General features: G+C 42.3%; 9 protein-coding genes and 1 long non-coding RNA gene across 10 annotated transcripts; 7 read left to right on the top strand and 3 right to left on the bottom strand.

The window, feature by feature from the left end:
* Positions 1-1,277: 1,277 nt before the first annotated feature.
* On the top strand, positions 1,278-1,734 carry LOC105919529 (histone H4). Its single transcript, XM_036136779.1, has one exon. It carries the CDS (start codon positions 1,339-1,341, stop codon positions 1,648-1,650), a length of 312 nt encoding a protein of 103 aa, XP_035992672.1. The 5' UTR covers positions 1,278-1,338; the 3' UTR covers positions 1,651-1,734.
* Positions 1,735-2,824: 1,090 nt separating this feature from the next.
* LOC118563096 (histone H2B 1/2-like) lies at positions 2,825-3,251 on the top strand. The gene has a single exon (XM_036136778.1). The coding sequence runs from the start codon at positions 2,861-2,863 to the stop codon at positions 3,233-3,235; it is 375 nt and encodes a 124-aa protein (XP_035992671.1). The 5' UTR covers positions 2,825-2,860; the 3' UTR covers positions 3,236-3,251.
* Positions 3,252-10,652: 7,401 nt separating this feature from the next.
* On the bottom strand, positions 10,653-11,146 carry LOC118563095 (histone H2A). The gene has a single exon (XM_036136777.1). It carries the CDS (start codon positions 11,109-11,111, stop codon positions 10,725-10,727), a length of 387 nt encoding a protein of 128 aa, XP_035992670.1. The 5' UTR covers positions 11,112-11,146; the 3' UTR covers positions 10,653-10,724.
* A 40-nt stretch (positions 11,147-11,186) lies between these two features.
* LOC118563094 (histone H3) lies at positions 11,187-11,953 on the top strand. The gene has a single exon (XM_036136776.1). The coding sequence runs from the start codon at positions 11,462-11,464 to the stop codon at positions 11,870-11,872; it is 411 nt and encodes a 136-aa protein (XP_035992669.1). The 5' UTR covers positions 11,187-11,461; the 3' UTR covers positions 11,873-11,953.
* Positions 11,954-16,326: 4,373 nt separating this feature from the next.
* On the bottom strand, positions 16,327-16,768 carry LOC118563029 (histone H2B 1/2-like). The gene has a single exon (XM_036136608.1). It carries the CDS (start codon positions 16,710-16,712, stop codon positions 16,338-16,340), a length of 375 nt encoding a protein of 124 aa, XP_035992501.1. The 5' UTR covers positions 16,713-16,768; the 3' UTR covers positions 16,327-16,337.
* An 881-nt stretch (positions 16,769-17,649) lies between these two features.
* LOC118563093 (histone H4) lies at positions 17,650-18,144 on the bottom strand. The gene has a single exon (XM_036136769.1). It carries the CDS (start codon positions 18,073-18,075, stop codon positions 17,764-17,766), a length of 312 nt encoding a protein of 103 aa, XP_035992662.1. The 5' UTR covers positions 18,076-18,144; the 3' UTR covers positions 17,650-17,763.
* A 1,152-nt stretch (positions 18,145-19,296) lies between these two features.
* LOC105918402 lies at positions 19,297-22,350 on the top strand. The gene is made up of 5 exons (XR_004930973.1): positions 19,297-19,495; positions 19,693-19,806; positions 19,896-20,024; positions 21,406-21,479; positions 21,911-22,350. It is a non-coding gene; the product is annotated as an uncharacterized LOC105918402 (long non-coding RNA).
* A 4,745-nt stretch (positions 22,351-27,095) lies between these two features.
* On the top strand, positions 27,096-36,282 carry LOC105918403 (probable ATP-dependent RNA helicase DDX5). The gene is made up of 13 exons (XM_012853481.3): positions 27,096-27,270; positions 29,486-29,666; positions 29,817-29,913; positions 30,021-30,154; positions 30,349-30,414; positions 30,568-30,709; positions 30,802-30,962; positions 31,113-31,285; positions 31,761-31,871; positions 32,023-32,084; positions 32,167-32,226; positions 33,698-33,919; positions 35,489-36,282. Exons 1-13 carry the CDS (start codon positions 27,230-27,232, stop codon positions 35,935-35,937), a joined length of 1,899 nt encoding a protein of 632 aa, XP_012708935.2. The 5' UTR covers positions 27,096-27,229; the 3' UTR covers positions 35,938-36,282.
* A 1,379-nt stretch (positions 36,283-37,661) lies between these two features.
* On the top strand, positions 37,662-45,157 carry polg2 (polymerase (DNA directed), gamma 2, accessory subunit). The gene is made up of 8 exons (XM_012858368.3): positions 37,662-38,411; positions 38,526-38,631; positions 42,056-42,161; positions 42,911-43,096; positions 43,847-43,984; positions 44,069-44,149; positions 44,284-44,384; positions 44,488-45,157. The coding sequence occupies exons 1-8, from the start codon at positions 37,955-37,957 to the stop codon at positions 44,651-44,653; spliced, it is 1,341 nt and encodes a 446-aa protein (XP_012713822.2). The 5' UTR covers positions 37,662-37,954; the 3' UTR covers positions 44,654-45,157.
* Positions 45,158-49,897: 4,740 nt separating this feature from the next.
* srp68 (signal recognition particle 68) lies at positions 49,898-65,412 on the top strand. The gene is made up of 16 exons (XM_036136768.1): positions 49,898-50,055; positions 50,600-50,666; positions 51,051-51,164; positions 53,622-53,817; positions 53,985-54,067; positions 54,175-54,284; positions 54,387-54,466; positions 55,029-55,169; positions 58,678-58,776; positions 59,847-59,911; positions 60,150-60,303; positions 60,428-60,522; positions 61,947-62,076; positions 62,148-62,223; positions 62,344-62,396; positions 63,875-65,412. The coding sequence occupies exons 1-16, from the start codon at positions 49,968-49,970 to the stop codon at positions 64,100-64,102; spliced, it is 1,779 nt and encodes a 592-aa protein (XP_035992661.1). The 5' UTR covers positions 49,898-49,967; the 3' UTR covers positions 64,103-65,412.
* Positions 65,413-67,810: the final 2,398 nt, after the last annotated feature.

The raw sequence follows: 67,810 nt of genomic DNA, 5'->3' as shown, positions 1-67,810 counted from the left end.
CACTTAAACCCTGATCATCTAATCAAGTTCCTCTATTAACTTGAAAATGATTGTTCGATTCGTTTTAAGTGTCAGACACACTTATGTTTTTTTCTATTTACTCATTTGCGAAGCAGACGCCTAATTTCCGTTTCCTTTTATGGCTCAGTCGGTGGCGCCCATAGACATCATATACGTAGACGCGTCGTTGGGCGAACGTTCGCACGTCAACGTCACTGCCATATTGTATGTGGCAGAAAGAAAGTTAAGTTTTGTTGTAGTGAACGTGGATCAGAGAAGCCTCATTCCTGTGCTGCATGGAAATGTATTCTGGCTGATTTCACCACTTGTATCTGCCTTCTATAAACTAAGGCTGCACCATGTTGCAAAACTGGACACACTAAAGCTGCAGAGTGGCAACACAAGACCATTCTTTTTCAAGGTTTTTAGCTTGCACACAGTACAGACTATTGTATTTAGACATAGATTTGCATATATAGATTTTCAAATAATAAAAATAAGCCAAATAAATAGTTGTGTGATTTTATATATATATTTATATATATATATGTATATATATATATATATATATATATATATATATATATATATATATATATATATATGTATATATATATATATGTATATATATATATATATATATATATATATATATATATATATATATATATATATATATATATATATATGTTATGAATATAAGGATCAATTTGTTAAATGTGAAACTTTAGGAAAAGACTTTTTGGGGGACTATTAACAAGATAAAATGACTAATATGAGAAAAAAAGACCTAGGACAATAAAGTAAAAAAACAAACAAATAAAAAAAATAAAACACAAAAGTAATAATGTTATGAGAAAAACGTCATATTATGAGAAGTAAGAGGGAACATTTCCAGAATAGTCACAGTTTGCAGAATTATTTCACTCCTGGAGTAATAGGGCCAGGTTAGATTATTTTAATTATTTTAATTCTTTACGAGTATAAAGTCAGGAGAATGAAGCTAAAGGGATACGAAAATAAAGTTGTAATATTACAAAAATAAAAATATTACGAATACAAAGTATATTCTGAGATTAAAGTCCCTCTGATAGCCTACTGTTTAAGTGACTGAGTAACTGCAGATTTGCCACATTCAATATGGCGGACGCTCTGACGCATCGCAGCATAGGCAGAACCCGCCCAACGAGGCGTCTACCTTTATGATGTCTATGGTGGCGCCACCCCAGACTGGGACTGGGAACGCCCCTGTCTTCAAAGCCGTCCTCTGGTCTTAGTTAAATGTAGGTGACTCGTAGCGTCTGTTTCATTGTTCTGTAGAACTAGTTCATCGCAAACATGAGCGGAAGAGGCAAAGGAGGAAAGGGACTGGGCAAAGGAGGCGCCAAGCGTCACCGTAAAGTCCTCCGCGATAACATCCAGGGAATCACCAAGCCCGCCATCCGCCGTCTGGCTCGCCGCGGGGGAGTCAAGCGCATCTCGGGCCTCATCTACGAGGAGACCCGCGGTGTGTTGAAGGTCTTCCTGGAGAACGTCATCCGTGACGCCGTCACCTACACCGAGCACGCTAAGAGGAAGACCGTCACCGCCATGGATGTGGTCTACGCTCTCAAGAGGCAGGGCCGCACTCTCTACGGCTTCGGAGGCTAGACTCACATGTTTAATTACAAAGAAAAACCAAAGGCCCTTTTCAGGGCCGACCATATACTCCCCTCAAAGAGCAAGTTTCAAAAAAGGAAATTCGGATCTGTTATGGCTTTCTCTTGGATTACTGCTGCCCACGACCTTAATTTACCTCTTTGTATAATCACTGTAATTCCTATTAATGACGTTAATAGGAAATTAGTGCAGCTTCAAATATAGGTAATTTTATTTTATTTTTTTTTTTTTTCACCCTGTAAAGGACATTTACATACAGAACGGTTTCAGATGTAAATATTTATAGAGAATGACTTCAACATCCAAAAAGCAACTTTCAATCCACTGAAAAGAATTCAGCTGGCCGTTTTCCTGGTTTTCCCTCTTGGCATGCTTTTCTCACTCTGTAAGGTCTGCAATTTTTATTTTGTCTTTTTTTTCCTCTTTGCAGGTTCCTGGTTTGCAGAAATGTGTATACTTTCACAAACAAAACTAATTTTGTATGTATTCCACACAAATAATGTATACATATGTAACTATATAGAGATCTAAAATATAGTGATAATTACAGACATGTTCCACCTTCTTTGATTCAGACCTAAGAGGCAGATTTTTTTAACCTAATCTAGCTGTGAAGAAATATTAGCTAATATTTAACAGAATAACACCTTTTAATAAAACACACATTACGGAACTTTAAGGTTGACTCATACATGCATACATCAATGACACTGAAAGTTTACCTCCTTTTCCACAGTTTAATCCCTGCAAGGTAAAACTGTCACTTCATTTCTACCAGAATAAATTGTGTGAGAGAAAGTTGAGTGTTTTATGTCCAAGTTATGGAGAACGTGAGCAAAGTACATTGTAGTGACTAGTTGGCACATTCAGCGCTGGGTGACACTGCGGACACCACATGTGTCTCAGACAAATGAGCAACTAAATCACGTGTAAAACCAAACTTTGTTGCTGTGTCGCTGCAGTTTCATCTGCAACAATCTAACGTCTCCGTCGGTCAACAAAGCGCGCGCCGACATTTTCAAAGCCAAAGTCCGCCTTTTCCGCTCAGCGGCTCAGCCAATCAGAGGCAGGGGACGGCTCAGCCAATCACAGGCAGGGGACGGCACAGTGACATTTATTCCACGCGGCGTGTATCACAGCTGTCTCCGCTGGCCAGCAGCTCACTGCTCGCTCTTGTTTCACACACAGAGAGAGAGAGAAGATGCCTGAAGCGGCCAAGTCTGCGCCCAAGAAGGGCTCCAAGAAAGCCGTCACCAAGACGGCCGCCAAAGGAGGCAAGAAGAAGAGGAAGACCAGGAAGGAGAGCTACGCCATCTACGTCTACAAGGTGCTCAAGCAGGTGCACCCCGACACGGGCATCTCCTCCAAGGCCATGAGCATCATGAACTCCTTGGTCAACGACATCTTCCAGCGCATCGCCTCCGAGGCGTCTCGCCTGGCTCACTACAACAAGCGCTCCACCATCACCTCCAGGGAGATCCAGACGGCCGTGCGCCTCCTGCTGCCCGGTGAGCTGGCCAAGCACGCCGTGTCCGAGGGCACCAAGGCCGTCACCAAGTACACCAGCTCCAAGTAAACCACCTGCCCTCAACCCCCCCCCCCCCCCCCCCCAAAGGCTCTTTTAAGAGCCACCCACATTCTCTCAATGGCTTCCTTCCTTTTGCTTATGTTATCTTTGTGTTCAGGTTTCTTTCAAGTTCTCAACAGGAATGACATGACATGGTGACAATGACCGTAACTTTCATTTGAGGGAAAAGTGTTATGAATGTCTAAAGATCTATTGCCTCTGTTAAGCTGACTCACAATTACAAAGCAGGTATCCTGAGTTGTACAACTTTTCCACTGAGGGCTGCAGCTACACTTATAGAATATGGGGATGTGACCTAAAAGCAGTATTTCCTATATCAATATTTCTCTTCCTTCCTTCCCCTCAGCCTGTGTCTTCTCTATAGTGAACTTACAAACATGCCACTTACAAATAAACTTACTTTCAACTATTATTATTGGCCCACCCATTTTTTATTAAGCCTGACCGAAAAGCAATTTCTGGCTATGCCACTGATTGATGTGTTAAAAGCTGTTTTCTGATTCTCTGACAGCAATATTTATTTATTTAATATCCACGGCCTGCCTTTAGCTGATGTGGGCGGGACTTATGTTGTTGCCAGGAAACATGACCTGACCCTCCGTTCTATGACATCATTGCTTCTGTAACTCTGTGACATCATCACCGCCTTTGACTTCATAGACTTCATCATATAATTCCATTCCTTTAGAACCCTCGTAGCGAATGCATCTCTTGAGTCACTCTCCTGCGTGTTGAGAAAAACCCAGTTTTTCAAAGAGCGAAGAGAAATCAGTCCAGTCATCTCTTAAAGAAGCTTTGTGTTGAAAACCAACCAACAAGTGGTTTAACTACAGAGTCTGTCAGCAGACGTTCATCTGTGGAGAATAGCTGCCGTCGGAAAGAAACGCTGAAATTGATCAGATCCTCCTTCAACGACAGCAAATCAGGTGAGTTGAGTTCTGCACACTTTAGAAGATTTTCCTCTTCTGAAGAGTGAGCCGAAAACGAACCTTTATTTACTTTCTAAACCAATCAGGTGGAAGCGCCAACATGTGGACCAGATCTAAAGCAGAGAATAGCAGGAAAGTTACATTTGGTCTGGTAACAGCAAAGACTCCTGGAAATCAGTCTTCTGCTGAGCTTGTCAAAGACCCTGACCAGCAGCAAAGCGCTCCAAGCGTTCCCGTCAGACGCTCTTGGAGTGAAGTTTGTGCTTCAAAGCCTGCGGTGACCCCCCCGCAGCCTGCCTCGGCCCCTGATCAGAGGCCAGCGTCTCCCCCAAAGCCTGGAGACGCAAGAAAACATCCAATTTTAAAGCTTCTTCAAAGGGAGACAGCCGTTGAAGAAAACACCAGAGCTGTTGTCATGATGGCAGAGGTGGAGTTTCATGCCGCCTTAGGCTCCAAAGACCAGAAGATCTCAGCTCTTCAACAAGAAAACGCTGCATTATCAGAAAACCTGAAGAGTCTCGCCTCTGAGCTTCGTAAAATGGAGGAAGTGCACCAACATGCCGCTGAGAAGGCTAGGCAGCTTGAGTCTGAGCTAACTACAGAGAGGAAAAAGGTCCAGGAAGCTGAGATCTCCTTTAGACAATTAGCTCCAGGAGTTAAAGCTGCACCGGTCCACCAACATGAGGACGACCGGGAGAAAAAGGCTTTAAGAGACGAAGTGATGAGGTTGACTCAGATTGTAGAAAAGCAGCAAACTGAGCATGAAGACGACGTTGCTGTTCTGTATGATGAGCGGATTAAGACAAACAAAGACCGTCGAGATGCCATCAGAAGGGCCGATCAGCTGAAAGTATCTCTGATCACAGAAAAGAACAAAACAAGAGAGCTTGAGATCTGTTCGGCCAAGCAGATGGAGGAAATCTCTAAATTACAAGCTGCTCTGGTCAAAGTGGAGATAAATTTGGAGGAGCAAAGACAGCAGTGGGAGCAGGAAAAACTCTGTCTTCTGACCAATAACCAAGAAACATCTGAGGTGGAACAGCTGAAACATCAGCTGCAGGAGCAGACAGTTAAGCATGAAGATCAGGTTGCTGCTCTGTATAACCAGCTGATCAGGAAGAACAAGGAGAGTCCAGATGCCATCAAAAGGGCCGAACAGTTGAAGGAAGACCTGACTGAAGAGAAAAAGAGAGCAAAAGAGGCCGAGGACTGCTTAGCCCAGCAAAAAGAGGAGACATCTAACCTCCAGGCTGCTCTGGTCCTCATGGAGAGAACTTTGGAGGACCAGCGGCGGCAGTGGGAGCAGGAAAAATCCCATCTTCTGACCAAAGAACAAGAAAGAGATGAGCTGGAGCAGCTGGTGAAGCAGTTAGAGTCACAGAAAGCTGAGGCAGAACAGGAGATAGCTGCTCTGCGTTTGGAGCAGCAGAAAAACAACCAAAGTCATCAAGATGCTGCAAGAAAAGTCGTTCAACTGGAAATTGCTCTGGTTGCTGAGAAGATCAGAACAAAGGAGGCTGAGAGCTGCTTGGCTGAGCAAGTGAAGGAAAGCTGTGATATAAAGGCTGCTTTGGTCAAAACGGAGCAAGACGTGGAGAAGCAAAGACGGCTCTGGGCCCAGGAAAAGTCCAGTCTTCTGACAGAGCAGCAGAAAGCTGTCAGAAATGTGGAAGCAGCTAGGAAAGACGTTCTGGAGGTTCTGCATGATGAAAGGCAGGAGTGGCAAACAGAGAAGTCCTGCCTTCTAGAGATGGTTGCAACAACAAAGGAGCTTCTGACAGAGGCGGAGGTGAAGAGAAAAACTTCAACACTGAACCTGATAGAGAAACTGAAAAACCTGCAAAAGGAGATGGACAAACTACAAGAAAGCAAAGCCAAAAAGAAATCTTTCAGGAGAAAAATCACCAAGTTCTTTAAAATGTCTAAAAAGGCTCCATCTCAGTCTGAAAACTGATCACTGCTGAACCTCATGAAAGCTCCTCCTACCAAACCATCAACCTGACTAAAATACTTTCTAGACCCCAACCTTAACTTTTAATCCCTTACCTTAACCCCCTTTTGAAAATGTCAACCATTGCAAAATGTCCAGCATTCCTCGGCCCAAAAGTTTCTTGTAAATGAAAAAGTTGTGGCTCCCTACCAGGGTAACTAGTTTTCCCCTGGTGAGTGGAGTGGGGCTGCACGGTGGAGCAGTTGTTAGCACTGCTGCCTCGCAGCAACAGATCTGGCTGCATGGAGTTTGGACGTTCTCCCCGTGCATGTGTGGGTTCTCTCCGGGTTCTCCGACTTCCTCCCACAGTCCATAAAATGTGCCTTTTAGGTTCATTGGTCTCTGTAAATTGATCACAGGAAGTGACCTTGTGCCTGCATGGTTGTTTATCCCCAGTCTGGTTGACTGGAGACCTGTCCAGGTTATTCCCCACCAACCTCTGACACTTTCTTTGTATTTTTCATTTAGTCCTCCTATATTTATAATAAAAATAAATAAATAAATAAATAAAAACAGATATAATAATCCAGCCACAAGACAAGGCAACAACATAAATCCCGCCCACATCAGCCAAAGGCTGTATAATTAAAGTGTAAACAGATGAATTACATCTTTGTGTAAATGCAGCGTTCCTCTAAAGGCCTCCAGTGTTTGTTAGAGAACAATGAAAAAACTGCAGCAGGCAGGTCTGGAAGGAAGTTGTGGAAACTTTTAAAACGGGTTTAGCTTCTAAAACAACGTCCAAAGCCTTGAAGATATCTCTGGGCGCTGTTCAATTTAACATATGAAAATGGAAAGAGATTTCTCTGGTGTTCTGATGACTTTTTCATCAACTAAAAAAAAATGTGATGAAAAAAAGAATAGATAATTTGTTCAACAAAGTGCCTCCCTGGCCTTGTGTTATAACAGAAATATAATAAGAAGTGTTAAAAGTCATGTAACACTTACAGTATTGCACATAAAGGACATGAAAGCATCTGATGTACTAAAACATGTAATGTAACATTTAATGGCTTCAGCCGGGGCAAAGAAGCTGCGTTTCAGTCTGTTGGTCTCTGCTTTAATGCTTCAGGTTCTCTTCCTGATGGCAGCAGATGGAACAGCTCATGATTTGGGTTTTAATGATCATTGGCAATGTTTGTAGCTTTCCTGAGGGAAAGCAATGCAGTTCTTTTAGAGAGGACATAGATCAGCCATAGATCCCAGGAACTCTTTATGATTCTATGTGCTGCTGCTCAAGCACACACAGAGGCAACACACATGGTGTTCTCAACAGAACAGTGGCAGAAGGACATTTCTGAGGGATTTTACCTTTATTACAATTTCTCAGAAAACAAACGTTGTTTATTGGGGCTTTTTTAGCAGCTCTGTTGCGTCCACACCCTGGGTCTGGTCCTCTGAGATGTGGGTTAGAAGCCAGACGCTCTGTCAACGGTCACTTTAGATGTATAACTTCTTCTCCCTGAAGTCCACCATGAGTTCTTTGGTCTTGATTGTGATCAGGATCAGGTTGTTTGTTCATGAAACAGAACCAGAGTCCTCCATGCCAGACATGAGCATAGTTCAGTGAATTTCCTCCACACCACACTGGCTCACTGATGCCATTATGGATCTTGGTGCATCAATGTAGGAACAGGAAGGCGTCATCCTCAAACCTTTCCCACAAAGTCAGAAGCACAAAATTGCACCACATGTGTTGGTGTGGCGACATATTAGCTGTTCCTTTCCCTGGAACCAAGGGCTCAAGGCAAGGCAAGGCAAGGCAAGGCAAATTTATTTATATAGCACATTTCAGTACAGAGACAATGCAAAGTGCTTTACATGATTAAAATATAGGAAAATAAAACAGAATAAAAGCAAGTAGGAATAAAATGTATAAACAAAATAGAACATGGGAAAATAAAAATTAAAAGCAAACAAGTAAAAACAGTTGGAATACAAAGTAAACTAATTATATTTCAGTCATACATTTCAATTAGAACAGTCGAAGGCAATCCTAAACAGATCCTTCCAGACTTTTCTGGAAGTTTGTTCCAGATAAGTGGAGCATAGGAACTAAATGCTGCTTCTCCTTGTTTAGTTCTGGTTCTGGGAATGCAGAGTAGGCTGGAGCCAGAAAACCTGAGTGGTCTGGATGGTTGATACACTGATAACAAGTCTGTGATGTATTTAGGTGCTAAGCCATTCAGGGATTTATAGACTAACAGAAGGATTTTAAAGTATATTCTCTGAGATACAGGGAGCCAGTGTAAGGACTTTAGAACTGGGGTGATGTGCTCTACTTTCTTAGTCTTAGTGAGGACGCGGGCAGCAAGGTTCTGGATCAGCTGCAGCTGTCTGATCCACTTTTTAGGCAGACTTGTGAAAACACCGTTACAGTAATCAATTCTACTAAAAATAAACGCATGGATTAGTTTTTCCAGATCCTGCTGAGACATCAGTCCTTTAATCCTGGAAATGTTCTTCAGGTGATAGAAAGCCGACCTTTTAATTGTCTTTAGATGCTTTTGGAGGTTCAGGTCTGAGTCCATCACTACTCCCAGGTTTCGGGCCTGATCAGTGGTTCCTAGCTGAAGCGACTGAAGCTGTGTGCTAACTTTTGATCTCTCCTCTATTGGTCCAAAGATTATTACTTCAGTTTTGTTTTTAATCAACTGAAGAAAGTTTTGACACATCCATGCATTGATTTCTTCTAGGCATTTACTCAGTACCTGAACTGGTTCATAGTCACCTGGTGACATGGTGATGTAGAGCTGTGTGTCGTCTGCATAGTTATGGTAACTGATGTTGTTATTTTTTATGATCTGAGATAGAGGGACCATGTAGATATTGAATAGAAGGGGACCCAAGATGGACACTTGGGGAACCCCACATGTGATTTTTGTTGTCTTTGATGTAAAGTTATCTACTGATACAAAAGAGTCCCTGTCCTTTAAGTAGGATTTAAACTAGTTGAGACCAACTCCTTTAAATCAACCCCAGACTTCCATCCCCTCTTCAGCAAACCTGACACCATGCAGTCACCCATCTGGCTTTCTCCTGGCAGCTGCCAAACTCACCCCTAGATGGCGCTGCTCAGCCATGGAAACCCGTTTCATGAAGCTCTCTGCATTGTTCTTGAGCTCATCTGAATACAAATAATACCCCAAAATGCTTAGATTGCAAACTTGTACTTCAGCGCTGGTTACTTCTATACATTATATACAAATATTTGCAAAAAATGTTGTGTCCACTCTGTTATAGAATGATCAATTAATGGGTGGACCACTATATGCTAATGTTTGCATTTAATGAGCAGAGCTGGGCTTCAGTGGGCAAATCACACATATTTTGATATATGAGTACAAAAGATTAGTAAGCAAGTAAAAGTTGCTTTGCCTCTCTGCTATTTCACTCTCTCTCCTAAATCATGCAGAGTAGAAACATGATTCTGGCAGCCAAACAGGAGGCCTGTGCAGAAAGGACTGGATGCCAAGGATTATTTCTACTTGCTCTTAGAAAAATAAAATTTTATTGATTGAGCTAAATAAAAAAGATGATCGTCACAAACACTGATGTGGTGAGTTATCTGACTGAATCTGAAGATCAAATAAACAGACTGCATCATTTTTTACTTTTGTCAATTTAACAACATTTGCTACAGAATGTTTAAACTTTTTTAGTCGGGTTTTGGTAGTTATCAACAGTTAATTTTTTTTCAGTGACGATCTTTCAAACTATTGATCTAAAAGCAAAGAAAAGGTTGTTAAAAGCAACCTGACTGCTCATTCTGTACTTTGTCATAAAAAGTCCAGCCTTCCCCCTGCATTAAAACGAGGAATGTTAAGGATCTTGTCAAGTTATGCTTCGGTATCGGTTTCACAAATAAAGAAATATGGTGCTAAATCTTTTCAGCATATCAGCATCAAATCATCCCATGACCCCTTCTTAAGGAATGTTGCTGAAACTTCAAACCTGATAACGATGCTAAGAAAAATGCTCACTATAACATTTATTATACCATAGCAACATTTTAAGAAGACTGAATTAGTAGCTGGTATTGTTTAGAAAGACAAAATTAACTTCAATGTTTCATATAAACTATTCCACCCTACTTTAAGATTTCTTAAAATAATCTTATAAGACGTGAAAATACTTTTTCCTACAAAAATAAACATGACTTCTCTTCTTTGGGACAGCTCACAGTTGTCAGACCACTTTAGAACGATGCCTTCATGCCCACAGAGTAAAGCTGCACTAGAATGTTTTTTAGTTACAATAAAACTATTAAGCACATCTTCATACAGCAAAGCAACATTAAACTAAAGTTACTTCTGCTTAAATCTGGTGCAGACTAGTGATCCACCCCTGGATAACTTGATGGGTCTGGTAATGGTTAACTATATTATTCTTAGACCAGTCCTGCTGGATAATCCAGAATTATTCATAAATATTTCCTAAAAAAAAGGAAACTAGTCAATTCCAGTAGAGTATTTTCAGACATGGGGATCAGAGCTCAGAGAGAGGTGGGTGGCTCTTAAAAGAGCCGTTGTGGGGTCGCTCTGCAGCGGGAGCAGGTCTACTTGGCCTTGGCGGCCTTCTCGGTCTTCTTGGGCAGCAGCACCGCCTGGATGTTGGGCAGCACGCCGCCCTGAGCGATGGTCACTCCGCCCAGCAGCTTGTTGAGCTCCTCGTCGTTGCGCACGGCCAGCTGCAGGTGACGGGGGATGATGCGGGTCTTCTTGTTGTCGCGGGCAGCGTTTCCTGCCAGCTCCAGGATCTCAGCCGTCAGGTACTCCAGCACGGCGGCCAGGTAGACGGGCGCTCCGGCACCGACGCGCTCCCCGTAGTTACCTTTACGCAGCAGCCTGTGGACACGGCCCACCGGGAACTGGAGGCCGGCTCTGGATGAGCGGGTCTTGGCCTTAGCTCTGGCTTTTCCTCCGGTCTTTCCGCGTCCACTCATCTTCTCTGGTGCTTTCTAGCGTTTAGTCTAGAAAATGAGCCGCCAGGAGCGCAAAGCTGGTTTATATGTCCACGGAGAGCGGCGCGCTGCTGCCGCCGACCAACCAGAGCAGCTTCCAGCAGAGCGGGACAGAGAGGCGCACTTTTTGAACGCGCCTTCCTCCAATGAGCAGCGCACCTTCAGCCGGGAGCCGACTCCTCTGGGCGGCGCTGAGCTCCAGGAGGAGCCGCTGACCAACCAGGACCCGGAGCTCTGCGCCAGCGTCACCGCTTGACGCCCAGAGCCGCAGTTTAAGAGGAGCGGAGCCTCGTGTGGCTGTGACATTTTCTCCTGATCAGAGAAGCAGCGCCATGGCCAGAACCAAGCAGACCGCCCGTAAATCCACCGGAGGCAAAGCCCCCAGGAAGCAGCTGGCCACCAAGGCGGCCAGGAAGAGCGCCCCGGCCACCGGCGGCGTGAAGAAGCCTCACCGCTACAGGCCCGGTACCGTGGCTCTCAGAGAGATCCGCCGCTACCAGAAGTCCACGGAGCTGCTGATCCGCAAGCTGCCCTTCCAGCGGCTGGTCCGGGAGATCGCTCAGGACTTCAAGACCGACCTGCGCTTCCAGAGCTCTGCCGTCATGGCTCTGCAGGAGGCCAGCGAGGCTTACCTGGTGGGTCTGTTCGAGGACACCAACCTGTGCGCCATCCACGCCAAGAGGGTCACCATCATGCCCAAAGACATCCAGCTGGCCCGCCGCATCCGCGGAGAGAGAGCTTAGACTGCTGCTCCTCCAGCCCACACACAACAACAACAACAACAAAGGCTCTTTTAAGAGCCAACAAAGCCTCCACTACAGAGCAAAGGCCTCAGTGTTTTAACATAGGCAGTGGTTGCAATAGCTCCCGGTTTTATTAGTTTCAGCAATTACTGCTTTATCCATGCATAAGGACAAGGTTAGAATAAAGTGAACCAGTAGCCTGAGTCACATTAAGGCACATTACATTCACCAAAGCAAGAAAATTGGAGATCATGATCTTGTAATTATTAGAAAGAAAAGATGTCAAATTGCATGCTTCCTCCACAAGTAGTAATCCCTGCGTTATAGCCGGGTGCTTCATTAATGAAGTGGAGAGCAGGAGCAGAACTTCAATGCATATCAGGTCAGACCTGGGTGCAGAGAACTGTTCAGTGGAACAGATGCAGATATTTTTTAAGAAGTAACCATGAAGATGGGTTTTCTGAGAGATGCTACATTCCTGACTCAAGTAATCATAACCAAAGGACTGAACAATGGTGGGGATAAGGGGATTTCTAAGAAAACATTATGCACAATATTGGAGCAATGTCTTTCAAGATTTAAAGGACCTGGACCATTTCTCAGGAGACTTCCTCGATAAAAAAATGTATCCAGAAAAATGAATCCAGTCCTACAAAGTAAAGTTTTGACTATGGAAAATAAATTGGGTCATATTTTTACTAAAGATCAGATGAAGGCCACTGGCATGGAGAACAATAGAGGCATTAGATGGAGCAGAGACGCAAAAAACACTAAATTTTTCAGCGGTCTCATAATATACAAAGACCTAACAAGCAAGATAAAATTATTTCACAGAAACATATGTGGTAAGATGAACGGTGGAAAATTAATTATTAATTATTTTACTCCTGACCTCATCCCAAATATATGGATATGCATGTGTTTGAGGTTCAAAACAATGATTAAAATGTTAATAGACTAGAACTAAGACAGAAATCCTGTTTAGAATGATTTCACTATCATTCACTATTCACTATTTATAAAGCTTGCATCAGCACAAAACGGGGCCTAAAATGTGCGTATGTCACTTTAACACGCCATGGTTGAATTGTAGCCAAACTGCAGGATGATTTCTCTCAGACATTCACTTTCCCTCCACATCAGACTTTAATCATGGTTCAACTTTATAATTAGCATTTAAAACTGCAGTGTTACTCATGCTTACGCTGATGACACAGAACTATACACATGTATATTGTGGCATGCCGTCTGCTAGATCTGGACATGGTTTATGCTGCATGGGTCCAGAGAATGGCCAGAGATGTTGCCACATATCCCAGCTACCTGGCCAATGCACTGTTTGAGCCACTTCCATCAGAAACACTTCAGAAACAATAAATCAAAAACTTAATTGACTCAGAAACAGCTTCTTTCCAAAAGCTGTAGAGCTATGATATCCATCAGGCAGATGAATGTTTTTCTTGACATAACCCTCTCCATTTATTTGGGCTTGGGACCAACACAAGGAGCACAAAGGACTGAATTCCTGTGGCTGGATTATTATGTTTGTTGTTATTTTTTTATTATTTATTTATTTTTATTATAAATATAGAAGGACTAAATAAAAAAAGACAAAGAAAGTGTCAGAGGTTGGTGGGGAATAACCTGGACAGATCTTCAGTCAACCAGACTGGGGATAAACAACCATGCAGGCACAAGGTCACTTCCTGTGATCAATTTACAGAGACCAATGAACCTAAAAGGCACATTTTATGGACTGTGGGAGGAAGTCGGAGAACCCGGAGAGAACCCACGCATGCACAGGGAGAACGTCCAAACTCCATGCAGCCAGATCTGTTGCTGCGAGGCAGCAGTGCTAACAACTGCTGCACCGTGCAGCCCCACTCCACTCACCAGGGTAAAACTAGTTACCCTGGTAGGGAGCCACAACTTTTTCATTTACAAGAAACTTTTGGGCCGAGGAATGCTGGACATTTTGCAATGGTTGACATTTTCAAAAGGGGGTTAAGGTAAGGGATTAAAAGTTAAGGTTGGGGTCTAGAAAGTATTTTAGTCAGGTTGATGGTTTGGTAGGAGGAGCTTTCATGAGGTTCAGCAGTGATCAGTTTTCAGACTGAGATGGAGCCTTTTTAGACATTTTAAAGAACTTGGTGATTTTTCTCCTGAAAGATTTCTTTTTGTGAACAAGACCCCAAGATACTTGAACTCCTCCACTAGGGGCAGGACATCCTCCCCAACCCGGAGAAGGCACTCTACCCTTTTCCGGTTCAAGACCATGGTCTCTGAAATGAGTTTTCTCCGTAGTGTGTCTGGGCTCTCCCTTAGAGATAGGGTGAGGAGCTCAGTCATCCGGGGAGGACTCAGAGTAGAGCTGCTGCTCCTCCACGTCGAGAGGAGCCAGTTGAGGTGGCTCGGGCATCTGGTCAGGATGCCTCCTGGACGCCTCCCTGGTGAGGTGTTCCGGGCACGTCCCACCGGGAGGAGGCCCAGGGGAAGACCCAGGACACGCTGGAGGGACTATGTCTCCCGGCTGGCCTGGGAACGCCTTGGGATTCCTCCTGAGGAGCTGGCCCAAGTGGCTGGGGAGAGGGACGTCTGGGCCTCCCTACTGAAGCTGCTACCCCCGCGACCCGATCCCGGATAAGCGGAAGACAACGGACGGACGAAGATTTCTTTTTGGCTTTGCTTTCTTGTAATTTGTCCATCTCCTTTTGCAGGTTTTTCAGTTTCTCTATCAGGTTCAGTGTTGAAGTTTTTCTCTTCACCTCCGCCTCTGTCAGAAGCTCCTTTGTTGTTGCAACGTTCTCTAGAAGGCAGGACTTCTCTGTTTGCCACTCCTGCCTTTCATCATGCAGAACCTCCAGAACGTCTTTCCTAGCTGCTTCCACATTTCTGACAGCTTTCTGCTGCTCTGTCAGAAGACTGGACTTTTCCTGGGCCCAGAGCCGTCTTTGCTTCTCCTCGTCTTGCTCCGTTTTGACCATGTTCCATGTTGCTGTTTCCATGTTTAGGAAATTTAATTTTGTTCTGCTCCATTTTATTTTATGATTTTTTTTAATGATGACTTTAAGTGACACTACTAAAAAAAAGTAAAGTGGGTGGGCCTAGGCCCATCCATGGCTACGCCCCTGCTACCAATATTAAAGCTAACATTTCACCCAACGCACATCCTTCACCATGATCATTAAAGTAAATGTTATATTCTGTTTATTTGCACTTTATTAAGAAACAGAGCAGAGATCACATAAAGTAAAGTATGTAAAGTAATTGCACCCCTTGGTCCGGCCACCAACCTGTCCGCCTGTTTCTGCTGCTCTTCCTCCCCTAAATACCCCACAGCTGTACCATGAGATAACAACAGAGACATTCATTAGCGGCATAGTAACACCAGAGCATTTAGCTTTGGCAATCAGCAGAGCTGAGGAGCTGCAGTACGCGCCTTGTGTCTCCGGTCTGAGTTGGCGTCAGGCCATAGTGACTTTAGAATAATATTCCCATAACACACACATCCTTCACCATGATTATTCATGTAAATGTTATATTCTTGTTTATTTGCACTTTGACTTGAAAATAAAACATCTTTCAGCAGCCCTGATGTCTAAAACCAGAAAATATGAACTCTACTCTGGTGGATTCTGTTATGCATCGATAAATGTAAGAGTAGTTTACTGCACTTTCCTTTTAACTTTTACTTAAGTAATAATAAAATGTATCGCTACTCTTACATGAGTAAACTTTCTGGCTCCTTTGTCCATCATGAGTAACTTCAGTGAATATAGAACATGCTTGTTTTAATAAAAAAAGGGACCAAAGACACACCTACAGTTTATTTAAAATGAGACTTGTTTGAACACAAGCTTTGTTGTTTTACTGTTATTTTCTATCTGCTGTGATCATTGAGTCACGTGAACATAGTTGTAGTCCGTAACCTGTAGCAATTGTAGTCCTAACACACAAGGGATGGTGTCTTCCTCCAGGGCCAAAGCTGCTCCACTTGGAGGTAATTCCTTCACAGAGCACCAGTGGAACTGGGTGATGGTGCTGTGGAAGTCATGAATGTTTATTTAAAATTAACTAAATGAGCTAGCATTTAACATGCCTGTTTCATCATTTTATCCATTATACCTGTGTGGATTTCAGTCTCGTTGTGCATGTGAGAGGCTGGTCTACAGGGGAAATCTATAAATCAGGATAACTGCTTTTTACACATTTTATATCAGACTTAAATAAAAAAAATACATCTTAAAACAGGATGGTGAATAGTGTTTAATTTTAAAATGTGACAGCTCAACAGATCTTTCAGTTATGACGCCTTCCTTCAAATGAAAGTTAGACTTACCATCACCATGCCATGTCATTCCTGTTGAGGATTTAGACAAAACCTGAAAAAGTTTAAGACAATATTGACAGAAGGAAGGAAGCTCTTGAGCAAACCGGGGGGGGGGGGGGTTTGAGGGCAGGTGGTTTACTTGGAGCTGGTGTACTTGGTGACGGCCTTGGTGCCCTCGGACACGGCGTGCTTGGCCAGCTCACCGGGCAGCAGGAGGCGCACGGCCGTCTGGATCTCCCTGGAGGTGATGGTGGAGCGCTTGTTGTAGTGAGCCAGGCGAGACGCCTCGGAGGCGATGCGCTGGAAGATGTCGTTGACCAAGGAGTTCATGATGCTCATGGCCTTGGAGGAGATGCCCGTGTCGGGGTGCACCTGCTTGAGCACCTTGTAGACGTAGATGGCGTAGCTCTCCTTCCTGGTCTTCCTCTTCTTCTTGCCTCCTTTGGCGGCCGTCTTGGTGACGGCTTTCTTGGAGCCCTTCTTGGGCGCAGACTTGGCCGCTTCAGGCATCTTCTCTCTCTGTGTGTGAAACAAGAGCGAGCAGCGAGCTGCTGGCCAGCGGAGACAGCTGTGATACACGCCGTGTGGAATAAATGTCACTGTGCCGTCCCCTGCCTCTGATTGGCTGAGCCGTCCCCTGCCTCTGATTGGCTGAGCCGTCCCCTGCCTCTGATTGGCTGAGCGGAAAAGGCGGACTTTGGCTTTGAAAATGTCGGCGCGCGCTTTGTTGACCGACGGAGACGTTAGATTGTTGCAGATGAAACTGCAGCGACAGACACAGCAACAAAGTTTGCTTTCACACGTGATTTAGTTGCTCATTTGTCTGAGACACATGTGGTGTCCGCAGTGTCACCCAGTGCTGAATGTGCCAACTAGTCACTACAATGTACTTTGCTCACGTTCTCCATAACTTGGACATAAAAGACTCAACTTTCTCTCACACAATTTAATCTGTCAGAAATGCATTCATTTGCTATTTTAACCATCTTCTACATGTCCCAGTAGTGATTTTCCACCCTGTTACTATGTGTGTAATAGTCTTCAAAAAGGGACTCAAATTCTATAAAAACCATTTACAAGTGACAATTTTACCTTGTAGGGATTAAACTGGAAAAGGAGGTAAACTTCCAGTGTCATTGTCCATTTTCTTGTATTTTAAACATATCCTGTATGAATCAACCCCACCTTGTGTGTGTGTATATATATATATATATATATATATATATATATATACACAAATATAAATATAAAAAAAAAAAAAAACACACGAGAAACTGGAGCAACAATAAATAAAATTTTCTTTGATGCCAACAAAGGCAGGATTTCCTCATGAAACAGGTTAAAGACTTCCTTTTTAAGTAATGCAGAACAAATACATATTTAGACACATGAACACGTATTGGCACAGATGGGATCCTCTAATCACCTGGGTTAAGTTTCAGATTAAGAATAATTTGAGTTTTAGTGGGATTTGTTAATTTTAGGACTGAGCTCTTTGAGGGGAGTATTTGGTCGGCCCTGAAAAGGGCCTTTGGTTTTTATTGTAATTAAACATGTGAGTCTAGCCTCCGAAGCCGTAGAGAGTGCGGCCCTGCCTCTTGAGAGCGTAGACCACATCCATGGCTGTGACGGTCTTCCTCTTAGCGTGCTCGGTGTAGGTGACGGCGTCACGGATGACGTTCTCCAGGAAGACCTTCAACACACCGCGGGTCTCCTCGTAGATGAGGCCCGAGATGCGCTTGACTCCCCCGCGGCGAGCCAGACGGCGGATGGCGGGCTTGGTGATTCCCTGGATGTTATCGCGGAGGACTTTACGGTGACGCTTGGCGCCTCCTTTGCCCAGTCCCTTTCCTCCTTTGCCTCTTCCGCTCATGTTTACGATGAACTAGTTCTACAGAACAATGAACCAGACGCTACGAGTCACCTGCGTTTAACTAAGACCAGAGGACGGCTTTGAAGACAGGGGCGTTCCCAGTCACAGTCTGGGGTGGCGCCACCAACTGATCCATAAAAGGAAACGGAAATTAGGCGTCTGCTTCGCAAATGAGTAAATAGAAAAAAAAAAAAAACATAAGTGTGTCTGACACTTAAAACGAATCGAACAATCATTTTTAAGTTCATAGAGGAACTTGATTAGATGATCAGGGTTTAAGTGGCTCACATGTGAGTTATAAAAGGCTCCTTGTGGGGAATGGAAACCAGGGCAGGTCAGGTGACTGTCAGTCCATGAATATTGTTCTCATTTCGTCCCAACCCACCTCCATTTCCTTTCTATGACCATAAATGGTAAGAGAATAAACATGCAAAAACCCATCTAGGAAACAATGTTGTTGTTTCTTTGTTTTTTAGAAACGTGTTTTATTTAGAACTTTATATTCTTGTAAATGTGTTGTAACAGAGATGTTGCTGTTCTAATCTATGTTACATCAAATACATTTGATTTGATGACAGCAGAAATCTATGTATACAAGCATAGCTTACTTAAACCATCTTCATCATAGTTCTCAATAGTCCTTTTAATGAGGAAAACTACAGCAATATTTCATGTACATTCACTTATTACATTGCCAGATACAGTCCAGATTATTTTAAACCACTCTTTAATTTAGCTGGAAACCATTTCTGACTCCTGCCTCTGCGTTACTAGCCACCCAAAACATGCAACAGTAATTTCTAACGGTGCTTACAATCTGGACACCACAGAGGGGCACCACTTTAAATTTATTGGACATGAAAAAAAACAACAGAACACTGCTTGGGGTGAAACTAACAGCCTCTTGCTGCCCAGGGCAGAAAGCCACATATGTCCATATTAAAAAGGCACCACTGCTTCTGACTATGGCCTCCAGTTATTTACCACAGTGTGGAAAATATTGCTGATGTTCAGGATTATCAATGAAGAACTAACAGGTCTTCGAACATTTACCACCGACTTCCCATTTTGTCACTCTTCCCCTTTTGTGAACCAAGTTCTCTACCTGTTCTGGAAATCACCCCCCCCCTCCCCCCACACACACCTATAAAACTGACATCAGCAAAAATCAGGGCTGAGAGTAAAATCAGAACACAGCAGGAACTGAGGACAGTGGATGTCGGGAACGTCTATACAGAAACGATGTCAGGTGCACTGAACGTGGAGCCCGGCTCTGTTAAACATGTTCACTTTGAACAGGACAGCAGAGAAAGCATGGTGGACATCTACGTGAGTACGGAGAGCCTGAAAGTGTACGACACCCCCTGGGTGGAGGGCGCGTCACCAAATTCTCCAGGACCATCACAGAATCCTGCCATGAGTAAGGACACTCCACGTTCTTTTCCCCCCCATCTTTTCCTTAACTGTTTGGTTGGTTTGTACGTAGCTAGTTGTGCTGTAGCCGGATGGAAATATTAACATGTATTTACCCACTCCTTTTTGATGATTCTAGCCTGGTCGGTGTGTTATAGATATACATTTTAAGGTATTTACAAGACTTACTCCTTGTTTTCTTAGTGTCTTTTGTCGGTGAAACATCCGTGAAGAGGAGTCCTGTCAGATGGGACTGTGTCTTCCTGGGTGTGTTGTGTCTGCTTCTCTTGATTGGAATCGTCTACCTCGCAGTCCAAAGTAATTCCTTTTCTACTTCCCCCTATCAAAGTATCTAACTTTATATGTCCTGTAAGACTAGTGGTTTTGTTTCCCTTTTGTGTCAACAGTGACCCACCACCAACATACCTGGAGAGACAACCAAACGCCAGAGGAAGAAAATGAAGTTTGCAAGAACCTGACTATACAGTTATCTATGATTAACAAAAACATAGAAACCTTGTGCAGCATGCTCCAAAGTAAGGAATCTATTGCCTAAACAAAACAAAACAAAAAAAAATCAGTGAGCACACTATATTTCTTATTGATAGTCCTACATGGATTTCTATGGTGTTCTAATCCAAAGAAAACAAAAATGACATTTTGTTCAATACAAGCTCTTTACAAAGGCTTTAACTTTATATGTGTGGTTCCGCCTTTTCAGCACAGTGATTTGCAGACCCATATTTTTTCCCCTTCCATTTAGGATGTGCAATGAAATAATTGTAATTTCTATCTTCATTTAGTTTTCAACCATAAAAAACTTTTACTTCAATGCTTGCTGTCATTTAACCTCTTCGCCAGTTTGGAGTCGTAGCAGGTCTTTCCTACCTTCTCACTGACATGCTGTTCAAACCTGCTTCCATTTTTTTTTTACCCATGCTGTGGATCTTTGGGTATGTTTATTTCTCTTCCATGGTACGGAGTATTTTTGGTAACTCATGGAGAGAAATAATTGTTAAAACGTTGGTGAGATGGTAACAGCAAAAAAACAAGGCTCATTCTGGCCTGGAATTGTCATGTCTGTGATCCTTGATTAACCCCAAACGTTGTCCTTAAGATTAGAACAAGACTCCTCTTTGTCAGAGAAGAAATTATCCACACTGTAGAGGTATGGAGGAGTCGCTGAGTCTTCAAAAACAGATGCTGGTCGTTTCAGCCATTAGCCATATAGTACATTTGCAATCTTGACCATTTCTTACCAGAACCTTCCAAGCGTAAAATGGTGCTGTGGTTTAAGTACATTGGTTAGAAGTTGTGTTTACAGTAATGAAATGGAAGCAGGAAGGAGCCAACTGGGATTGTGTAGACACAGGGGTGAACTGACCAGAGCATTGAAACAGGAGCACATGGTTTAGAGTGGTGAAAACATAGTGAGGGAGATTTCTCTGAAACCTCCCGTACACAAATTATACCAGCCTAATTCTTTTGAGGGAAAGAGGAACTATAGGAGAGGTGGCCAATGGAAAAACCATCTCTGGCTCAATATAAACATACTACAGTGACAAAAGAAGAAGTCCCAAAAAATGATACTAATCTTAGAATGGTATATTTATTATTATATATAATTATATATGTTATCTGTCGAGGGGATAAGCCAGACAACAGAAAGCATAGAGAAAAACAGGCCTGAGAGTTTAGTTCAGCACAGAAACTTAAGAAGGGAATATTTACAAATGTGTTTTTTTTCTCTATAGAAGCATTATTTTTTTTTCATTCTGTTATTTTGATCAGGTTCTCTTGCTTTTCTTTTTGAGAAAAGAAATTCCCTTAAGCAGCCATTTCATATTTTTACCCTGGGAGCATCAAACTAAAGGTGGTTTTAATCACGTTTCAACTTTTTCTCTTGCCGACACGCAGAACCCATAAACGAAGTCTGTGACGCTAGAAATCAGGAAAGAACACAGGACTGAGCGTCCAACGCAACTTAAACAGTATGTATAATTTGAAGCTTTGGAGAGAATACTGTTTGTGTAGTTAGTAATGCTCTAAAAGAACGGTGGAAGATAAGCTTTTGAACTTCTGTGTGCATGTTCTTTCTCATGTTAAACATCTTGTGGTATTCTCAACATAGTCACTGTTTTGTTTCCCCAATGAAAAAGAAAATAATAACTTCCAAAGCAAGGGATTTATTGAACAGAAATAAGAAGAAACTAATTTGCTAACCTGACTCTCGCCAGATGGGTGAAGTTCCGCCGAGCTCCACACGCGTTGATGCCGTGTGGAGCTCGGCGGAACTACAGCCATCTGGAGAGAGCCAGGTTACTAATTTCCAGTGTTAAGAAACCCTTAAAAATATATATAGATATTTCAAAAACTTCATTTGTGAATTTTGGGGTTTTAAATGTCTTCATCTCTGTTTCAGGTGCCGGAGCATGACACGTTGAATACCATCTAAACAATGACCAGCCACTTTGACGTCTTTAAGGCAGGGTTCCATGTTCACCATAGTACAGAGACCGCTCTTGTCAATGTGTCCAATGACATCTGCATGAATGCAGACTGTGGAAGAACCACAGTACTGGTATTACTGGACCTCAGCACAGCATTCAACACTGTTGACCATGCTATATTACAGGACTGGGTTGGTCTTTCTGGGACAGTACTTGACGGGTTTGAGTCTAACTTGAAGGACAGGGACGTCTTTGTATCAACTGGTAACTAGGGCTGGGCCTTTATCTTATCGTTTTTTCTTTTTTTTTTTTCTCTCGTTATTGTGAAACATTTCTTATTATGATAAGAAGATTTGAATTTATCTTGACAACTATAAATTCCAACTACTGGTGTCTGAAAACCCCCAAAACTACTTAGGATTGTTATTTTTGCTATTTTCTCCACTGTTGGTTTATGGAGAGCATCAATTGATATCAATAAATGCAAAAATATAATTAAAAGCATTTTGATTTGGAAAAAAAAATCTCGCTTCTTCATGTGACCAGTGTCCTGATGAAACATATTTTGAATTTTGTTTTAATATTACATTTTCAAATGTTTTTTAAGGACAGTATTTATGCTTATTCGGCTATAATTGACATGCAATCAGAGCCACATAGTTACCTGAAAAAAGACTACAAGAAGCTGTAAATAGTCTGTCATCATTATCAAAAAATCACCACAATATATCCTGATAAAATTTAAAAGTCCGTATCGCCCACCACGATTGGCAGCTTTAGAATACAGTTGATAAAACTCTCATGTTTCTCCTGCAAAAGCTGAGAAAGGTTACAAACAGCCTGTTTCCATGGCAGTCGACTGCTTAAGTTTCGGTGTTGGATTAGGGCAGGGATGCGCTTAGCTTTGATTCTGCCGGTATATCAGTCAATCAGCTTTATTTCTATAGCACATTTTAAAAACCGCATGGGTGACCAAAATGCTGTACATTAAAACAAGAAAAGGTAAAAAACAAAACAAAAAAATAACAAGTTAAACATACAAAACAAACACACACAACATCAAAAGCTAAAAACCAGGTTCACGGCAAGAGTGAACCACGTTGTAAATGTGGCAGTTCCTCCGCAGAGAAAGATGACAGGCTCCCCGATGCTGCTAATGCAGCGGGCGAAAGCATTGTGATAAACCTGGCCGACTAGTCTACAGTGACGCCCACCCCTGCTGTGAGAGAGTGTCACATTTCATGTTGTTTCCAATTTACAGTCTGATTTATTCCACATGAATGATTGCGCAACAATATAACCTATATCATTAATATAACGTGAAGTTGGCACAAATTACACACCGACAAGAAAATGTTAAAGAATTGACCTGGCTGCAGTCACCCTAGGTTCTTTCCCTGAATAATGTGGTGTTTCTATTGTAGACTTCTGTAGTAATAAAAAGACTCTTGAAACAGAAACTATATTTTATCATATTTAATCTAAAAGTCAAAGGGATGTTTACAGCTTCAGTACTAGGCTCTCATACACAACAATGCGACGGGTAGATTTCCGTACGCCAGAGAGCCCCGTTCATTCCTCACACAGACATTATAGGACCAATTGTGTACTAACAGACCGTCAGTGTGTGAATGGATGAATGACTGACTGACTGACTGTGTAAAGTGCTTTGGGGTTGTCAGACTTGAAGCGCTATACAAGTACAAGCCATTTACCATTGCAAACAGTCCTTGAAGATTTATCGGTTTTCCCTTTGGAAATACAACATTTGATAGAAGATTTGATAAGTGGCCATCCCACCTCCTCTAGAACCTCTGTCCGCTCTGAAGATAGTATAATTTTCCAGGCTAATGTCTTCATCAGAATTTATGGTAGAAAGCCATGTTTCAGATATAATAATGACACTAGGTTTATTATAAGTGAGCCAGGCCCTATTAGATCAGTTTTAGGTAACAGACTACTGATAGTCACAAGAATTCATGTATTCATTTATGTTTTAACAAACATAAAAAGTATTCAAACACATTAAAATTCAGTTTAGTAACTTTAGTTGCATAAGAAACTCACTGACCATTGAGGCATCAAGTGCAGCAACATTTCCACATTTTCTTTACTGTGTGGCAAGTTGGTCTCAGGGAGGTAAAAGTGTTTAAAGGGCTCTAGAGCCAGTCTACAAATGTTCAATTCAATTCAATTCATTTTTATTTATATAGCGCCAAATCATGAAACATGTCATCTCAAGGCACTTTACAAAGTCAAGTTCAATCATATTATACAGATTGGGTCAGATTATACAGATTGGTCAAAAATGTCCTATATAAGGAAACCAGTTGATTGCATCAAAGTCCCGACAAGCAGCATTCACTCCTGGAGAAGCGTAGAGCCACAGGAAGAGTCATCTGCATTGTACATGGCTTTGCTGCAATCCCTCATACTGAGCAAGCATGAAGCGACAGTGGGAAGAAAAACCACCCATTAACGGGAAGGAAAAACCTCCGGCAGAACCGGGCTCAGTATGAACGGTCATCTGCCTCGACCGACTGGGGTTACAGAAGACAGAACAGAGACACAACAAGAGAGACAAAAAAGCACAGAAGCACACATTAATCTAGTAATCTGTTCTACATTAGATGGTAGTAGCGGGTGAGCCGTCTTCTCTGGATGATGTCACAGTTAACAGAACGCCAGACCAGGTGTACCTACTATGAAGAAAAAGAGAGAGAGCAAAAAGTTAAAAGCTGAAATGACGACAGCCATTTCAATGTAATGCAATGCAAAACTGGAGAACAGTAGAAATCAGTAGAGTGAGAAAATTAGACCCTGATGTCCTCCAGCAGCCTAGGCCTATCACAGCACAACTATAGAGATAGCTCAGGGTATGAGCCACTCTAACTATAAGCTTTGTCAAAAAGGAAAGTTTTAACATTAGTCTTAAAAATAGATAGGGTGTCTGCCTCACGGACCAAAACTGGGAGTTGGTTCCACAGGAGAGGAGCCTGATAGCTAAAGGATCTGCCTCCCATTCTACTTTTAGAGACTCTAGGAACCACCAGCAGACCTGCAGTCTGAGAGCGAAGTGCTCTGTTAGGAACATACGGGGTAATCAGAGCTCTGATATATGATGGAGCTTGATTATTAAGGGCTTTATACGTTTGAAGGAGAATTTTAAATTCTATTCTTGATTTAACAGGAAGCCAATGAAGGGAAGCTAAAATTGGAGACATATGATCCCTCTTGTTGATTTTCATCAGAACTCTTGCCGCAGCATTTTGAATCAGCTGAAGACTTCGAACTGCATTTTGTGGACTTCCTGATAGTAAAGAATTACAATAGTCCAGCCTTGAAGTAACAAATGCATGGACTAGTTTTTCAGCATCACTCCTGGACAGAATGTTTCTAATTTTGGCGATATTCCGGAGGTGAAAAAAGGAAACTCTGGAAACCTGTTTAATATGGGATTTAAATGACATGTCTTGGTCGAAAACAACACCAAGATTTTTAACTTTATTACCAGAGGCCAAGTTAATGCCATCCAGATTAAGGGATTGATTAAGAACTTTATTTTTTGAAGACTCTGGCCCAAAGATTACAACTTCTGTCTTGTCAGAATTTAAGTGCAGGAAATTTAAAGTCATCCAGCTTTTGATGTCATCAAGACATGACTGCAGTCGAAGTAATTGATTGGATTCATCAGGATTTATGGATAAATATAGCTGAGTGTCATCAGCATAACAGTGGAAATTAATCCCATGCTGTCTGATAATTTTGCCGATCGGAAGCATATATATAGTAAATAGAATTGGTCCAAGAACTGAACCCTGTGGTACTCCACAAGTGACCCTAGAGTTTGAGGAAGATTTATTATTAACATGAACAAACTGGAATCTGTCCGACAGATAAGATTTAAACCAGCCTAATGCTTTTCCCTTAATCCCTACAGTATGCTCAAGTCTTTGTAGGAGAATATTGTGATCAACTGTATCAAATGCAGCACTGAGATCTAACAGGACAAGTATAGACACAAGTCCATTATCTGAGGCCATGAGAATATCATTGGTGACCTTCACCAGAGCTGTTTCAGTGCTATGATGAGCTCTGAAGCCTGACTGAAACTCCTCAAGTAGGTCATTACTTTGTAAATGTTCACATAGTTGATTAGCAACTACTTTCTCAAGAATTTTAGATAAGAAAAGAAGATTAGATATAGGTCTGTAATTTACTAACTCATCTTGATCAAGAGATGGTTTCTTAAGTAAAGGTTTATTAACAGCTATTTTAAAAGCCTGTGGTACATATCCATTTACCAAGGATAGATTAATCATGTCTAAAATAGGACCACTGATCAGAGGGAATACCTCCTCAAACAACCTAGTTGGGATTGGGTCTAACATACAGACCCAGAATCTTGAGAGATGTTCTCTCAAGATTCATGACAAGAAAACCCGTTTTATTCTGGTAATGTTCTTACCGAGTATAATCTAAGTTTTAAAAATGTAGACATGTACACAAAAAACAGGAAAAACATCACTCATTTAATTGTTCGGGGTGAGTGTAGAGCTCCGAAATGCAGAACCTCTTTTGGTACATCAGCATTCTCGAGTGTGGCAATCCAACAAAACTACTCAGATGCATAAACTTTCACAAGTTTTCCCATCTGACAAAACAATGGCTTCTCTCAAATCAAACCTGTTTTCAGCCTGCAGTGGAGTTTATAGATGTTATGAATGATTGCACATGATTTGTGTCTGCTAATGTATATGTATTCATGTTTTTATAATGGGCTGTTTTATCAAATAGCATCAGACTGTTTTATACATTTTTAACACCTTCTGGTCCAGGGACTGTATAATTAACACTAGCTTTAAGCTGTTACAATGCGTCTCTCCTTTCTGGGGCGAATGTGTACCATACCCACTCCCTGTTTAAATAAATAAATAAAGCTAAAGAATAAATAAATATGTACCAAAGGATCTTGAGTATCATTAAAGCCCACAGCTACCGTCCCATCAGTGATATTTGCACCGCATTTTGAGGGTCCTTAAAGAAATAATAATAAAAAAAAGTTATACCGACATAAAGTAGGACCACAAAGAACGTTACTGGGACGCGCATGAATACGTCTGTTAGCCGCCTCCTCTGACATCATTTCCGCCCTGATGGTATGCTTTTGTGAACCGGCCGGCATTTTCTTTTCACCCGGTTCTAGTAACAGCTCTCGTTGTTCGCCAGGCTGATTGTCCGAGCAACGACATTTTCACACAACCCACCTTTCCACAACAACCTCCTAAACAATGCCTGGCTTTTCAGACAGAGACCGGGGCAGAGATAGAGGGTATGTTTGACTTTAGTTGCCTTTTTAAATGTTATTTGCAGCTTATCTGTTAGCCAACTGATGGCGTCGGTTTCACGGCCGTGTTTTCTAGAAATAATTTTTGATGGGTGTTTTGAGCAGTTGTTACCGCTGGATGATTTAGTGGGCTTTTTGGATTAAATTGCGACCGTTGCCCTGCCGCTGGGACGTGTGCTGCTCGGAGGGTTTCCCAAATGTTCGCCTCTCGGTCCCGGACATCGGAGCTAAAATGGCAGCGAACGGCGGCCTTGTGTCTGCGGCTGAGCGGCAGCCTGCGCCGTTCCCTCTCCGGCCCTGTGACGCAGTCAGCTTTTATCTCGCGGATGTGTTTTCGGGGGCAAAAAACCGCGTGAAACGGGCTCGTTTCCTGGGCAATGTTCTTCACGCCGGAGTGTATTTGGCCTGAGGTGAAAGGCAGCCTCACGCGCCCCCTTGTTTTTACCGTGTTTTTAAGTAGGTCACCCTGCCGTTTCCCGGTCAGTGTGTTATGAACACCCGGTTACAGGAGCACAAGCCCTGACCCCATTACATGCTGACGCCCCTTCCGAGCCTCTGCGTCAAGACTTTGACACAATAACGCTTTAAAATTACACATTTGTGACTAATGTAAAAAAATAAAAATAAAAATTCGTAATAATTAAATGTCTTCAAATCTAACTCGTGACCAAAGCTGATGAAGACTGGTTGTGTGACGGATCACAACATTCAGCATGTGTCCCTTTTTTTTTTTTTTTTTTGTCATTTTCATTTACACCGCTACCAACTATTAACATGCCTGTTCCACTGAAGTGTGATGGATTTGGTTTAAAAAAAATGTTGACTGTGCGTTTCAACAGAGGCACCAGTAATGTAATTGTTTTAATTACTTCCTGGTAATGACGTCACGGCCTCTCTGAGGACAGTAAGTGCAGGTGACAACACATGCACCATTCCATGTGCAGAAATGTCAGAAAGGGAGGACTAGATCTAACTGCGATCTGCAACCTGTGGCTCTTCTTTGGACCTTCCACAGCGGCGTTTAAGAACTAACTAAAAATTAAGAACCAACTAATGTTTTAAAAGTGGATATGATGACAAATGCAGTTTATAGCAGTATTTTTCATCGTATAATTGCACTTGATTTCCTCAACTGAATGACACTAAAATACCAAAAATAGTTTTTAAATCAATTTTCTTGTCATTAGATTGAAAACTACATGCTTTGTTTTTTACATAACTTTCCAGGAATATGAGCATCCCATTGAACGCTTTTCTTACAAAAAAATAGTGTTTTTTTTTGTTTTTCTGTTTTGTTTTTTTACAACAAATTTCTATAGTAGATATTCAACAAAAATATAAGTACATTATATTGCACAGCCCAGATTCAAATTTGTGGCTCAAAACAAGTTTTATTTAGGTGGACTGAGGGCGAAAATGACTCTTTGGATAATAAAGGTCGCAGACCCCCTGGTCTGCTCTAGACCCTTGTCAGATCATTTTAAGCAGGTATAGTCTTAATTTGAGAGGTGTGGCACACAACCAGTTTATATCCGTTTGGTTAAGAAATATGTCAGTGGCCTACCCAAAGTAAAACACGATTGGCTTTACTGGAAAGGTAGGAAATGGTAATTGTTTTATTTATGAGCTACATTAAGAAAAAAGCTTTTCATTTAAAACATACACCTATTTTATGGTCTCTACGCCACAGTCTCGCTGAATTCAAAATGTCCCCAGCCTGCCTTTAACAAAATAAAATAGCCAGTTATTACATATCTGTGTCTAAAAGTGTTAGTGGGCTCCTGCGTCCATCCAAACCGCCTGTCTGGTGAGGCTAAGCAGCAGTTGGAAAATCCAGCTGTCAAGAAAATAATCACTGATTAAAGCCAACATCTAACCCCATGTAGTTGATTTCTTCTAAGATTACATTCAATGGAACCTGGATCCTTTTCTAACTTTTAGCAGCCATGCAAGGCCTTGCCTAAGTGAATGCATAGGCATAATGAGCAGAGCGTCACAATATATGGAGTATATAACTAGCAGTATCAGTGTGTGCAGTTGCAATTGCAAAGGACTACTTGGATGCAATATGTGTCAGGATATTGAGACTCGTCGATGTCTGGCCAGTTGGATGGACTCCTAGCTGCCATTAATGCCCACACCTGACTTTGTTAGTAACGGCAGGTAATTGTAGGAACTGATGGTTTGACCTTCTGTGTAGGTATGGTGGTGGCCCTCCTCGTTTTGGTGGTGGCGGAGGAGGCAACAGGGGCGGCCCTCCTCCAGGAAAGTTTGGAAACCCTGGAGAAAGACTGAGGAAGAAACACTGGAACCTTGATGAGCTTCCAAAGTTTCAAAAGAACTTCTACCAGGAACACCCAGATGTCACACACAGACCCCCGGTGAGAGCATTTTAAAGCTACTTTTTATTCATAGCTTATTAACCGTTGCTATAAAAGTTATTCAGCTGATTGCAGCAGAGTGAAAAACTAATTTCATGTGGTCTTGCTTTACGTTGACCCTGGTTTCCTCCTTTCTCTTCCCTTTTATAGCAAGAGGTGGAACAGTACCGTAGAACCAAAGAAGTCACGGTCAAAGGCAGAGATTGCCCCAAGCCGCTTGTTAAATTCCACGAAGCTGCATTTCCAAGTGAGCCAAATCCTCCAACATGATTCTAACTCTGCCGTTATTTCCCGCTGATGTGTCCAGACGTTCTGTTGTTATCAGCAATAAACCTGAATGTCCCGTTTCCCCAGACTACGTCATGGATGTGATCGTTAAGCAGAACTTCACTGAACCAACTCCAATCCAGTCCCAGGGCTGGCCCGTCGCTCTGAGCGGCAAAGACATGGTCGGCATCGCTCAGACCGGCTCCGGGAAAACAATTGCAGTAAGTAACGTCGCCTTACTTCAAGTGTTTATTATTCTTAAGTGGATCTAATCCTGATGTCATAAAAGTCAACCATGCTATTTGATATTAAATGTTACAATCAGGACCTGTTCTAACATATTTGGCTGTTTGTAGCTATAAAATGCTCCGGCAGCTAAGTCATATGTCCAACTTAATCTTTTATTTCTTTTTAGTACCTTCTGCCGGCAATCGTTCACATCCAACATCAGCCGTTTTTGGAGCATGGCGATGGTCCCATTGTAAGTATGCGCTGAGCTGTAGTCTTCTGACTCTATTTGGGATGGAGGATATTGAAACAAGGAACTTAAAATCCAGCCTAAATGTAACTGGCAGCGGTGTTTGACTAAACAATAATGTGGTTGAGTGGCTGAAGTGGAATCTTGTCTGCTCAGTGCTTGGTGCTGGCACCGACCCGTGAGCTGGCTCAGCAGGTGCAACAGGTTGCTGCTGAATATGGCAGGGCCTCTCGTCTCAAGACCACGTGCATCTATGGCGGCGCACCAAAAGGACCACAGATACGGGACCTGGAGAGGGGTATGTCTGCTTTAATTTCACAACGTAGGGTCGCGTGTCTTACAGTCGTTTTCTCTTTTTATTCATTATTGTTGTTGTTTGCTTTGCTGAAGGAGTGGAGATTTGCATCGCTACCCCGGGCCGTCTCATTGATTTCCTGGAGTGTGGGAAAACTAACCTGCGCCGTTGCACCTACCTTGTGTTGGATGAAGCAGACCGCATGCTGGACATGGGCTTTGAACCTCAGATCCGCAAAATAGTGGACCAAATTCGGGTTGGTAGTGCTTTTGCCTTTCATTGAGAGCAGACAGCTGTAGACTGACACCACACTGTAGAACATAATGGCTCAGATTGACCAATCAAACTGCTAAAGTTTTTAAACAAATATGTAAGTAGAGTTGACGTTGTCCTTGTTCTGCATCAGCCCGATCGTCAGACCCTGATGTGGAGCGCCACCTGGCCTAAAGAGGTCCGTCAGCTGGCTGAGGACTTCCTGAAGGACTACGTCCAGATCAACGTTGGTGCTTTACAGCTCAGTGCCAATCACAACATCCTGCAGATAGTGGATGTCTGCAATGACATGGAGAAGGAGGACAAGTGAGTAGACGCCTCATATGGCACTTTTTCTACGGCCTCTTGCTTTGCCACTGCTACTCTACCTGAGATCCACTCCACTGTACCGCCTTTTGTTTTCCACAGAGGAGGTAACGCAGTAGCTTTAAGCCCCGCCTCTGTTTTGCACCCTGCTGCTGTAGTGTGGCACTAACTGAAGAAATAGTGGGAAACGGTAGAATTAAAAACGTAGATCAGGCTCTCATGTCTCTGTGTGTGTGTGTGGGTGGGTGATCCACCATGGCTCCGCTTTGCCCCTTGTAGCGGCAGACAAGCCGTCCCCGGCTGCGGGCTCTTGTAATGTTCTCGTTATAAACATTACAAGAGCTCCATGCGTGCTGGAGCTGTTTATTTCTCTTAAACGGCTCCTGCAGATGTGACTACCGTACGTTCAGTTAATTAAAAAGTCGGCAGACATAAAGTCTCGGGTTTCATTCCATGTACTTTTGTCGGTTTTAAGGCTGATCCGTTTGTTGGAGGAGATCATGAGCGAAAAGGAGAACAAGACCATTATCTTCGTGGAGACCAAAAGACGTTGTGATGAGATCACCAGGAGAATGAGAAGAGATGGGTAAGGCTCTCTGCCCTAATTTACTACATCTTCAGCCGTATGGGTTAACATTTATCTGGTGTAAAACTGCTCCTTTCTTAGTATGTATATATTAACCTTTGGACATGGCCAGCCCAGGTAAAAAGCTTTCTCTGTGCTCCGACTGCTGTAGGTGGCCAGCAATGGGAATCCATGGAGACAAGAGCCAGCAAGAGAGGGACTGGGTCCTTAATGGTAAGACTTTTTGGACATTCCCTTTGTAAAGCAGTGGGAAACAAGTTTGTTAATCAAAAGCCTTTGTTGTGTTTGTTTACAGAGTTCAGATTTGGCAAAGCTCCCATTCTTATTGCTACAGACGTGGCCTCTCGTGGTTTAGGTCAGTATGCGATCGGGCTGCAGGACGTATCAGTGTTTTCCTTATTTTAAAGAAAGTTTTTTGCTTTCTTTAACTTCTCTATGCATTTTCTGAGTTTTTCCTCACCTTAAGGTGGAGTCTTTGTGGCAGGCGCTAGGCATGACAGTCCCAGGCCTCGAGAGGGAGAAGGAGGACATATTGGAATTGCTCCACTGGCTTGCCACCCAGTGGGCCTAGAGAGGTGAACGCTCTTGTGTGCCAGTGATCTTCAAAAGGCTGCGTGGCTAAGCCTTTGTCTCTGATATGTTGTTGAAATACACGCACATCTGTTCTCAGTCCATGGATTTCACCCGACAAGTACCCATCCAGCTGGTTCCAACTCAAACATACAAAAATATACATCTATGCTTGAAGCTGTGACATTGGCCTTGCATGTTGTGTAAGAGGTTGCAGTTGCACAAGTCCCTTGTTTGAGATTTGGAACAACACGTTATCTCCAGGCGCTTGTTTTCTGTAGCATGGGTGTCAGCTTGTCAACATTTGGCAGCTGGTGTTTTATTTTTATTTTTTCTTGTTTTTTTTCTCGCGCTGGATTTCGTGAAATGGAGAGAGCAGTTAAAAAAAAAAATCTTTTTTCGTCTCTAAAACTTGAGACCTGGCACATGTGTTCAGGGGATAGTGGGAGCATCTAAAGAGGAGAATGAGAAAACTCAAACCAAAGTTCCTCCCTCGCCTGTGTTTTATAGTCATGTCGAGACCTGCCAACGAGAGACATTTTCTCAAGTGAACACTGGCTTCTTAGAAGATCTTGCCTCGATGAAACTGATGGGGGAGGCGGGGCGGGGGGTTCACTTTACGCTCGGATTGGAGTCCCACAAGGTTCACTGCCGGGACTCCTTTGGTTGCGCTTTGAACGGGATCCCCTGTTAATTGGTGCGTAGTCTGGTTTGTCTTGGCAAGACGTGCAGTGCGGCCTTTAATATCCAGGTTCTTACGAGGGTGTGCTGGGGAAAAAGCCTAAACCTGCAAAAACGAACCACTCAATGGTCCTATATTGGCACATGAGGAGGTCCCAGTGCACACGCTTGGCCCAACTGCGTAGAAGCTCCTGGATGTCACTTGACAATATGTGGGGGATTTCGCTGCATTGGGAAGGACTAGTGAATGCATACTCCTTTTATGGTAAGACTTAAATCTATCTTTGTCTCCCTGAGTAGTCGAGGGAGAACGTCCTTGAATCTCTTGATTAGGGTAAGCAATAGGAGTGTGCATCGTTTCTCTCTTCCCACAGTAGTATTCCCACGGAGTAGATGTATGTATAAACACTCCTCTGTTGCCTCTAACGCCATCTTTTTCCCTCCGCAGCCAAGTAACCACTTTTCTCTCCCCAGCGTTCACAGTTGCTAACTTTTCCCTTTGGTCTGGCTGTTGTGGTGTGCAAACTCCTGTGGCCTCCTATGTATTGTTTTGCCACACTGCAACACTTTCACAGATGTGGAGGATGTGAAATTTGTCATCAATTATGACTATCCTAACTCCTCCGAGGACTATATCCACCGCATTGGCCGCACAGCCCGCAGTCAAAAAACGGGCACCGCCTACACCTTCTTCACCCCCAACAACATGAAACAAGCCAGTGACCTGATCTCTGTGCTGCGCGAGGCTAACCAGGCCATCAATCCCAAGCTGCTCCAGATGGCAGAGGACAGAGGAGGTAAAGTCACATTAAGATTCATCTAGTAAAACTGGTCGTTTCTGATCTACAGGCGCATCAATGAGGTGGAATGTCATGACTCGAAGATTGATTATACACGGATATATTTTAGACATTATCATTACTGTTTGGTTATGGTTTACAGTTAATAACCCAACCTAGTTTCTCAGAAAAATACATGGAGGCAAATGGTTGCTTTGATGGCTGCCTTCAGGTCATCTTCATGGTTTGAGCTGGTGTCTCATCTTCCTCTTGACTCCACTTCATAGTCTTCCTGTGGTAGGAACGAACGGCCCGTCAGCCACATGCGGCTCAGCTTCTGTCTGTGTTCGACTTCTTTATCCAGCGAGGGCGTTTTATTCACCTCTGCTGTTCAGCCATTTTTATTGTAGTTACTTAGTCGATCCATTAGGGGGAGCACATTTAATTGGAAAAGTCATTTTGGGTTGCTCCTCTACTTCAAAGAAGGGTAGAAAACAATGGCTGCCTCGTTACTGAGGTTTACAATAAAGGTTACAGTAAAGCTGGTTTATTAATCATTCTTTTAATATCTGTGGGAGTAAGTATTCAGCTTGACCACAGGGTCAGGTTAAGAAAGAGGGCGTCGCCCTACAATGTTCCTGAGGACATTTTGTGATTTCAGCTGTCTCAATTTTCAACTAATTGGTTAATGAATAAGTAAATCTGCAATGAATATGTTAAGCTGTTTAGGTGTATGTCAGGAGGTATTTTACTTATTAAAAATGTGTGGACGTTTTGTTGTGAGTCTTTGCAATGCTGATGGATTTTATTCTGACTCTGGAACCAGTTGGCCAGCCCTGCTTTATAAAATTTAACTTAAGTCACTTTGCTGGCCAGTCAACCACAGTGATACCATTTTTATTAAAACAGGTACTAGTACTTTAGGCATGTAGCAAGTCCACAGGAAAAGTTTCTGCCGTGGACTCTGGCTCAGAATTTAACATGAGGAAAGCAGCAGCCCCTGTCCTGCATACCCCTGAGGCTCTTGAGGCTCTGACTCCATATGCAGTCCATGCCTTATGAACTTTCTTAGCTGTAGTTAGGCCTGCTGCATGTGCATCACTTTCTACGGTTTTTCCTCCCAATTTTGCACTAACGTGTCTTGATCCAGCTTTCTGTGAACAGCTTCTTAAGCAACGACCTTCTGAGGCTTACTCCCTTTGGAAGGGCTCGCAGTATTTTTTTGTTTTAAACTGGTCTTGGTGTGAAATGTTCCTAGAAATCAAAATGATGGTTCAGTTAAAAAAAAAATAAAACCTAATCATCAAAATAACAAATCATTTATGCAACACTTAAAATAATGTACCTGCATGTGGGATCTAGGTTTTGCATTGAATTATTGAAAGGTTTGATATTGTGACTTGCTGAGCTCCGTCTGTGCTGCATAATAGCACTGAGACCAGTTATCCTGTCTAGTTCAAAGCCTCAGCGCGTCCCTGGGGGAGATTTTACTTGTCATTTTAATCCTTTTAGCGTTTTCTCCACTCTCATTCTCTCATTGTAATGCATCCATTCTTCTTTCTCCTGTCCTGTCTTCCTCTGATACAGGTCGCGGACGGGGGGGAAGAGGTGGTTACAGGGATGATCGTCGCGATAGGTATTCAGGGGGCGGCAGAAGCAGTTTCGGCGGCGGCGGTGGCTACAGGGACAATGACAGAGGGTTCGGCAATGGGCCCAAGACCGCCTTTGGGGGAAGCAAAGCCCAAAACGGTGGGAATTATGGAGGGGGCAATAGCAATTCTGGCGGTAACTATGGCAACAGCAATTACAACAATAGCAATGGACAGGGTAATTTTAGCGCTCCACCAAACCAAGGTGGCTTCGGTAACCAGAACTTCCAAGGCCCCCCTCAGTTTGGCGGCATGCCAAGGGGCGCCCAGAACGGCGCCAACCACCCGCCGTTCCCCTTCAACTCCCAGCCACCACCACAGAGCCAGCAGCCGCCTCCCCCGCCACCGATGGTGCCCTACCCCATGCCGCCGCCATTCTCTCAGTAAATATGTATATTCACATTATAAAACCGACATGACTCTTGCTCAGTCTCAGATCTTACCGTGCGATTCTCCTATTCTTTGTATGGTTTAACGTTGTTTTTGCTTACAGCATGGTTGGAATTATTCAGTAAACCCAGAAGAGTAAATGGGATCATAGTCTCCCATAGTGTAAACATGATTACTGCACTTTTCCTGGATTGTATTTTTTATTTTTTTTGTTACATTCCTCAGTAATTTATTTTTACTAGGGTAATCCTGTGTTTTCACTTTCAGTTTAAAGTGATGTTATGAAAATCGTATCAAAGGGTGCCTGTGGCCCCTTTTTAAATAAAAATGAGAAAATCCAAACCTGTCTGGTGTTGAATACTTGAGGAGATGGGTGTGTTGTCTCTTTTTAATACATCGATGCATATTGAGAACAGCATCTCTACATCACAGATTCTGAATGTTAAAGCTAATTCTGTTTGTAAGTTTGCTGTTTTTTTTTTTTCCATCAGTTGTACTAAAGCGGATTTGTTTGTAAGTAAAGCAAACAACTTTAAGCAAGAGTGGACAATAAAAAATCTGGTGTAACATAGGGTTTTTTCCTTTTTGTAGAAGTACTTTGTACTTATTTAAGAAAATTTGATTCAAAGAGTACACAGTATAAGCAGACCTCAGTTCATCTTCCACATTATCAGCAAAAGAGTGTACTAGTTTACATTATGGGAAAAATCTAATGCAAATATAAAAAAATATATATAATTGCAATAACATATTTTGCAATTTTAAAACTATCACTCTAGTCCAGGGTTTAGGCAACTTTTCAATTCTAAACCATTTTCCCACGCTGCTACATAGTACAATTTAATTCAAAAATACAGAACCCTTGGGGGAGGGGGGATGACTTTCAGTGCTATTTTTTTTTATCTTTTATTTAACAATTTCAAAATGAAAATTCAAACAATATAAGTACAAGTAAACATAAGATGTCATCCAAAACAGCTGGTAGGAAACAGAAAGTTAAAACTAACAATTTTTTTTTTTTTTTACCAGTATCTTAATTGAAGCGTATAGATATTTTAAGTCATTCTGAAATGCTTGAAAGTTTGGAGAAACCTTAACGAATCTGCACTTGAGTACATAAAATTTTCCAATAATAAAAATATTATTACACAGGAGTTCCACATCCTTGTTTTGACAAGTAACACCAAATTTAACATCTTTATATTCAAAATTTGGTACCAAATTTTTTTGTTGACAGCCATTCATACATTTCCTCCAAAAGGACTTAACCAAACTGTAGAAAAGATGTTCCTGAGTTTCTAAATCTTTTTGACAAAAGTTACATACATTGCTGTCAAACTTGAACCTTAAACTTACGACTGCATGTTGATAAATGTAATTTATAGTTTTAAAGAAAACTTTCATCTTTGGTAACAAAGGAAATGAGGAAAAAATCTGGTTCTTATTTTAATGACGTCCGTAAATGTCATATTTCTTTTTACTGGAAGAGGAACAAATTCCATTATTCATATGCTCTCTTAACATTTTTGTTACATTCGGAATCCGTAAAGTTGTATTTCCACTTCAGAGAGTGGGAAACACAGGTGTTATATCTGAATACTGAAACCATTCCTTTAACCAGACTGAACATAGTCGTGCGAGAAAACGTAATTTCAGGCGGAACTACACGACAGCGGCATCTAGTTGCCTAGTAACGAGAGTTCCGCGCGCCATAACCCGGATGTCAATGATTCAGTTCCGGTTCTAGTAAACACGCTGTGTGTCTGTGCATTCATAGATACTTTACCCCACTGGGGGTTTTGTAGGTTTTCCAGGTGTTATCATTACTGCGTGTATTATCGGTTCAGCAGCGACTGGAACAAACACCGAATTTCGTGCCGTAAACGCAGCGGGCTGTGGCGCCGCTCAGCCTAGCTACCCGCAGAGCCGTCCCTGTGGTCCGGAAGGTGCAGATAAATGATTTCGCCCCTGACGTAGCCTGATATCTGGACCGGGGGGTCTCCCCGCCGTCAGCATGCTGGCTCAGGGGGTCGGACGCTGCTTGCTGCCGCCGCGTTCACGTCCAGCCGGGAGCAGCAGAGGACTCTGCAGCGCCGCAGCCGCCGATGCCTTGGACCGGGTCCGGGCGCTGCTGCAGCTCTGCGCCGACAGACACTACATCTGTCCCGGAGAGAGCAACGCGGAGATGTTCCGGAGAGGCTGGAGCTGCGGCTACGGACCGCTGGGCGTGGAGCTGAGGAGAAACCTGCTGCAGCAGTGGTGGCACTCAATGAGCGGCTCCAGGGCGCGGGTGTTCGCCGTGGACACTCCGAGCAGCAGCGTGGAGAGAGGAGCTGGTGGAGCCCGGGTGGTTGGATCCGAGCTTTTCCAGCAGATACTCGGTCAACCCGAGCTGAGCGGAGAGCGGCTCGCCCAGGAGCTGAGGAGGCTGCTGCTGAGCGCTCCATCTCTGAGGCCAAGCCTGCTTCAAGGTAGGAACAGCGCATCCTCCTTTAGATCGCAGCTGTAAATGATTTGAAATGGATGGAGTAAGTTTTACTTCCGGGCTTTGTGTCAGGCATGAATGGCTGGCGTTATGTTTGCAGGTGCCTTGGAGCAGTTTGTGCCCTCACTGGAGATGGTGAACAGAAAACTCCCGTTCGGCCTGGCTGAGGCAGGTCTGTGCTTCCAGCCTTCAGATGGCTCCGGTTGGTGAGGCTTTAGATGTCATCTGTGATATTTGCAGACTGCAGATCTTTCCTGTTGGATGGCTGTGTTTACATTTAAAGGTCAAGTAAGAGGCTGAAGTAATTAAGGCACCCTAACATTTTTTGCCCTGTGCACATTCTCGGCTATCCGGGTCATCACAACAGCAAACAGGCTTAAATCCGAGGCAACAGTTAATTTCTTTCTGAAAACGTTTCGACACCCATCCAGGAGTCTCTGTCAGTCCTGGTGGCTCACACTGAGCAACCTGCAGTAGGAGCGCTGCTGTTTGTGAGGACATGGAGGCCTGTCTTCCTAAGTGCGTTCTAGGTCAGATGTATATCAATGACCCACCCGTCACTGTCCTGGGTCGTTCGGAGCTATTGCTTGGTGTGAGTGGAGTTCGAGGCAAGATTCAGCAATCCATCTGCACCTCAAGAACAAAGGACACTCTTTTAATGACAATGATGTCCAGATCTTGGACAGGGAGAACAGATGGTTTGAAAGAGGGGTGAAAGAAGCCATCATGGTTAAAAAGAGAAAAGCCGTCACTAAACAGAGAAGAGGATTGAGCTTCCACCTCCCCAGTGTTTACAGCTCAGTCCTCCATCACATCCAGAGAGATTACATCAGCATCTCATCATGATCCAGGTGACCATGTTCTCCACTCACACCAAGCAATAGCTTCTAATGACCCAGGACAGTGGCTGGTGAGCCATTGATCTGCATCTGACTGAGAATGCACCTAGGAGGATGGGTTGGTGCGCTGCTTAAAAACAGCAGTGCTCCAACTGCAGGTTGCTCAGTGTGAGCTGCCAAAATTGCTGTTTGGTTTTGCGATGAGTCAAATAACTAAGAATCTACACAGGCATGTTGCAGGAAGTTGGTTCACAAAGGGGAAATAATGTGATTTGCCACCTGTTAACACAACTTGGGATGAGTTTGACTCTGACTGACTGAGGTCTGTCAGGTAGAAAGGCCCCTGTCCCAATACTCACACTAAACCCTACGCACTTCTATGGAGTGTGTACCTGGTGGAAGTGCAAATAAGGGTGAGGGTGTGCAGGTTACAAGCCTCCAAAACAGGAGGATTGGAACATTACGGGGTATGTCATCAACTTCCACCTCTGTGCCATAACTGCGACACCAAAAATGACGGGACCATCATTGTTTTTGCAGTCTTTACTGCTAAAATTATTAAAATTGCAACAAGCAATTCTTTTGAGGGGGACAAATAGCAGGGACCAAAATGTGAGGATTGAGCACAGCAGAGCGGTTGTTACCAAAATTTAGAAATTAATGGAAAGTAATATTGTTAAATATGTTCTCCAAAAAATATTAAATAACAAGAAAATACGTTGTGTGCCTTCAATTAATGATAGCACCTTGATGTGACATTTTTTTTTTTATAAAAAAAATGTACAGAAAATAAGCAAAAACTAATAAAGACATTTGACATTTTTCATAACTAAACTGTGTTTTTTATAACTTCATCAGCAGCTGCTGTGAGGTAAATCAACATTGCAGACAGGAAGCATAACTGGTTGCTTACTTATTCAGAAACACACTTTCAGGTAATACAAAGTCAGTAAAATAGACATGCAAAACATTACTAGGTGCTTTCAGACATATTAAAAGTGCAAATACATCAAACAAATTCAACAAAGCAGATGGAATAAAATTAAACTGCCTGCTACTGTTTGCAGAAATTTCAGTTTTATAAGTAAAAATAAATTTATTTGTTCCAAGAAATTAAAATTGGTGATTAGTCATTTATATAATGTGGCAGGAGGATTTTAGGTATTTTTAGATCAGCTATTTTCACCTTCTGGTTCAAAACGTCACATGCAGCATTGAATTGTGGGTAATACACTTCTGTGAAGCCCGCATCAATGCGGACTTCACCAAAGTGTGGATGGAGGACACAAACAGGGCGGAGCGAGATAACACTGTAGAATCAGGACACAGTACGCACTCACACCCTCAGCAGAAACACGCATTTGAGGGGAGCAAGGGTGGAAGTGCGAGTACTGGGACAGGGTCAAAGTTCAACAGGCAGTTACAGGAAGGATGCTGGTCCAAAGGGGAGGGGCTTGGAAAGCAGCTCTTAGAGTATGTCAGAAGGCTGAACTGTGGTCCATGAACAGAATTCTCACCCACCTCCTTATTGGGTAGCCCTGACCAATGGCTTGCTGACGTAGGGAATAAGCCAATCACGCAACAGATACTCAATGTGTTTAGGGATCCAAACATGGTGAAGATGACCTTTCTTTGGCCAATATTTGAATTAGTTTGATCTGAAATATTTATGTGTGACAAAGATACAGAACATTTTAAAAATCACAAAAGGGGCAAAGTGTTTTTCTCACCACTGTAGAGACGTTGGACTGTTTGTTAGTGCCAGAAAATGCTGATCAATTGGGATTGTCATGCACAATCGTCTCTCTGGTTGGCATGGAACGGTCCGCAAAAGCTGCTACTGGGTCAAAAAAACGGAGAATGGTAGGACTGGTTCAAGATTGTATAAAGGAAACAGTAGATCAGATGACCTCCTATTACAACCATGTTATGCAGGCGTACAGCATGTTCAACTTTGATGTAGATGGGCTATAGCAGCAGTAGACCACACCTGGCGCTGCTCCTGTCAGCTAAGAGCAGGAACCTCAGGCTACAGATTAAACAAGCTCAACAAAATTGGACCGTAGTGGAGAAGAAGAACGTTGCCTGGTATTGATTTCACCAACATTCAGATGTTGGGGTCAGAATTTAGTATAGATGTGGTAAAAAGCATGGCTCTTCTTTGTTTTCATTCAATTATTTGGGCTGCTGATGGCTGTGGTGTAATGGTGCGTGGCGAAACTATTCTTAGCACAACTTGGTAGTTAAGCATCACTTAACCGTCACAATAAAGTGGCCGGTGAGAGTGTGGGTGCTAACCCTTCAGGCGTATTAGGACTGTGTCTAGAGTGGCTTTAAATAAATCATCAGTGGGCTATTTCTGATGCTATAGGAACATTAGTGGCTCTAGGATGGAAGGAACGATCTGGGATGATGTGGGAAATGGCGTGTCTGCCACAAGCTAACATGCTGCAAAAAGGGAACTACAAGTGGATTTGTCCCTGATTTGAGCTGCAAGTTTATATGATCTGCCTATGGAATAAGATTTGTGCACTTAAAATGGAAACAACTCATCTTCATCATCTTATTGCAAGTGTTCTACATCTAATTATCTTATTTTAGGGGATAAATACTCATTCCAATGGCAGATAATCTTATTTACCTGCTCAAATCAAGGATAAATACATTCATTTGAAGAAAATTGTACTTGTCGTTCCCTCTTTGCAGAGCAGTGTAGCATGAGGGACAGGTTAAATATGTCTGTCAGCACGCTGTCCAGTTGGACTGAGGGCATCTTTCTGTTTCCTGTCAGCTTGGCTGAGGTCAACCAGACGTCTCTGGTTTGGTTCTGCTCTCCTCGCACCTCTTCCCAGTGGCTGGATCACTGGGCACGTCACAGGCTGAAGTGGTGGAGGAAGGTGAGTATCGCCACATGATCAAAAATGGGAAAAACACGTCGCTGAGAAATAAATGAGAATCACATGAAAAGAGAAACATTTAAATAGACAAGAAAACCTAAAACTGGCTAGGCAAGGTCAGTTTATTTCTAAAGCACTTTTCAGTAACAGGACGATTCAAAGTGCTGCACATGAACAGAAAACCATGACAGAAGGAGATATTACATAGGAAAAGACAAACATTACATTAACAAAGGAATAAGCTAAGTAAATCCTTGACTAGACTTCTTTCACACATTAACAAACATACAGAAAGCATAAAAATAAAGTATTTAATTGTTTCTGTTCATAATGACTGTGTTGTATAATTCATATTTTCCTGGGCAACAGCATATCTCTTGTAAAACCTTTAGCTAAAAAACAATAGTATGTAATGCATTTGTGAATATGTTCAGTCTGCATGCTTTGCTGTTTGTTAAACATGTATTTTCAGAGGGAGCAGAAATCTCTAAAACAGTGATTCATATTTAATAATCATTGGGTTAAAGCTGGAATAATGATCAGTTCTGGATTTTGGAACGGGGATGATGAGGAAGCAATATGTATTTTTCTAATTATTGTTATAGAATAATATCTAGTGAGTAATGTTGTTAAATACAATTCAACTCCGAAGATCATGGCCAGATTATTATTAACCTTTGTGACTCACTTGGTTATTGGTTTCTGTGTCAGACTTCATTACATTGCGTCGTCCCTTTTGTTTCGTCCAGTTTGCCCTGTCCCCCTCTGACTTCAGCAGCGTTGAGGTGCCTGAGCATGAGCTCGAAGAGAACACGTCTCGGGGGATGAAGATCTTGTACAATTTCCCGTGGGGCCTGGAATCCCTGGAGACACTGTGGTGTCGAGGAGACGCAGAACTGCTTAAGGCATATAAGGGGGTCCGCAGCAAACTGCAGGTCAGCCTGATTCTTTTATTCCTTCTCAACATGAGCCTCCTCTTTCATGCTGTTTCACTCTGAGGTCTATGGTTGTCACCTCATGTTGTAATAAACGTTACACTTGATCTTCTGTTTTCCTGGGACAGCTTTAACTAATAGGAGAAGGGGTCTTTCAGATCACAGGTGCTAAGAAAATATGATTATATTTAACATTAATGCAGAAAAAAAACACTTTCACCTTACAACCCATCTGAATTAATACATGAAATGTGCGCTTCCAAAAAAAAAAACAGAAATTAGCATACAGATAGTGGTTTTATAGGTAAAATTGATGGCACAGAGAATTGAATTTTAAATTTAAATACATTTACAACTCACAAACAGCTGTACACTCTCCTGAGGTGTGTTTGTAGGAAGATGGTGCAAAATAACACTTAATTTCAAACTTTGCTGGCTGATTATATATTTGGCCTGCTGGATGGACTTTCACTGCATCTTACTTGCACAGCTGGTTTAGACCTGGAGGCCAAAGGTCAGGGAGGGTGGAGGGGGACATCATCACTTAGAGTAGTAAATTCAGCTTTATTGAAGGCAATATTGTCGTTGAATTATTAAACAATATCTTAATTTCTTAATAATGGAGTCCTGTGTCATTCGGAAAAAGGGTCCTGGCAAATATTGATGCCCTTTTTTGTTGATTTCACTGTTTTAATTATTTTCTCATCTTTGTTCACACGTAACCCTCGTGACTGTCTACCTGTGCTTCAGAGTCGAGACGGTCGAAAGTCCATTCCTCATGTTGTCTCTGTGAGCGGCAACATGGACCGCGGCGTGATGGCGTTCCTGTCCAACTCACTCCAGCTGCTCAGGAGAGAAGACAGCAAGAAGAGGCTGCAACACAGAAAGGTGATGCTGCTCAGCATCTCATCTGATACGCAGCGTTCTCTTTTAAAGAAATGTCTGACATTCAGTTTACCGTTTGATCTTTAGGTTCTAAAGATACATCCAGTGTTGGCTCCTGTCAAAGTGGCTTTAGACACTGGGAAGGGAGCCACAATGGAACTGAGGCAGGTGAGTATTTACTGCAGGTGTAACTGTAATTAGTTCAGTGGGGGGGGCTAAACTTCATCATTGGTTATGAAATTATCACAACAGCATACATAAAACGAGAGCAAATGTGTTGATGGTTTGAACATTTCCTGTAGGTCTGTGAGGGCCTTCTACAGGAGTTCCTGGAAGCCAGGATTTCTGCATGGCCGGGGTATCTTGACACGCTGCCAACATCATTAGAGCATCTGAATGCCAAGTAAATGCCTTTCTGTTCCACTGTCAGCGTAACAAAGACCTCAGTGGCATGGAAAGAGCACATGATGGACCCTTCTCTGTGTTTCTCTGTCCATGCATTACAGATACGATGAGATGGGAGTTCTCTTCACTGTGGTGATCGGTGAGAACACACTGGAGAGCGGCCTCCTGCAAGTCCGCAGCAGAGACACAACCATCAAAGAGACCATGCACATTTCCGAAATTAGGAACTTTGTTTTTAAATATATTTCTGCTGCTGAGAAATTCTGAAGAAGTAAGTCAACCATAAAGGACTTTCATCCCAGCAAAGCACTCAGCCCCACAGATAAGTCTCCTATAACAAGACTGGGAGAATTGTGAAGTTGTGGGTTAATGATTCTCAGTCATGGACTCTTCTAAAAAGGCTAAGAGAAGCTAAGAGCTTTGGAAGTATGGTGTGCTTTGTTTTCAGTAGGTAATTCCTCTTAGTCCTTTTAACACAAAGCTGAATAAAAAAGCAATGCTTCAATTCAGGCAGACCTCCAAAGGCAGCTGTTCTATCATATCCGTGTTTGATAACAAGATGGTTCATTAATACGTCATCTGTTCAAGTTGATTGATTTGTTATCACAAAGGGAGTTTCAATGAACAGATGAGCTGTTAAGTCAGACAAATTGCAAAACAATAAATGACCTTACATTAATATGGTTACATTACACAGTGTGGTTTGACCTGTTTACCTACGACTGCTATGGTGGATTATTTTTTATTCACAATAAAAACCGTCCGTCCGTCCGTCTGTCTTCTTCCGCTTATCCGGGGTCAGGTCGCGGGGGTAGCAGCCTCAGTAGGGAGGCCCAGACGTCCCTCTCCCCAGCCACTTGGGCCAGCTCCTCAGGAGGAACCCCAAGGCGTTCCCAGGCCAGCCGGGAGACATAGTCCCTCCAGCGTGTCCTGGGTCTTCCCCTGGGCCTCCTCCCGGTGGGACGTGCCCGCAACACCTCACCAGGGAGGCGTCCAGGAGGCATCCTGACCAGATGCCCGAGCCACCTCAACAGGCTCCTCTCGACGTGGAGGAGCAGCGGCTCTACTCTGAGTCCTCCCCGGATGACTGAGCTCCTCACCCTATCTCTAAGGGAGAGCCCAGACACACTAAGGAGAAAACTTATTTCAGCCGCTTGTATCCGGGATTTCGTTCTTTCGGTCACGACCCAAAGTTCGTGACCATAGATGAGGGTAGGAACGTAGATCGACCGGTAAATCGAGAGCTTCGCCTTTTGGCTCAGGTCTCTCTTCACCACAACGGATCAGTACAGCGCCCGCTTCACAGCAGACGCTGCACCAATCCGCCTGTCGATCTCCCGCTCCATCTTCCCCTCATTCGTGAACAAGACCCCAAGATACTTGAACTCCTCTCAATAAAAACTGTTAAGACACTAAACTGCATCATCAGCTCATTTTCAGTGTTTTAAGGACTTTTGCTTGGGATCATTAATACATACCTGATTTTATTGATAATTTAATGAACATTGTGTGAAAACATCTTCCTGTTCCACAGGCTTTACCCGTTGTTCATTGGATGGTCATTGCTTTGCTAAAGGATTCCCACCCATTCAACTTTCACACATTTTGTCACACTACAACTGCTAACTTCTTTGTGTTTTGTTACGACTTTATCTGTGGGACAACCATGGAGTGGAATCAAAATTTCTACAGACCGAAATCTAAAGAGTGGAGCTTCTACTGGTATTAAGTTATCTTTACTAAAAACTCTCCAAATAAAATAAAACCGAGGCAGCCTGTTACCTTCAGAAACTTTTAAATTTTATAAATAAAGACATTTGATCATTTGATCAGCTGTCCGGTGAAGGTTTTATATTATTATAATTTTTATTTTTCTTAGAGGACTTGAGCTTTATGACGATAAGGTCAGGACTAAGTTGTAAAAACTTTTTAAAGCAATGTTGGGTAATAGAATAAGCCTAGCTTCGAACATCAAGCAGCCATGGTGCTCTGAGGGGTTGCCGTGAACCACAGGTCAGATCGGCGGATCTGTTCACACAACTATTAGTCATGCACGCTCTACAATCAGGGCATTTATGGAAGAGCGTCAAGAAGAAAGTCATTGTTGAGTCAAAGCACAAAGAAGAAGTTTGCTTGAAGTTTGGCCCAATTAATGTAGAGGACGGCAAACATGTTGAAGAAGGTGCTCTACTCAGGTGAAACCAAAAATGTACTTTTTAGCCTACATGCAAAGAAAAAAATCTGGGTGTAGATTTGCACTGAATGGTTGAAGAAACATTTGTGGGGAAAAATGTTTTTTCTAGAATGGTTAATCTTGATTGTCACATCGAAATGCCTAAAACTTCTCTATCAGATGTCTGTGTGGGCATGTCCTTTTTTTTTTTTTACGTTGAAACGTAAATAAAATACAGAGCTGTGAAGATCATGTGGTTGGCCTGTTTCTCTATTCACATATAAGACTAATGCTGCACATCACCCTGAACACACTAACCCACAGGAAAACCTAGTGGTGAGAGCATCAGGCTGTGGGGAGGTTTTTCTTCAGCAGAGACTGGAATGCTAGTCAAAGTTGATGAAATCCAGAGCAGTCCTGGAAGAAAACCTTTCATGCTCTTACAGGCTTGAGACTGGGCTAGTGGTTCACCACACAGGGAGACCTTAACGGTATGAAATGGTATGGTGCAGATCCAAGCATACTCATGTGTTAGAATTGCCCGGTCAGGAAAAGTACAGCCTCAAAAGGGCTGAATAAAAAATGGATTTAGACGGAAGAAATGTAATATTGCACATATTTTCTGCATAAAAATCCTGATAACATACATTGTAGTGTGAGGGGCTCTGAGTACTAGGTTTCTCTTCTGTGTGTTTGCTTGGGGCTGGTTATAGTTTACATGCAGTTGATTTCATATCTGTTAAAATACAAATCTCAACTGGAAATCTTTGTGAGAAATCTGAAAAGATACACCTGGTTTAAAGGCAAGGCAAGGCAAGGCAAATTTATTTATATAGCACAATTCAGTACAAAGACAATGCAAAGTGCTTTACATGATTAAAATATAGCAAAATAAAACAGAATAAAAGCAAGTAGGAATAAAATATAGATAGAAAATAGAACAAAAAAGTGGTGATTCAGTTAACTAGGACAGTTGAAGGCAATTTTAAACAAATGTGTTCTTAATCTTGATTTAAAAGAACTCAGGCTTTCCGCACTTTTACAGTTTTCTGGAAGTTTGTTCCAGATAATTGGAGCATAGGAACTAAATGCTGCTTCTCCATGTTTGGTTCTGGTTCTAGGTATGCAGAGCCATAGATATCCATAATAAAGGCTAGATGTCTCGTCCGCGCTGCTGGCCAATGAGGGTCGACGTCCGCACATGGCGGCCATCTTGCCACAGGCAGCTCGCTCATTCATAAGTTTCAAGGGCGCATGTACTTAAATAACCATAACGATTCTGTTTGGTTTGTTAAACAAAAGTCAGACATGTAGTTATGACACTGCACACTTATGAATAATTATATGGCAACATGAGATATATATATATATATATATATATATATATATATATATAAACACTTTTATTTGGGTGTGATTAATTATTTCACAGTCCTAATTTATTTATATTTACATACATACTTTTATAATATGAATGAATGAATGAATCAAAACTTTATTGTCATTGTCACAAGAACAACAAAATTTAAAAAAGTGCCATCGATCCGTGCATATGTTTAAAAAAATAAAAATAAAATAATAATAATAAATAAATAACAAATAAATCTCTGTCCCACAATTTACACACAATATAAGAAATAAATAACAAATAACTGATAAGAACAACTAATAAATAAAAAATAGCACATTCTCACACACATAATCCATTATAATTAATGGTTATTTTTGGTTGAATTTAGTTTTGTTATTGCTGTCGGGTAAAAACTGTCTCTAAAACGGTTGGTTCTTGTTCTGATTTCTCTGTATTGTCTGCCCAATATTACTGTTATAATAAAATATGAAATTCTGACAAAAATCTGTCCTGTGACATCACAGGACAGCTTTTTCAGAGCCCGTCACACAACAAATCCTGCAATAAGAGTTGGTATATTAAAATAATTTATAATAACCATTGGGAAATTAAGGGAACATTTATCTTTTTGGACCATTGTGAGATTGATTTCCCTCAAATTTACACCAAAGATGAATTGTCATACAAACGTTATTGGTGTCAGTAAAACCTATATAATTGACCAGTGGTCTCAGCCTCGATAACCTGGGCAAGTAGCCGTGATGCACAACTATGCTGCATGATTAAGTCATTTTTCGACAAAAAAATCTGCAATTTCGACATGTTCAAACATCAAGAATTATAGCCACGTTCATAACGTTTGTAAGAAACCAAACTGTTTGTAAATCCGTCAAGAATTCAATGAGATAAGAGTATTTGTGTTCGTGCTGATCACTCACCTTACATTAGGTACCACAGAGCACGCCTGAAAGCTTGCCTGAGGCAAGATGGCCGCCGGTGATGACGTTTGAGACTCCGCCGTAAGACATCTAGCCTTTATTATGGATATCTATGTGCAGAGCAGGCTGGAGTCAGAAGACCTGAGTGGTCTGGAGGGTTTATACGCTGATAACAAGTCTGTGATGTATTTAGGAGCTAAGCCATTTAAGGATTTATAGACTAACAGAAGTATTTTAAAGTCTATTCTCTGAGATACAGGGAGCCAGTGTAAGGACTTTAGAACTGGGGTGATGTTCTCTACTTTCTTAGTATTAGTGAGGACGCGGGCAGCAGCGTTCTGGATCAGCTGCAGCTGTCTGATCCACTTTTTAGGCAGACCTGTGAAAACACCGTTGCAGTAATCAATTCTACTAAATATAAACGCATGGATTAGTTTTTCTAGATCCTGCTGAGACATCAGTCCTTTAATCCTGGAAATGTTCTTCAGGTGATAGAAAGCCGACCTTGTAACTGTCTTTAGATGCTTTTGGAGGTTCAGGTCTGAGTCCATCACTACACCCAGATTTCGGGCCTGATTAGTGGTTTTTAGCTGAAGCAACTGAAGCTGTGCGCTAACTTTTGATCTCTGCTCTATTGGTCCAAATATTATTACTTCTGTTTTGATTTTGTTAAACTGAAGAAAATTTTGGCACATCCACGTATTGATTTCTTCTAGGCATTTACTCAGTGCCTGAACTGGTCCATAGTCACCTGGTGACATGGTGATGTAGAGCTGTGTGTCATCTGCATAGTTATGGTAGCTGATGTTATTTTTTATTATCTGAGCTAGGTAGACGATCATCCAAATCTCGTCTGTGGTGCATTCCTAATGTCTTACTGGACTTGTTATATCCCAGATATCAACTGGAAAGAAGACATTGTGGATGATCAATATTCAGCTGAATACTTTGTTCGTTCGTTGTATACTCTAATATTTATTTATTTATTTTGGGAGGGGGGGATATAGTAATCCAAACCTCGCGAGACTAACCTACGTCCCCACCCTCCTACCTTATTGGTCTGCTGTGTCTGTGTGCTCGAGCATGTGTGCGTTTCAGGTTAGCCATTAGCTTGCAGAGATGGCCGCAGACAAGCAGAACGAGGCTAAACCTTCTCCCACAGAAGAAAACAAAGAGAATGCACAAGAAGGAGGACTGGGCTTGGAAAGTATCCTTCACTGGACGACGTTGCTCCTCTGAGGAGTTATTTTTTTTACGGAGCGAAGCTGTTTCTGGTTCCCAAGCTAACGTTAGCTGCTCGGTAGTTAGCTCGCTTAGGCTACGTGTCATTTGACTGTCCGTCTAGACGTGAAAGGCTCGCTGTGTTTCTTTTCGCTTGTGACATCGCAGGACCCAAACCGAGTCAGTGACGCGGCACACATTTAGCCCACGTTAAAAAGAAAACATAATGCGTGTGCTTTTTATTTTAAGTTTAATCAGTTCTTCCCCTTTACAGGCTGAGCCTCCTGGTTCATTCATGCGACACAAGAGTGTCCTGCCATCTTTAGACGTGTCCATTTACAATACATTCAAATTAAAATGAATAATTGTCTGCCTACAGTCCTGTTAATGACCTAATTATTTGATTCTAGCGTGTTGACAGAGAAGGTTGTGGTGATCTAGAGCCAACGTTGCACACAATCTGCCTGTCCTGACCATGTCCTCTGTGTGCGCTGCTGTACATACAGTTATCCCCTAACTCTAAACCGCAGTCCTGCAGATCATCAAGGAGTCCCAGCAGCAGCATGGCCTCAGGCACGGAGACTACCAGAGATACAGGTGAGCTGCCGTCTTCCCAGATTGACGTCTAGGTTGCATAGACTGGCGATCAGGGTCTGTGTTAGTGACAATATTCGGCTCTAGCTCCTCTTCAAACTGCCTGTATGTATTTAGAAGCCAAATATTTCTACATAGATACGCAGACTTAAGGTGTAATGGTTTAATCCAATGAGATGCAACAGTTTCCATTATGGATACAGCTGTTATTGAGCTACTGCCACTTGCTTTTCCTCATGAAAATCTGCTCATTATTGAGGTAGCTGAAGAAAATTCAAGAGATAAATTGTTTTAAAATAGATATCTGCAGTGTGTTGTCCCTAAATAATAATAATTTAAAATCATCTTAACTGGTTTAAGTGTAAATACCTTTGTTGTTCATTGCAGGGGCTACTGCTCTCGCAGGCTGCGTCGCCTCCGGAAGACTCTTGGCTTCAAGATGGGCAACAGACACAAGTTTGTAGGAAAGAAAATCACTGTGGACATCCTTTCTGATAACAGGTTGGTAATGAGCGGCATGTTATGGACTTCTAACTCTTGTTTGATCGTGCCATTTTATAATACCGCTGTTCTTTTTGGCAGTTAAATCAGAAAACTATTACAAGCTCCTAAAATTATGTAAACACGCCTAATGAATAAAATACATCAGACGATGTTTCAAGTCATTCAGAAATTTTGTAAAATGTATGAGGGATACATGGGGGGAGAAAAAACATGGAAATGGAAATTCAACAGCTCTGCTAATGTCAGTTTCTCCTTTGAATAAAGCTTGGTGCAAGTAAACGCACGTCATGATCGGATTATATGATTTTGAGCCCAAATAAACGGTGCAATCAGAATGCTTTTAATCTGAATGCATTTTAATCACATGAGGGAACGTAGCGCATGTAAACAAGCTCAGTCATCAACCAGCTAACAGCAGCATTAGACGAGCTACCAGACGTTAGGCGGCACCCTGAAGCCTGACTTCGGCCGTGCAGGACTCCACTCACAGCCTGCGAGCCCAGAGCTGTTGGCGTTTCCTCTCTTGAAACGGTACAAACGTCAGATATCGTGACGTCTTACACTGCCTTTAAGCTCTCTTCACCCTCATCAATGACTGTGTTGTTTCTGCTCCTGTCTCACTGTGGAGTTCTCGTGCCATGCCAAATCTAGCATGTTACTTATTTTTTGGTTTTGTGAAGTGCGACGTGCTCCCTCACCTTTTGAGGATTTGGTTCGAGGCGTTTTCTCTGTGCTGTCATTTATAGAATTTACTACAGAAAAGCAACATTTGAAAATGGAGCCTCCGCGCTGTTTTTATTGATACGTTGTTGTAGCCTTAGTATGTTTGCAGTTTTTCTTTTATTTCTCCAAATAATGTCAGTATTGTGTTGGCAAAAAAAAAATACCACAGTTGTAGCATTTTTAAAAACCAAGATTTTTATATAATTTATGACTTTCAATTTACATTGGTCCAAATAAAAAGATGCATCAAATAAATGGGTGTCTGGGCGGTTGTCAGGAGGAAGATGAGAGATACCAGAGACTTTCTACAGGGTTCAGGTCAGGGGCCTTTACTGGCCAGTCAAGAACACCATGATCACCATGTACCTGCTTTTTGTACCTTTGGCAGAGTAGGCAGGGACCAAGTTATGCTGGAAAATAAAAACCAGCATCTCCATACAGCTTGTCTGCAGAGAAAAGCATGAAGGGCTCTAGAATATCCTGGTAGACGGCTGCATTGACTGTGGACCTCAGAAAACACACCGAACATGAACCAGCAGATGACGCGTCACCCAAACCATCACTAACTGTGGAGACTTCACCCTGGGCCTCAAGCAATGTGGATTCTCTGCCTCTCCTCTTTTCCTCCAGGTTCTGGGACCATAATTTCCAAATGAAATTCAGAGTTTACTTTTATCAGAAAACAGGACTTTGGACCATTGAGCAACAGTCCAGCTCCTTTTCTTCTTAGCCCACACTTCTGACGTCTCTGTCTCAGGAGGGGCTTGACAAGAAGAATATTACATCTGTAAGCCATTGCTTGTATTCGTCTGTGTGTGGTGGCTCTTGATGCAGCGACTCCAGCCTCAGTCCACTCCTTGTCAAGTGGATCTACCTGTAGCTGGTTCACCTTTTCCTACCACACTTCTTCCTTCCACTCAACTTTCTGCTAATATGCTTGGATCCAGAACTGTGAACAACCAGCTTCTTCAGAAAGATCTTCCACTCGTTGTGAAGGGTGTTGATGACCGTCTTCTGGACATCTGTCCAGTCAGCGGTCTTCCCCATGAATGTCTCCTACTGAACCAGAGAGAGAGACAGTTAAGAGGCTCAGGAAACCTTTTCAGGAGTTAATTAGCCGATTAGAGTGTGACACCATGAGTTTCCAATAATTAACGTTTTTTTTTTTTACAGAATTCTAATTTTCTGAGACACTGAATTATGGTCTGTAAGCAATAATCATCAAAATTACAAAAAATAAAGGCTTGGAATACACCACACTGTGTAATGAGTCTATATAATAGTTTCATTTCTGAGCAGACTGTCAAAAATATTGCACTTTTACGCAATATTCCAGTTCTTTGAGATGTACCTGCATATAGCCCAATGGCAAATAAACAGGTGGCGGAAAGCCAGTTGCGTATTCACAAATCCAGTGATTAGAGCAAAAATGGTTGTGGGAGACTGACTGGTAACAGCTTAGGAAATTGTTGCTTGTTTATTATTAAAATGACTAGATACACCTGGACGCGTCACCAGTTCAGAAATAACGGTAAAAGAAATGATCAGATCTATTGAAATGACGCTTGACAACAGCTTGATATTCATTTTCCAGCCTTCTGTCATCAAAGGGGATCATATAGATTGGTCCTGAAGGTTGCAACAGTTGAACATCCAAACTGCGTCAGATGTTATGAAATGTATGTCCACTGGTTTCTAAGTGCAGCCGTCTGCCACCTTTCCCCCCTACAGGTACCTGTTGCTGGTTTTGATGGAGGCGGAGCGTGCATGGAGCTACGCCATGCAGCTGAAACAGGAGGCCAACACGGAGCCGAGGAAGAAATTCCACTTGCTCGCCCGGTTACGCAAGGCGGCCAAGCACAGCGAGAAGCTGGAGAAGCTGTGCGAGAGCCACCGCGTTGATGCTAAGACCAAACTAGAAGCACAGGTATGCTAAAGAAGGTAGCGTTTCATCGGTTAATGAAAGGAGAGCAGCTACAAAACATGAAAGCATCTTGTTCTTTTCTCTCCGTTAAAGTTAAAGCGTATTCTACTGAACTGTTTTCTGTATAGACTTGCAAGCATTTTTAGTCTTTACTGGGGTTTTTGTTCTAGGCCTACACTGCGTACCTGACAGGGATGGTGCACTTTGAGCTGCAGGAGTGGAAGCTTGCCATGGAGGCCTTCAACAAGTGCAAGTAAGTTTAAATCGAACTGTATTTGCTGTACAGGGGCTGAATCAGTGGATTCACTTTTCATTTCAAGATATGTAAGACGAAAAGTGTTCCCCTCTGTTTCTTACCAGGACCATTTATGAGAAGCTGGCCAGTGCCTTCACTGAGGAGCTGGCTCTTCTGTATCGTCAGCGCGTGGACGAGATCTCGCCCAACATCCGCTATTGTGCTTACAACATAGGTGATTAGCTCTTATTATTAGCTTATTATCAGACCCGTACCGGAGTTCAGCACCTCAACCAGCCATAAAGCTTTCTGATTGAATTTCACTATGAAACTACAGGGGACCAGAATGCCATCAATGACTTGATGCAGATGAGGCTGACTGGTGGAGGAGGAGGCATGATGGCTGAAAAACTAGAGGTGAGCGCAAAGGGCTTTTGCATCATTTAACAACAAGGATGTCCCAGTCTGGATTTAATGTCATAACTGGTTTAAGAATAAAGAAGTCCCAGCGTGTTACTTATTTATTTTCCTTAACAGCAATGTATGTTTTGCGTCAGCATGAGTTACTGCAGGATAGTCTGGTACTTACTATCCAATTTGATACATAAAGTCAGTGTTTAGTTAAACTCACTTTTGCCCTTACATGTTTTCATGTAGAGCAGTTAGCTAAAGTCTTCAGCCAATGCTAGCGTGTTTACTCTCTCTTTGGATATTACTTCTCACTAACCTGCCTCCTAACATGTTTCAGTGACGTTTCTGTTAATCATGTGGACAAAACTTAAACAAGGTTATTTTTCTTGCTTCAAAAGCAGAAGTTTGCTTTGAACATTATAAAATTGAATCAGTAGTATTTCAGCTGCTCTTTGGTTAGCTCTCCCCTACACCATTAGCAACAAGTAAAATGCTAAATGTAAAACACAAACTCTGTTATTAAATATCTGCTGAGTTAGTATTAAACTCAGAGTCTCTCCTCTCTCAGGCTCTCATCAATCAAGCCAGAACCAAGCAGGCGGCCACGATGAGCGAGGTGGAATGGCGAGGCCGCACCGTGCCTGTGAAGATCGACAAGGCTCGGATATTCCTCCTGGGTCTGGCGGACAACGAGGCCGCCATCGCCCAGGTCAGGTTCTTCTTTTTGCGTTCTTATAGTTAAGACATGGAAACGTTTTCACCCAACAAACACCGTTACTGCATGTTTTAAAAGCTCAAAAATATTTTATATTCAGACAGCACCTTTTAAAACGAACAACATAGCTTCTGCTCCCACAGGGTACTCATGGTTGATGCATGTTTCTGTCTTTTAAATGTCCTGAACAAAGTCCCAGCAGTGAACTAATTGGTTCTTGTTGCATCAAAAGCAAAGCCAGTTGTTCAGTCCCAGATCATAAAACATTTGAAATCACATATACACAAAACAAACGTTTGGTTTAAGTTTTATAAATTTAATAAACTTGTATTAGGCTGGTATTAAAAGACAACATGAATAAATGACTAGTGGTTTATGTTATGCGTGAGAAACGATGAGCTCATTGTTTCCAGAATGAGCTCATCAAAAAATAACAGATGTTTGTATTAAATCTGCTAAAATCTACAACTAAATGAAAAACTAAACTTTTGACTAAGGGAAATGTTTTCTGCTACTGTCAAACATGACAAATCACAAGATGGCTCACTTTGATATGTTTTGCTTTCTTTAGCTTCCTCCCATGTTGGTTAGGATCTAAAAAAAATCATATACCTAAAGCAGATCAGAACACAGTGAAAGTTTATTTTATTCTACAATCTTAGACATTAGAAATGGTACATTATGATTTTTGTTCTTGTCGTAAACATATTTTCCGCACAGGTTTGAATAAGGTAATTTGCACAGTGTGTGTAGGTAGATGGCCACTGCCTTATTCATGTAGACTTAGATGGATTCTTCTTTTCTGCGGCCGATTTAGTCCATTGGTACATTTTCAGGTTTATCTTGTTATAAAGAACTTTTAACATATGGTCCCCATGAGGTCAGCTTTTCCTTTGGAAGTGACGACCTTTAGATACATGCGTGCTCATACATCTTCACAGATGACATGGAAGGTCCTCCAGTGTGACTTAATGAGCTGCTCACTTATAACCAAGCTTGTAGCTTCAGTTCAGTCCCGCTGTCATTTGATGGGTCTTTGCACAACACACTGAAGTTTCTACTAACACCTCTTTGTTTTATTCGGTCAATGGTGATGTTGTGTTTCCAAAGATTTTTAAATAAATGACTTACTCAGATTTAACTTCTCAGTCACTGATGGGGAAATGGTGAAAGGATAATCCAAAGACTCTCTGACCAGCCAGTAAACAGCAAAACGAGAAGTTTTACCCAATCAGGCTGAACAAGCCTTCATCAACTTGGTTAAAATTGGATCATTCTTTTAGCAAGATAGTTTTCTGGGTTTTTTTTATGTGAATTTCCAAGATGATGTGCTGAATTTCCAGCATCTGTGCCTAGGGGAAAACGGCCAGTGGCTCCCCGGACAGAAAAGCTTCAGGCCTGGTCGACTAAGTGTTGTGAACAGATTCTGTCCACTGGGCTGAAGAGGTGGATGTTCAGAACCGCAGGTCCAGAGACTTTCAGGATTTATTCTCCTGTGATCTATCTGTAAAATGTAGCCGTCCTGACAGAGGCCCTTCAGACAAATAGTATTTGAATACATTCAGGAGTGATTAAAATAATGAAACATTAATATTAATACAATGTGATGCTTCCCGTGAAGTTTTTACACTCTAGTAGTGAGACATTTTTCCAACCTTCTCCATTTCCTAATCATCGGTGCAGTTCCTGAAACTGTCATTGCGTGGCGCTCTCCTTTTCTAAGAGTCGCCTGTCCCATCAGCATGATCAAAATTCCTTCCTCTCATCTTTCAGCCGTCCTGTAGACACACCTGTTCCACCCACAGCCACTCAGCTCTCTGGCATGTAGCGTCTCTCATCACACAACTGCATTCTGAGCATTTCAGCGGACCACACCCGGCCCCAGATCTCTGTGGACAGATCTGTTTTAGAAAATCTGACCAGCTTTCAGTTTCAAGTGACAGGGGGGCAGTTGTAGCATTACAGACCCTGGTTCAGCCAAACCTGGCTGCTACTAAATGTAAGCAGAGGCTTTTTTTTTCCTTCTAGCAATAGGACACTTTATCACAGTGTAACAAACATTTTAAGCTTTCCTACGTGTTACCCCTGATCCACTCTCTGTAGGGTCAGAGAACATCAGGTCAGGCCCTCAGACGCTGAGCAACCTCTCCCATCTGCGATCAGATTATGTGTCCGGCCCAGACTGAACAGCCAGTGATACCCAACAGGTTCAGCTGGTCATGCTGGGCTTTGGCAGGGTGTTGGTGAAAGTCTGTGACTCAAAAGCAACGTCACAATCCTGGGTGGATTAAAGCCGCTTTTGACTCATCTTTCGGTGGTTAAAGCAACAAGGAAGGTGCTTGTAAAATTCCTTCAAACTGCTGCTTCCTCCGGATTGTCTGGCCTTCGAAGCATGAAGAACAAACACATTTTTGTCTACCTAACTCTGAGCCTTTAAATAGTTTCAACCAATCTGATTTTATCAAGCCTTCAGTCACCCAGAGCAGGGAGGGTCAGAGAGAACAACTGAATAAACCCTTCTTTAATTCCCATATCTAAGTTATCTGGTCCTCACCATGTCCTGAATTTGGGTAAATACAACTTCAGATGACTGACATACAACGCCAGATCCTGTCATTGTTTGACAAAAATAAGATCACGCATGGGAACTCTTATTGCAGTCAGCATTAAATATCAGACTCCTAGAAGAGCTTCTAAGGCTACGTAGACTTAAACCTGCTGAATAGTTTTTGTAGAGTCCTCTGCTCCTATTAAGGCTCCCACATACTCTGGTGTGCTGTGTGCATACTGTGAGCCGCGCTAACACTTCACGGACGCTCTACCCTTCATAGTAGAGCGTACTGTTTACATTTCCTGTGGCAAAATCGTACAATTCCCACACTTTCTGCCAGTGGGACGAAGCGGTGGAACAGATGATAAAATGTGGACTCGTATGTTGGGGCCTTTAGAGAGGCTCATAGTTAATTTATACACCCAGTTTCAACCTAAACTCTTAATTCTAACAAAGAGTAAATACACACAGTTTCAGGCTTTGTTCTTCTTAAATAAGCAGTTTTCATTAATGTCAAAATTAGTTGCTACTTTTTGCAATGACTCTATTCCAGTTGAGCTAAGCTGCTTTCAAACAACATAATACAACTTACATTTTCCCCCCCTAAGATCGGAGCCTTTTTCTGAATACTGTCAATGAAACGCTGGAGAACAATCCTGGTATTCAGAGATCTGAAACTTCACATGAATGATGTGCTGGAATGCACCAAGAGCCCGCCTGACAACATACCTGTGCCCCAAAGTTCGAAACTGTCACATTCCTGCTTTTACCGCAACAATCTTTAAAAAAAAAGAAAAAAACAGTGCAAGTTTTGCCCCTAATATCAAGAAATATTTGCAATAATTTTTCATGTTGATTTATTGATTTAATGTTAGTATCAGCTGAGAATCTTTTCTTCCTGATCTGCTGGAGAGTCCACCATAGTGGTCAACTGGTGTTTTTCTCATGCAGGCCGTTAATGAGGAGACCAAAGAACATCTGTATGAGACCCTGTTGGCTGAGTGCAGAGACACCATCCAGGCTGTGAGGGAGGAACTCAAGAGCGAGGCGGTAAGATTAACCTGCAGAGCCTTCTGAGGGGATGTACGAGTCTGACTTGAAAACCGAGACCCCGTCCACTCGAACACTGATCATCTGCAAACATTTTCAGAGTTTTTGAGACTCGTTTTAATTGTCCAAAGTGAACAGTCTTAAAAACTCAGGTTTTGTTTGTCCCCCATGGTTTGGATACAAACATTGAAACTGGTTACAGTTGCTTTCAAAAGTATTCACCCCCATTGGCATTTTCCATGCATTGTTGCTTCACAACCAGGAACTAAAGTGGATTGTTTAAGACTTCACACCATTTGGGTGTGGTGGTGACAGAGGGGTAGTGCACCTTTTTTTATTTTTTTATTGTGAAGCAAACAAGCAAATAGGACACATACATTTTAGGGTACATAACTATTCAACCCAACCCCAAAACCCTGAACTGTGCGGAGCCTTTTGCAGCAATTCCAGCTGCAAGTGTCTTTGGATCAGTCTCTCACATCTGGCCACTGTTTTTTTTTTCTGGCCACTCTTCCATAAAGCCCAGCTCTATGGAGCGAATGGCTTATTGTGGTCTGATGGACAGTCCTTGAATCTGCAGTGGGGTCCTGCAGCTCCTTCAGGGTGACCTTTGGTCTGGTTGCTGCCTCTGATTTATTACCTCCTTTAAAAACATTCAATGTACAGGTTGGAATGTAACAAAATAGGTGAAAAGCAAAAGGGGGTGAAAACCTTTTTTTTAAGGCACTGTTGACAGAGGCTCACTTTGCACATGTCCACTCGTTCTTTATGTACAATAAACCACAACAGGAGCTGGTTTTCCTTTTGTGTGAGTGTTTTTTTGTTGTTGTTTTTTTACTGTTTTTGCTACAGTTTTCATTAAACTTCAAATGTACCTCCTGGTGTAACGTAGGTACCACAACTTTCTTTTAGCAGAATCCCAGAGATAATCTTGTTACAGATTTTTTACAACTTGGAGCAAAGCGCATGCATTCTGAGTAAATGCCTGGAGTAATGTAGCTGGGGCCTGAAATTGGTTTGAAGAGAAATGTGAGGAAAATAATTCAAAGTGATACTTCTTCTGCTTGTAGAAACAGCGTGAGAGAAGCTCTGATAATGAAGGTGGGAAAGTAAGCAACCTTCAGTTCCTGCACAGGTAAAGAGACTTGGCTGCCAGCTTCATTCACAAAACACATTTTACTCATGGGTTTGTATGATTTAAAATCACATCCACATTGTTCTTTGCTGTAGCTGAGCAGTTAGTGTTTGTGTAATTAAACAGTTTGTTATTATATTAAGTGACAAACGAATGATAATGTGTCTGAGTAAACAGAGTCCAGGGGTTACATCTTCCTCCTAGTTTTAACCTGATCCCTGCCGCTCTTCTTTCCCAGTTATCTGACCTACATCAAGCTGTGCACATTGGTGAAGAGAAACGAGAGCATGGCTCACACCCTGCAGGCTAAACTCAAGGAGACTGGGGCCGACGAGAACAAGAGGGGCCCCCGTCCACAAGACCTCATCCGACTCTACGACATCATCCTGCAGGTAGGCATCTTACCGAGGAATATGCAAGGAGCTGCAGATGCATGTATCACAAATTGGTTGTTGCCCTTGCTCGGCCCCAGTGATACCTGCTGACTTTCTGCTTTTTATCTGTCCATTTCTGCAGAGTCTGGCTGAGTTATCCACCCTGCAGGGGCTTGAAGATGACCACACCTTCCAGAAGGAGGTGTCCCTCAAGACCTTGGTCTACAAGGCCTACAGGTGCGTTTTCTAGTGTTTTCAATATAACCTCGAGTAGAAGAATTTCTAAAATTCATCCTCTGCAGGATAATGCTGTGTAACAACAAATCGGAGGCTATTGGACTTTCGCTCAGCTTTTCTTGAAACTTTTTGACACCAGTCCAGGGGTCTTTGTCAGTTCTGGCAGCTCACACTGGAGCACCTTGTAGTTGACCTATTTGGACCGCTGCGCACATTGAGGAAGCTATTAGTCTCAAAACTGAGGTTTACCAGAAGCCCACACACACAGACCAATATCTGTATATTGGTTCACATCACCCACTGAAACACAAACTCTCTTATCAGAAGCTATCTGCCAACATTATTCCCTCTGCCACAGAGGAGAAACACAAGTACATCAGGAAATCACTGCAAGCTTGTGGTTATCTGAACTGGCTGTTTTGTCAAATCAGTCAACAAAGGTGGCTGAAAAAAACAACACAGAGACACAAAATCATTGTCATTCTATATGTGTCAAGAGTTTCTGAGAAACTCTGGAGAATTTTCTCCAAACACAACATACCAGTAAATTTCAAACCTAATAACACTCCCAGACAAAAAAGGGTTTATCCCAAAGACAGAACACCCAAACCAAAGCTGAGCGGCGTTGTGTCTGCAGCCCAATGCAGTAAGGACTGGTCAGACTTCTACATTGGAGAAACTAAACAATAGCTACAATACATGGCACAGCGAAGGAGGGCCAGGAGCTCAGGGCAAGATTCAGCATGCTCCTCAAGAACAAAGGAGACTCTTTTAATGACAATGATGTCCAGATCTTAGACAGGGAGAAAAGATGGTTTGAAAGAGGGGTGAAAGAAGCCATCTTGGTTAAAAAGAGAAAAAAACATCACTAAACAGAGGAGAGGATTGAGCTTCCACCTCCCCAGTGTTTACAGCTCAGTCCTCCAACACATCCAAGGAGATTACATCAGCATCTCATCATGATACAGGTGACCATGTTCTCCACTCACACCAAGCAATAGCTTCTGACCACCCAGGACAGTGGTGGTGAGTCAATGATTTGCTTCTGACTGAGAATGCACCTAGAAGGATGGGCCTCCATGTCTTAAAAAAAAAACAGCAGCGCTCCAACTGCAGGTTGCTCAGTGTGAGCTGCCAGAAATGACAACCACTCCTGGATAGGTGTAGAAACATTTTCAGAAAGAACAGAACAAAGGTCTGGTTTCCCCTGATTTAAGGCTATTTGCTCATAACTGAGAATTTGTTGTGTGGTGTAGATATGTTGCTTTAGTTCTGCTATGTCTGATTATTTACAAACCTTTGACATGTTTTGGTGTCAGCATTTGTTCTCATTAAGAGTCTATTTTTGGAGAGCAGACTTTTGTAAACCTCTGTTCATTTCCTACTCCATGTCACAGTAGACTATGTCCCCCTTCTTCTGTCAGGTGTTTCTTCATAGCTCAGTCTTATGTTCTGGTGAAGAAGTGGAGTGAGGCGCTGGTTCTGTATGAGAGGGTGCTGAAATATGCCAAGGAAGTCCAGTCAAAGGCCAAGAGTCTTAACAATGTCCTCAAGGTTTGTACCAGCATGTGGGTTCACAACCAGTTCTTTTCTGGATCTGTTTAAAAACCTTTTAATGTGTGCAGGATCTCCCTGATGTCCAGGAGCTCATTGCTGAGGTCAATGCTGAGAAATACTCTCTTCAAGCTGCTGCCATTTTAGGTGAGAGTGCCACAATCAAGTAGCACTTTTCTAGATGGCTTTATAATATAGCAGACAGATCTCTTCTGTCTTTTGCGTGGTTTTTCTGTAAGATTCTGAGGAAATGTACTTCTGTTTCAGACACTGATGAGACCCCTGAAGTGAGCTCTCAGCAGCAGGTGAAAGATAACACGGTAAGAAGACAGAACTAAGAATCACTGACCACATGAAGGCTTCAGGCTCTAAACATTCATGTCAGCAGCTGCATCAACTATATATAACCGAAGTTTAATCAGTCTTTGAGTGCATCTGATCATCTCACCTTGAGGGCTTTGCACAAATATTCCCACCACTTAAATGTTTTCATGTTACAGCTATAAGCTATAATGTTTTTGCTGGATTTGTGTCCAACACTTAATTCCAACACAGTTTTTACAGATCAGAATCTGGAAAACGTATTCAGTCCATTTCCTTCAAAACTAGCCTAATTAGATAAATTGCATCAATCTGTGTGTAATTTAATGCCAGTATGTATCCAGCGGTCCTGTGAAGGCCTCAGAGGTTTATTGGACATTACTGGAGAACAAACAGCATCATGAAGCCCAAGGAACACAGCACACAGGTCTTTGAATTTTATGGCCTGTATGCAAAAAGGCTGTTCCTAGAGGAAAACTATGACTAAAAAAATATCCTAAACACTCAAACCCATGTTGAAACATGGTGGTGGAAGCATCATTCCTTGGTTCAGGAAACTTTTCAGAGGTAATGGAAAACTGGATGAATACAGGGCAGTCCTGTTAGAGGCAGCAATAGACGTGAAACTGCGGCAAAGGTTCACCTTCCAGCAGGACGTCTCTAAATATACAGCCAGAGATGCCATGGAAAGGTTTAGATCAAACCATATTCATGTTAAAATGGCCTAGTCAAAGTCAGACCTAGATCTAATTGGGAATCAGTGGCAATACTTTAGTTGATGTTCACACATGCTAACCTGCCAATCTGATTGAGCTTGAGATATTTTCCAAACACCACAGAGAAGTCTCTAGGCTTGGAAAGATAGAAGAGCCATACTCCAAACGCCTTGCAGTTGTAACTGCAGCAAAAGGCGGTTTTGGAAAGTATTGATTCAAGGAGCCTGAATAAAAAGGTCACACCTAATTTTTCATATTTCTATTTTTAAAAAAAAAAACGTTTTTAAAGCTTTGTCATTTACTTTCCACTTCACCATTGTGTTGGTGTACCAGATGAAATTCCAATGAAATACATTTGGGATTGTGGTTGTAATGTGAAAAACTTAGAGTATGAACACTTATGCAAGGTACACTGAAACGGCAACATTGCACCTTTTATATAAATGAACGTCTGTAACAATTACATTCCTTAACAGCTTGCCATAATTCTGATAAAACTAAGCACTTAACTAAAATCGTCTTTCTGTGCTGGTTTTTAGGTCAATATAGATCGTCAGTAATAAATCATGTGAGAACTTGGGTGTTCTAGCACAAGGATGTGTCCATAAGTAGCTTTTGATATGACCTACAGCTATTTACGCGTTGTTCTTGTGGGCAGTTGAAACAGTACAAAATGTACCATGTTATGTGGAATGAAGGAAATGTTGGCTGCAACATTTGTTCTTGCATCCCATATTAAATAAATGACTGCTTTTCCTCAGCCTCTGTGTGAGCACCTGGACAACTTTCACCTGGACAAGACTCTTGTGGGAAAGCACCCCAATCTGGTCCAGTTCCCCCCTGAGTTCCAGCCGATCCCCTGTAAGCCTCTGTTCTTCGACCTCGCCCTCAACCATGTGGCCTTCCCACCGCTGGATGACAAGGTGGAGCAAAAGGGCAAGGGCGGTCTGACCGGCTACATCAAGGGCATATTTGGCTTTGGCAGCTAAGCTAAAGACCTGAACATGAAGGCAACAAGGGCCAGAATTGATCAAAAACGTGCCTATTCTCAACATTGGTGGAGTCTGTGGTCCTTAGGAGGGCGGAGCTAATCTGACCTTCAGAGTGAGATTACAGAGAAAAATACATCTGCTTCAAGTAGCAATATGACCCATCCTTGCTTTGGTTCTGTAATGCCATCAAAGCAAGTAGACAGGATGGGACCTTTCAGTTGCAGATCGTTTCTGAAATGGAAGAGCCAGCATGCAGCTGGTTTCCCACTTCAGGGACTGATTCAGCATTGTTCAACGTGAAGGAGTCATTTCCCAACGCCTGAATGAAAGACCAGATGAAACCAATTAGTTTGAACAGATCCACGTCTGCTTGCTCTGCTCTTGGCAACTTGGACCCATTTAGATATCGACACGATTCAGAACCAAGCAAACATTTCCCATCTTGGAGCGATCCAAGGAAGCAGATATGTTGATCCAACACAATGGATGAGTTGTTTAAATATGGAAGATTCTTTGGATTTTCTTCTTTTGCCCCTTCTGATCTACATCAGTCCATCCATTAATTTAAGCTCTGATGTAGTTAATATGGATACACTGGCAGCTGACCAGTAAGAAAACCAATAATCGTCTTTACTTTCAATCAAAAATAAAAATGTTATTTTTTTTTTTTTATTTGGCTCATTAGGATATTTGAAATTCATGTAATTCAAGGCTTTCGGTCCAGCTAGTCCAGGTTTAGGTTTATGCAATGAACTGGCCATTTTATTAGTAGTATATTACTTGTATTGTGCATATTCTACAGGGATGTGTTAACCTCAGTGTCCCTGATCACATTTTGTTTAGAGCTGAAGCTCCTGCTGGAGTTTTTGTCTGCAGGAGACATTAAGCCATTGAGCTTTTAACAGCCTTTCATTCATCACACAGCCACGCCTCATGGGATAAATGTTTTTACAACATGAATAACATGTCTGCAAGTAAAGAAATGTTCCAGGCATCTGTTGCTACCCATTGTTTTGGAAGTAAAGAGCAGTACTTCTAAAACAATCCGTCTGATTTCCTCTCCTCTTTTCTGGACCTGGTTTCCCTGTGATACCCCTGTTAGAGGAGGGTTTTTTTTTTTAATGCTCGTAAAATTTGCTGTTTTTGTTTCTGTTCTTTTCCTCTCTGATTGTTTGTATTGAACAGTTAAGATGTGCTCCTCCATTAGCTCAGAAGAATCTAAGTATCAGTGATTGTTGGAAACTTCTGTGAAAAGAATAATGGGGATGTGTTTCCAGGCCCATGAATAAAATGCATTGGAACCAAAATGTGTGTTCTGTTGTTTCTTTATCATTGTGAAAAGATGCTGTGTGGATGGATAAAATGCATGTTTTTGTGATTTTAAAGGGGGGGGGGAAGTCACACTCAAGATAAATAATTGGCTGTTCAAACTCAACCACCCTATAACTTCTTAAACAGTCATTTTAAAAAGGGATCAGTGCAGTAGAAATCACTTTAAATGTCAGAAGAAAAACCAATTAAAATTCAGCTGAGCTATTAGTCTTTGCTTAACTTCCAAGGAATAACATATGGATCAAACCGAAGGCAGTCTTTAAATTGGAGAAACCTTGACAAAATGTTTACTATACCAATAACCGAATCTCCCTGTAAAGTTTTAAAAGAGGTTTAATGAAACGTTACAGGAGCTGCACATCAGCCAAGTATTGTCTCCTGTATTCATCATGGCTCTGGGCAAATAAGGTATGGTGGCAAAATAGAACAATTCTTAGAAAAACAAAAATCCATTTAACATCTCCCAAAGGCATCTGGAAAATCAGAAGAACTCAAGGCAGAGATATGGAAACCAAAAGGTATTCATGTCAGTACTTGGCAGCATTATGCTTCTGGGCTTTTTTTTCAACAGAGGTTGGGCTTTAATCCAAGTGAAAGGATTGTGGGGCTGTCATCTCTGCCAGGCCTCTCCAATGTCACATGGAGGACCGAGACAACACGAGGGGTGTTCCAATTTTTAAGAAATTTTACCAGTGTTCCATTTATCGAGGGATCCCAGTTCTAAGCCTCTCTCAGAAAGTTTCTGCTGGACAGACAGATCGGGGCTCTGCAGTAATGCAGCCGCTGCTCCCATGTGTTGTGCTGAAGAGAGATCTGAGCCAGATCAGAGGGAAGTCTGGGGTTTCCTCCTGGATCTGTTGACCCCGTGACCCGATCCCTGATAATCAGCCGACAGCGCATAGACCCAACTTCATACCAGTTCTTTGCTAAATTTTCTCTATAGTGATTCCTCACTTGATGAAATTCAGTGTTTTGTAACTGGTAAATTGTCAGTCACCAACTCTGCCTCACCGAAACGGCACCTCCAGAAGTTAGCGATGACTCAGAACCTTTGCACAGGGCTCTATCTTTGGTTTGATTTATTGGTCGTCCATTTGTGAAGGTAGGTGTGCCGCTGTGTGAAGCGCTGTTGGGATGCGGGGCGTGTGATTAGGAGCGGATGCCTGTGCAGGGTGTGGGTATGTTTTGGTTTTCCTGTCGTACCTGCATTTTTTAAATATTGCACAACTCTGTCACCTATAACCTGCTTCCGGTCACGGAGGAACAGATTATCACCATCCAGTGTGTTTGAGCCTGAAAAGAATCATCGTTGCTTTACTGAGGAGACAGTAGTCCCCCAGGATTACTTATTTACAAAGTTTTCTTTCCTGTGGCACAGTATTATTTCATTCACATTACAAATCTGTTATCTAAAAGACAAAAATGGCTTAACTAAAAGTTGCTCCTGTTTTATTTGTTAGTAAAGTCGAGCACAAAAGGCACAGATTCTATGCATCTGACATCAGATGAGCTCTGGGAACCTGTCGGCCATGTAGTGCATTTTTCAGTGACACGCCCTCATTTTGTTTCTGTCCTTTTTTTTGTCTCGACTCTATTGTCGGCATTTGGGATTTTGAGGCATGTAGACACAGTTGCAGAAAGACAAAAGCAAATTCTTTGGCCTCTCTGTGATTCCTGCGCTGACGGTCTTCATCTGGTCTCTATAGGTCAACAGAATCTCAGTGAGTTAAAGAGTCTGACACATTTTATGACCTTTATCAACCACACAGAAAGTATTCAGTTAAAAATGGACCATTGTCTCAATGGAATAGCTTTTCAATTCATTCAACTCTGTTTAGCCTGAGTTGGGATCTGCCAGAGGACTGAAATGTACTAATGAACAGAAACTGACATTGAATGCCTGTAGTAAAACCAGCAGGTGCATATCTTTGAATATTTGTTGGAATTACTCTAATCTGAACACAGTCAAACACATAAATACAGGCTCATACACTTCAAAATGGCATCTGGATAAATGTCACTTAACAATTTTGCGCACAGACACTTTTTTTTGTTAGAGTCAAAACGCTCCTGGCAAAATTCTGGCAGAATATTGAAATTATATCAACATCTGTAGAGTACCTTTAACCTGGTTTATTCGCTGGCATAAACCAGGCTTTTAAGCATGCTCTATTTTAATTCCACAGGCCTAATGTTAGCCTGCTTTATTTTAAGTATCACCTATCTAACCCTACTTTTACGCCCCAGATAAAAGGAAATTGGTTAAAATTGTCCAAAAAACAGTAAGATGCTGTGATAGCAGTGCTGCTGTCACTGTAACCAACATGGACAAGAGAGAATAATGACCAAGCAACAAGCACCTGTACTGAAATC

This window comes from Fundulus heteroclitus, chromosome 5, assembly GCF_011125445.2.
Source record: "Fundulus heteroclitus isolate FHET01 chromosome 5, MU-UCD_Fhet_4.1, whole genome shotgun sequence".
NCBI classification, from domain to species: domain Eukaryota; kingdom Metazoa; phylum Chordata; class Actinopteri; order Cyprinodontiformes; family Fundulidae; genus Fundulus; species Fundulus heteroclitus.
Note: the sequence above shows the minus strand (reverse complement) of the source record. Positions and strands in the feature narration are given on the sequence as shown.

What these genes read in the sequence shown, in the direction of transcription:
- LOC105919529 (XM_036136779.1), top strand. Translation starts at nt 1,339, where the DNA reads ATGAGCGGAAGAGGCAAAGGAGGAAAGGGACTGGGCAAAGGAGGCGCC.
- LOC118563096 (XM_036136778.1), top strand. Translation starts at nt 2,861, where the DNA reads ATGCCTGAAGCGGCCAAGTCTGCGCCCAAGAAGGGCTCCAAGAAAGCC.
- LOC118563095 (XM_036136777.1), bottom strand. Translation starts at nt 11,111, where the DNA reads ATGAGTGGACGCGGAAAGACCGGAGGAAAAGCCAGAGCTAAGGCCAAG.
- LOC118563094 (XM_036136776.1), top strand. Translation starts at nt 11,462, where the DNA reads ATGGCCAGAACCAAGCAGACCGCCCGTAAATCCACCGGAGGCAAAGCC.
- LOC118563029 (XM_036136608.1), bottom strand. Translation starts at nt 16,712, where the DNA reads ATGCCTGAAGCGGCCAAGTCTGCGCCCAAGAAGGGCTCCAAGAAAGCC.
- LOC118563093 (XM_036136769.1), bottom strand. Translation starts at nt 18,075, where the DNA reads ATGAGCGGAAGAGGCAAAGGAGGAAAGGGACTGGGCAAAGGAGGCGCC.
- LOC105918403 (XM_012853481.3), top strand. Translation starts at nt 27,230, where the DNA reads ATGCCTGGCTTTTCAGACAGAGACCGGGGCAGAGATAGAGG. An exon ending in GACCGGGGCAGAGATAGAGG is followed by an intron (nt 27,271 to 29,485) that starts GTATGTTTGACT and finishes CCTTCTGTGTAG; the next exon opens with GTATGGTGGTGGCCCTCCTC. An exon ending in GCTCCGGGAAAACAATTGCA is followed by an intron (nt 30,155 to 30,348) that starts GTAAGTAACGTC and finishes ATTTCTTTTTAG; the next exon opens with TACCTTCTGCCGGCAATCGT.
- polg2 (XM_012858368.3), top strand. Translation starts at nt 37,955, where the DNA reads ATGCTGGCTCAGGGGGTCGGACGCTGCTTGCTGCCGCCGCGTTCACGT. An exon ending in GAGGCCAAGCCTGCTTCAAG is followed by an intron (nt 38,412 to 38,525) that starts GTAGGAACAGCG and finishes TTATGTTTGCAG; the next exon opens with GTGCCTTGGAGCAGTTTGTG. An exon ending in CCTTCAGATGGCTCCGGTTG is followed by an intron (nt 38,632 to 42,055) that starts GTGAGGCTTTAG and finishes GTTTCCTGTCAG; the next exon opens with CTTGGCTGAGGTCAACCAGA.
- srp68 (XM_036136768.1), top strand. Translation starts at nt 49,968, where the DNA reads ATGGCCGCAGACAAGCAGAACGAGGCTAAACCTTCTCCCACAGAAGAA. An exon ending in AGACCAAACTAGAAGCACAG is followed by an intron (nt 53,818 to 53,984) that starts GTATGCTAAAGA and finishes TTTTTGTTCTAG; the next exon opens with GCCTACACTGCGTACCTGAC. An exon ending in TCAAGCTGCTGCCATTTTAG is followed by an intron (nt 62,224 to 62,343) that starts GTGAGAGTGCCA and finishes CTTCTGTTTCAG; the next exon opens with ACACTGATGAGACCCCTGAA.